This window comes from Dipodomys spectabilis, unplaced genomic scaffold, assembly GCF_019054845.1.
Source record: "Dipodomys spectabilis isolate Male_0828 unplaced genomic scaffold, ASM1905484v1 ptg000062l, whole genome shotgun sequence".
Taxonomy (NCBI): Eukaryota; Metazoa; Chordata; class Mammalia; order Rodentia; family Heteromyidae; genus Dipodomys; species Dipodomys spectabilis.
Genome location: NW_024870739.1, coordinates 28,928 through 86,182, shown reverse-complemented (window position 1 = coordinate 86,182; position 57,255 = coordinate 28,928). Strand labels below are relative to the sequence as shown.

The 57,255-nt window shown below is 45.2% G+C and overlaps 1 protein-coding gene and 1 pseudogene across 1 annotated transcript; one reads left to right on the top strand and one right to left on the bottom strand.

Moving 5' to 3' along the window:
* The first annotated feature begins 21,147 nt into the window (after positions 1-21,147).
* On the top strand, positions 21,148-30,470 carry LOC122108599 (annotated as a pseudogene).
* A 12,728-nt stretch (positions 30,471-43,198) lies between these two features.
* LOC122108619 (polyunsaturated fatty acid lipoxygenase ALOX15-like) lies at positions 43,199-53,485 on the bottom strand. Its single transcript, XM_042680605.1, has 14 exons — positions 53,338-53,485; positions 51,324-51,528; positions 50,621-50,702; positions 50,409-50,531; positions 49,713-49,816; positions 49,361-49,521; positions 48,885-49,028; positions 47,452-47,661; positions 45,272-45,358; positions 45,005-45,174; positions 44,721-44,842; positions 44,137-44,237; positions 43,852-44,019; positions 43,199-43,744 (listed from the first exon to the last, which is right to left on the bottom strand). Exons 1-14 carry the CDS (start codon positions 53,470-53,472, stop codon positions 43,565-43,567), a joined length of 1,992 nt encoding a protein of 663 aa, XP_042536539.1. The 5' UTR covers positions 53,473-53,485; the 3' UTR covers positions 43,199-43,564.
* Positions 53,486-57,255: the final 3,770 nt, after the last annotated feature.

Sequence of the window (57,255 nt, the reverse complement as noted above, 5' to 3'; positions counted from 1 at the left end):
TGTGTTGCCTTGCTTTTGATTAAGGACTAAGAAAAAGAGATTAACAGGGCTACTGATGGAACTTGTATAGACACAAATGGGTGCACATCAGTGTATAATCCCTTGGTCTGAAGAGCAGCCTGAGTGACTGTGATGAAGTTTAGTTATGAATTCTGTGTAATTTGAACTTTGGACCACACCCAAAGAGATCATCACAGACTGAGGATGAGCTCTATTCTAGGGCTGTCCTAATTATGGCATCCAACTCTTTCCCAGCTCCTCCTTAGCAGGAATTTGGTTAAGTCCACCCCAAATCCTACTCACTTTTTAAGACCTGAATATTTCTCCACCAATGTGAAGTACACACAGACAAACACACATTATATATAATTCCCATATAGACATGTAGAACTATAGATCCCCATATTAATATATATTATATATAAAGACATACATATTATATAGTATATATTGTATATAATTTCTGGGCTTGAACTCAGGATCTGGGACTTGTCCCTGAGCTTTTTGTTTTGTTTGTTTTGCTCAAGGGTAGTGCTCAAGGGTAGACATTTACACTACAATTTGAGTCATGCCCCTATCTGCAAATGTTTCTGTTTAGTATTAAAATTTCAGTGTTTTGGGCTGGGAAGGTGGCTCAGTGGTAGAGTGCTTGCCTTGCATGCATGAGGCCCTGTGTTCAATTCCTCAGCACCACATAAGCAGAAAAACCTGAAAGTGGCGCTGTGGCTCAAGTGGTAGAGTGCTGGCCTTGAGTTGAAGAGCTGAGGGACAGCGCCCAGGCCCAGAATTCAGGCCCCGTGACCGACCCCCCCCCAAAAAAAACAATTCAGTGTTTTTCCCCTCCTGAGTCAAGTTCAAAACGTACTTTTTATTAGGTGGAGAAGGTTTTGAAGACTTAAAAATCCTTGCTGTCAGGTCAGTGGTGCAGAAGTGTAAAAACTTTTCAAGTAGAAATTTTTCAGAAAGGGAAAGAATCTAATTTCTGGAAACCATAGAGAGGTAAAGTTGACATTGACCTTAAAGAATCTAGAACAAATATTCCAAGGTAAATTTTATTTTGTACTGATAATACATTCATGTGGTTTAGAATTCAAGGTTTGTTTAAAAGTTATAACCCCTGTTTCCTAGGCACTCAAACTTTTCTCCCTGAAGCAGCCAGTAATGATCAGTGTTTTTATATGTTATTTCTAGAGGTACTGTGCATATACAAATGAATTATAAATATACAAATGCATGCATATATAATACATATTTACATCTCTTTTTACACAAATGATAGTATATTTCCTCATGTCATAGAAATCAATTTCACTGTTGTAGTGGTTTACTCAGCCAGTAGTACTATGCATAATATTGGTTATTTACTAAACATTAACATTTTTGAAATAATTACTGATCCAAGTGGGTTTGCAAAGATGGGAGAGATTGAGGAGATGATAAAATGTATGTTACCCAGTTTTCCCCAGTGATTAATTTGGTCACAGGTCAAAACCAGCTATTTGATGTTACAGTGATGGACACTTTTTAATTTGGAGCAATGAATGAAATGGGCAAAAACAAAAAAATAAAAACCATCTTTGCAGCCTGGGCAGGGAAGTCTGAGACTCCCATCTCCAGTAAGTTACTCAGAAACAGTTGTAAGTGGTGCTGTGGTTCAAATGGTAGAGAGCTAGCCTTGAGCAAAAGAAGCCCAGGAATAGAGCCCAGGCTGAGTTCAAACCCCAGGCCTCCCCCTTCCCCAAATATCTAGATGTTTTGAGGGTCATTAGTAAAAGATGAGTTAAATTGTGATGAGTGCAATGGGAAAAAGCAAGGAAGGTGAGTGATAGGTTTGTATGGCTATGTCTTTTTCACATACTGATAAAAAGTTTCAAACAAGTTTAATTGTGGAGGATAGTATGTCCATTGTGTTAGTACTTTTGTGTATTAATTCTTTATTAGGGAACAGGGTCTTTAAGGCTCACCTCAGTTATAATGCAGCCCAGGCTGGCCTTAAATTCAGGATTCTCCTTCAGTTTCTAGTGCTTGGTTCACAGGTATGTGCTGCCCCCACCTGGCTCTTGCATACGTAATTGTAAGAAGCTCTCATTGAAGTTAAGAGCAGCGTAGAATTCTGGGGAGTTTTCTAGGAGTGTACTTTGGTGGCAAGTACAGAGATCCTAAAAGGAAGTCTTGCTGTTTTCAAGGGGACCAGGGAGTTTGTAAAAGGGCGGATGGGGGGAAGAACGGATGAAGTGGGAGTGGGATGAGGCTGTGTGGCTTCTACTTAGGGTGAGGTTGGAAGCTACTGGAGGATTTTAAGCAGATAACTGACATGCTTACTGTCTGAAAAATGGCTGGAGGGGCTGGGAAGGTGGCTCAGTCGTAGAGCGCTTGCCTTGTATGCCTGAGGCCCTGGGTTCGATTCCTCAGCACCACATAAGCAAAAAGAAAAAAGCCGGAAGTGGCTCTGTGGCTCAAGTGGTAGAGCTCTAGCCTTGAGCTGAAGAGCTGAGAGACAGCGCCCAGGCCCAGTGTTCAGGCCCCATGACCAGACCCCCCCCCCAAAAAAAAAGAAAAGAAGAAAAATGGCTGGAGTAGAAATAACTTGTGAAGGTGGAATTGATAGAAAGTTGAAAATCTGTTTTAGTTCATACAGGTCTTCTTCATCTTCTTAGCTGATTAGAATTTAAAGTCACCAGCCTCTTTTTTTAAGCTGATTCTCTTGCTGCAAATAGATGAGTACACGTACACACAAGATATGTGTACATGCCATTTTTTCACTTAAGTATTTGTCTAATAAAGTTTTAGAAATAAGAGTTGCTGAGTCTACCTTAGCTGTTGTGCAATTTTTGTTGCCATTCAAATATTTCTCCAAACCCTTAGTCTTTGCTATTATGCTAAAAGGCAGAAAGATATGTGTTTTTGAACCTTTTTGTTTCTTGCTTTGTAGTTCTTGATAGATTAGGAAACTTTAGGCTTTTATCTATAATAGAGTTGCAAACCCCCCTCCCCGTTTGTCTTTTGACTGCTTTTAGTGAATTTTTTGCCATGCTGAATATATATATATATATATATATATATATATATATATATATATATATATATATATATATATATAATGCTGAAACCTGTGCATTTCCAGCAATGCCTTCCATCTAGAACTACATGTCCCCAGCCCTAAACATTTATTTATTGGTTTTACTGGGGTTCAAACAGGGTCTTGCGCTTGCTTGGTAAGCCGTCAAGCTGCACTGTCACCTCTGAGTTTTTTTACTTTTATTAGTTGGATCAGTCTTTTTTTGGGGGGGGTCTGGTTGTGGGGCCTGATCTCTGGGCCTGGGCGCTGTCCCTCAGCTCTTCAGCTCAATGCTAGCGCTCTACCACTTGAGCCACAGCACCACTTCTGGCTTTTTTCTTTTTGCTTATGTGGTGCTGGGGAATCGAACGCAGGGCCTCACGCATGCAAGGCAAGTGCTCTACCACTGAGCCACCTTCCCAGCCCCATGGGCTTTTTGCTTGTTAATTGGAGATTGAAGGGCCTCATGGATCTTACTGTCTGAAATGGTTTGGAACCAAGATCCTTGAATCTCAGCCTCTTGAGAAGGATTACAGGCATGAATCATCAGCATCCAGAGTCAACTTTACCATTTTCTCCAAATACCATTTTGTTCTTGTTCTTGTTGGTTGTGGGGCTTGAACCCAACCTGAGTGCTGTCCCTTAGCTTTTCTGCTTAAGGCTAGCACTCTACCACTTTGAGCCACAGAACCACTTCCATTTTTCTGGTGGTTAATTGGAGATAAGAGTCTCATGGAGTTTCCTGCCTGGGCTGGCTTTGAACAGCGATCCTCAGATCTCAGCCTCCTGAGTAGCTAGAATTACAGGAATGAGCCACTGGCTCCTAGCTTGATGTTTATTTCTTTTTCTATTGATCTGCCTGTATAACCATATTTATTGTGGTTCTGTTATATTCTAATATAGTAGAATTAGTAGTAGAAATAGGTTATTAATATATGTTTTGTCTTGATTTATGGAGGGAAAACTTGGTAAAACCTAGAATGAGACTGCAATTCAGAACTGGGTTTGTCAGATTAGTTTGAGATTTCTGGTTTGGAAGTGAGGGAAATAAGGACAGCATATGGCCCTCAGCAAGCCCTCAGTCTTTCATATTGTTTTTGTGGTCTGAGTAGTAAATGAGCACTTAGTATTCATCCCAAGACAAACTAGGCTTGTTCTAGAGAAGGCTTCTTGACTGTCCTGAGTTTGGGTCAAGATCATTTTTTGTTGTTGTTTTGTGTGTGTGGTTGTTTGTTTCATTTGTTTTTCATCTGTCGTGGGTCTTGAACTCTGGGCCTGGGCACTGGCCTTGAGCGACTGCTCTCCCACTTGAGCCACAACGCCACTTCCAGTTTTCTGGTGATAAATTGGAGATAAGAGTCTCACAGACTGCAATCCTCCGATCTCAGCCTCCTGAGTAGCTAGGATTACAGGTGTGAGCCACCGGTGCCCAGCTAAGATCACTGTTAAACTATTAAAAGCAGCTCGATGGGGAAGAATGATTAAAGGAGCGATACTAATCAAGTTGAATTGTACTTATAAACTGATATGTTGAGTGGTAATTCCTTTGCGCTTCTGGTTAAAGATAATCAAAAGGTAATTTAAAAAAGTCCGGTGATTGTAAAGCTCTTCATTCAATTTTTATGAGACACAAAGTGTGAAGTTAGTTTGAAATTACTTGACAAGCACTTTTTAAAAGTTGCATAAGTTTGGAGGTGGAAGTACTCTTACTCTCAGGTAAGCACTAGTCGAGCATGTGTAAGGCCTGGGTTTGAGCCACCAAAAGAAAGTTGCATAGTGGGATTTTATAGAGATCAGGCTATGCTTCTGTTTTGGGGGCCTCCCAGCTGTGTAAGTGCAGCAGGAAGATGTGGTTTAGAGAAGTGGGTGGGCCTGGGGCCTGGTGGCTCATACCTGTAATCCCAGCTGAGAGCTGAAGATCCTGCCAACCTGGGCAGGAAATTCCCTGACACTCTCATGTCCAATCAGCCACCAGAAAAACAGAAGTGGTGTTGTGGTGTAAAGTGTTAGAGCTCTAGCCTTGAGCAAAAAAGCTCAGGGACAGGGCGCAGACCCTGTATTCAAGCCCCTGCCTCCCCTTACCTCCCCTCCCCCCCCAAAGAAATAGGAGGATTCAGAGATGGTGGAGGACCTAAGGGAGCCTTTCTGCTTAGGTTTGCTTAAATATGGGTTGTGGTTGGAACAAGTGGTGTAAGTGATGGACACGCAGTGATGGAGTTGAATGGTTTGTGTTTTGAAATCTGTTCAGAGGTTTGAGCTTCATTCTAAGAAGTATGGCCGAGTGCCGGTGGCTCACACCTGTAATCCTAGCTACTCAGGAGTCTGAGGATCACTATTCAAAGCCAGCCGGGGCAGGAAAGTCCGTGAAACTCTTATCTCCAATAAACACTCAGAAAACCAGAAGTGGCACCGTAGCTCAAGTGGTAGAGCATTTGCCTTGAGCTGGAGAGCTGAGGGAAGGTGCTCAGGCCCAGAGTTCAAGCCCCATGACTGACCCCCCCCCAAAAAAAAAGTATGAATTCTTTTAGAGTTTATTCTTCCCTCCCTCCCTCCCTCCCTTCCTCTCTCCCACCCTATCTCTTTCTCTCTCTCTTTCCTTCTTATGCTTGTACAGGGACTCCTGCTCTTGCTCAGCTTCTTTGCTCATGGCTTGTGCTCTACCACTTGCACCCTGCCTCCAGTTTTGGCTTTTTGCTTATTTGGAGATAAGTTTCTGGTTTGTTTGCTTGGGTTGGCTTTTTTTTGGTACGTTTTTTATTGCAAAAATGCTGTGCAGAGGGGTAACAGTTACATGAGCAAGGTAATAATGAGTACATTTCCTATTTAACATTCTTGCCTCCTTTATTTTCCACCTACCATTCCTTCCCTCCCACCTCTAGAACTACCCCCCAGTCCCTCATGCTTGGGTTGGTTTTGAGCCTTTATTCTCAGATCTTAGCTTCCTACATAGCTGAGATTATAGGTGGGAGCCACTAACACCCAGCTTAAAGTTTATTCTTCATTTATTTTTGTCATGGGCTTTGAACTTGGGGCCTGGGCACTGTTCCTAAGCTTTTTTTTTTTTTTCAACTGAAGGCTAGCATTCTACCACTTTGAGCCATAGTTCCACTCTGGTTTCCTGATGGGGAATTAGAGATAAGAGTGTCATGAACTTTCTTGCTGGGATTGGGTTTGAACTGTGTTCCTCATATCTCAGCCTCCTGAATAGCTAGGATTACATACATGAGCCACCAGTGCCTAGCTTAAAGTTTATTCTTGCCGGTGCTGGTGGCTCACATTTGTCATTCTAGCTACTCAGGAGGCTGAGATCTGAGGATAATGGTTCAAAGCCAGCCTGGCTTAAAGTGGTAGAGGGCTAGCCTTGAATGAATGAGTTCTGGGACAACACTAAGGCCCTGAGTTCGAGCCTCATGACTGACCCCCCCAAAAAGTTTATTCTTGAGGGAAATGGTTTATTCTTCAGTGTGCTTTAGCAGTACGCCTAGACTTGTGGAGAACTGAGAAGGAACCCTCTTGAGGGCCAGGCTGCTCGGTTGTGGATAGCTGTGGGCATGCTTTCCTGGGCAGCTGCCACACGGACTCAGATGCTTCAATTTCAAGGACTCTTGCCAAAGGCTGGCTGTACTGAGCAGTCTCTCAGTCTTTGCATTTTTACCCCCAAAAGAGCTGGCATCTGGACTCAGACCTCCAGGATTCTGTTGTAATTCTAATTGTGCAGAGGAGTCATTGTCATGATTTCTACTCCTAGGGATATAGTTTGGGGGAGTAGGTAGCTGGAAACAAGATAATCTCTCAAATGGAAGGGCCTGTAGCTGTTAGGATTCATTTGTAGGTGGGAGAAGTGAAAAGGAAAACTAGTTAAACATATTTATTGAGTGAGTATGATACAAAACTCCGGGAAAAATCTTTGAAAGGATTCTTCAGGACCCTCCCAGGAGTCCATGCGGAGGCAGGCAGGCACAGGAGAAACATTATCTTAAGGTTTATTAGAGGGGCCTTATCTCCCTGGGAGAGGGAACACTGGGCATCTGCCCCCATCCAAGTCGCTGGTTGGTCTGGGGGGAAGTGAGGTAAAATGATTGCGGGAGTGTGTCTGGGTGGAGAGGGAGTGGCCAGCTGTAGGGTGGAAACTCCAGGGCAGGGAGGAGCTCAGGTCTGGGTTGAGCTGAGGATCAAAGGTGGGGATAATACTAACAGTCTATTCTACAAGATGACCCCTCAGAAGGCCTCATGGTCTGGCAATACTAGAGGAAAAGCTACATATGTGGGGTCTGGAATTTGGGAGAAGTCTCAAGGGGAGATTGGGTAGGGGACATAACCAGCTGGGGAGCTGGAATTGAAAGAGAAACGCTCTTAGTGTGAAACTGAGCTAACAGCATATTTAGGGACAACTTGGAGAAGACAGTGCCCCAGCAAGTGAGAAAGAGCTGCAGGAAGTGGGGAGAAGCATCAGCGAGGCTGAGAAATGCCCCTTCTCCACGGCCTCCTTTCATGCAGTCTGTCCCAATCCTCCTCTTAGAAACTGGTGCAGAAGCACAAGGAATAGGCCAGGACTGGCAGTAGGACACCCCTGAAACTGCACACCCTCCTCCCTAAACCCTTGCAAGCCAAGAAGATGAAAAGGAAGCTCCCAGAGCTCAAATCCTGGGATCCCTGATCTCTGTCTCCACATGGTCACATTGATCTTCAGCCTTTGTACCTGGTCACTCTTCTGGTTTATACCTGATGGGGCCCATGTTTTCAAATGTTGAATGCCCAGTGGACTTCCCTAAAGTATAAACACATCTAAAATTCTTGAGGATTTTCCTAGAAGGGGCCATGAATAGCACGTGGGGCTTGAACTCTGGGCCTGGGCGCTGTCCCTCAGCTCTTCAGGTCAAGGCGAGTGCTCTACCGCTTGAGCCACAGCGCCACTTCCGGTTTTCTAGTGGTTTATTGGAGATAAGAGTCTCACGAACTTTCCTGCCCAGGCTGGCTTTGACCTGCTATCCTCAGATCTCAGCCTCCTGAGTAGCTAGGATTACAGGCGTGAGCACTGGCACCAGGCTATTTTTTCCCCATTCTATGGGTTATTTCTTGCTTCTAGTGATTGATTTCTTTTGTTGTGTGGAAATCTTTAATGTAATGTAGTTCAATTAATCAATTCTGGCTTTCATTCACTGGGCATCTAGAGTCCTATACAGAAAAATATTTACTTGTACCTATATCTTGTTGATTTTTTTCTACATTTTTCTGTGGTAGATTTAAGTTACAGTTCTTACTTTGATTTCTTTGATCTAATTGGAGTTGATTTTGTACCTGGTGAGAGATAGAGGTTCAGTGTTAGTCTTCTACAAGTGGATAACCAATTTTCCTGGCATCATTTGTGGAGAGACTGTCTTTCTCCATTATATGTTTTCTCTCCTTTGTCAAATATTAGTTAGTGATACATGTTTGGTTTTATACCTGAGTCCTTTATATTGTTCCATTGGAGTTTGGGTCTGTTTTTGTGCCATTACCAACTGCTTTCACTCTGATAGCTCTATAGTATAATTTCCTAGCTTCTTCAGAGATTTTCCACAGAAGGATGTTGAAATTTGTCAAAGGCTTTTTTTTTTTTGCATTTTTGAGATGATCATGTGAGTTTTTGTCTTGTTCCTGTTTGATTTATTATACATTTATTGATTTACACATGTTGAGCCATACTCTTATCCCTGGGATGAAACCAGTTTTATCATGGTGTATGACTTTTTAAAAATTATTTTATTTTTTTGGTCGTGGGGGTTGAACTCTGGGCTTAGGCGCTGTCCTTGCACTCTTCAGCTCAAGGCGAGCGCTCTACGACTTGAGCCACAGCGCCACTTCCTGTATGATTTTGTTTGTTTGTTTGTTTGTTTTTGGGTCCGGTCATGGGGCCTGAACTCTGGGCCTGGGCGCTGTCCCTCAGCTCTTCAGCTCAAGGCTAGTGCTCTACCACTTGAGCCACAGCGCCACTTCTGGCTTTTTTCTTTTTGCTTATGTGGTGCTGAGGAATTGAACCCAGGGCCTCAGGCATGCCAGGCATGCGCTCTACCACTGAGCCACCTTCCCAGCCCCTGATTTTTTTTTTTGATGTGAGAATTTTTTTTATTGAGAACTTTCAGATCAATGTTCATCAAAGAGATTAGTTTATAATTTTCCATTTTTTGTTCCTTCTCTGGTTTTGGAATGAGTGTAATACCTGCTTCATAGAATGAGTCCAGTAGTGTTCTTCATTTTCTATATCATGGAAGAGTTTGAAGGTGTTGGTGTTAGCTCTTCTTTGAAAGTTTGCTAGAATTTGGCTATGAATCCATCTAGTCCTGGGATTTATTGGGAGACTCTTCCTGCTACAATTTGATCACTTACTATAGCTCTGTTTAATTGGTTTACATCTTCTTTCTTCAGTTTTGGTTGGTCAACTATATTTAAAAACGTATCTCTGAGCTGGGTGCCACTAGCTCATGCCTGTAATCCTAGCTATTCAGGAGGCTAAGATCTGAAGATCGCAGTTCAAAGCCAGCCTGGGAAGGAACGTCCATGTGACTCTTATCTCCAATAAACCACTAGAAAACCAGAAATGGTGCTATGGCTCAAGCGGTAGAGTGCTCACCTTGAGCTGAAGAGCTGAGAGGTAGCACCCAGGCCCAGAGTATAAGCCCCATGACCGACAAAAAAACAAAAACATACCTCCTTCTTCTAGATTCTCCAGCTTATTTGAGTACAGGTTTTCAGAGCATTTCCTTCATGATCTTTTGGATTTCTTTGCTATCTCTTGTGACATTCTCCTCTTCATTTTTAATTTTATTGATTTGCATTTCTTTTCTCCTTGAAAAAAAAATTTCGGTGTTAGTCCCACGACTTGAAAAACTCAGGACCTGGATACTGTCCCTAAGTTTATTTTGCTCAAGGCTAGCACTTTATCACTTGAACCACAGCTCTACATCTGGCTTTTCTGGTGCTCCATTGGAGATGAGAGTCTCATGGACTTTCCTGACTTGGCTGGTTTTGAAGCTCTATCCTCAGATCTCAGCCTTCTGAGTAGTTAAGATTACAGGCCTGAGCCACCGGCACCTGGCTGTTTTCTTCTTTTGGTTAAATTGGCTAGGCATTTATCAATTTTACTTAATTTTTGTTTTTGGGCCCAGTCATGAGGCCTGAACTCTGGGCCAGGGCGCTGTCCCTCAGCTCTTCAGCTCAAGGCTAGCACTCTACCGCTTGAGCCATAGCGCCACTTCTGGCTTTTTTTTTTCTTTTTGCTTATGTGGTGCTGAGGAATCGAACTCAGGGCCTCAGGCATGCAAGGCAAGTGCTCTACCACTGAGCCACCTTCCCAGCCCATCAATCTTACTTAATTTTTAAAAGAAACAATTTTTAAATTTTATAGTTATGGGGCTTTAACTCAGGCCTGAGTATAGTCCCTGAGCTTTTTCACTCAAGGCTAGTGCTCTGCACTTTGAGCCATAGCTCCACTTCTGGTTTTCTACAGGTTCAATGGCAATAGGAGTCTCATGGACTTTTCTTGCCTGGGATGAACTGTGATCCACAGATCTTAGCCTCCTAAGTAGCTTAGGATGAGAGACATGAGCCACCGGTGCCCAGCTAGAACCAGCTTTTTAATTTTATTGATGCTTTGCATAGTTTTTGTCTCAAATTCAGTGATTTCTACCTTAGTTTTTACTGTTGTTCACTCTGTTAAGTTGGATTTGTTTTGTTTCTATTTTTCTTGAAGTGAGGTGCATCATAAGTATTTGTATGCTTGTTTATCTGATGTAAGTAGTCATTACTATGAACTTTCCTCTCAGCAATATATTTGCTATATCCCAGGGGTTCTGGTAAGATATGTTTTCATTTTTATTAATTTCAGGACCTTTTTGATTTCTCACTTTATTTTTTCGGTGACTCATGTCTTTCAACAGTATGCTGTTCAGTCTCCATGTATTTGAATATTTTCTCTAATATCTTTTGCTGTTAAGTTTTAGTTTAGTTCTATTATGGTCAGATAGGATGTAAATAATAATTTCAATTTTCTTGTATTTATTCAGGCCTGTTGATGTCCTAAGACATCATCTATTTTGGAGGAAGCTCCATGAACTGCTGTACATGTATTATGCTACTTCTGGGTAAACTTACACTATTCTGTAGGTATCTGTTGGTTTCATTTAGTCTATGGTGTCATTTAATTTAATTTTTTTGTTGTTGTTGATTTTCTTTTTCGATGACCCATTTTATTGAGAGTTGGGTATTGAAGTCTCCCTCTGTTACTGTTTTGGAGTCTTATCAGTGCTTTCAGTGCAGAAGTGTTTGTTTAATGAATCTGGATGTACCACTACTTGGCACATATATATTAACAAAAGTATTTTCTTTTTATTAATATGAACTGATTTTCTTTTTCTCTTCTGACTGATTTTGGCTTGAAGTCTGTTTCATTAGATTACAAGTAGGGTTACTCATGCCTGCTTTTGGGATCCATTTTCTTGGAAAATCTTTTTCCATCCTTTCACACTATGCCTATAGTTGTGTTTGACAGTGAGGGGTATGTGTGTGTGTGTATGTTTATAGGCAACAAATAGTTAAGTATTGTTTTCTGATTCAAGTAGCCATTCTACATCTTTTGATTGAAGAGTTAAGACCATTAATATTCAAAGTTAATATTGAGAAGTATGCTATATTTTCTGTCATTTTGTTATTTTTGGGATGTTTGCTTCTTTCTGCTTTGCTAATCTACATTTCTAGTAGGGGTTATTCCTGTATTTTTCTGTTTTTGCTTTTCTTCTGTGGGTAGCATTTTCTTAAATATCTTTTGCAGTAGTGGTTTAATACAAGCGAATTTCTTTACTTTCTGTTTATAATGAATAGGTTTCTGGATAAAGTAGTCTGGTTGGCAGTTGTTGTCTTTCATGTCTTTCCATGCCCTCCTTTCATTTAGTGTCCTTGTTGAGAAATCTATTGTTATTTGAATAGACTTGCCATTGTAAGTTATTTGTCTCCTTAGCATCTTTCAATATTTTTTACTCAGGGTATTTAGTGTTTTTACTATAAGGTATTTGGGGTTTTTCTTCTTTGATATTACCTGGTTGGGGTTTCTGAATGCCCTGATCACATAGGTAACTAAGATTTTAGTTATTAAAAAGAGATGATTCTCAGTGCTTTTTGTTTTTATATCTTCTTTCTCATCTTTTCCCATGATTTATAGGTTTAAACTTTTGATGGAGTCTGTGAGGCCATGTCATTCTTCTTGGTATCTTCTTGAGTCTTTTCCAATATCTTTGACTATTGAAGGCAAAAATTAGTACATTGGTAAATTTTTTGGTGCATTTAGATGTAATACATGTGACATCTAAGACATAAATGGGACAAAGGCAGTAGATGGCTTTTACATGTTTACTTTATATAATTAAAAATAGTAACTCCAAGTCGACTTTAGTTGTATTTTTTATCTTTTCCTTTTTTGGTACTGGGGATCAAACCCAGGACATTGTACTTACTAGGCAAGCATTTTGCCACTGAGAAACATTCCAGCCCCCAAGTAGTCTTTAAACAGTTGGATATGCATATGGTAATTTTTAGAGAACCCTTTGAAAACAAAGCAAAGAAATCAATTCCCAAAGCTAACAGAGAGATTAAAACACTCAAATGTTTAAAAATGTAAAGGAAAGCAAAAGGGAAAACAGCATAAAACTGAGGGAACATACTGAAAACAGTAAAATAGTAGTCCAGATTCCAAGCATATTAGTAGCTGCATTAAGGGCTGGGTGTGGTGGGACAGCTTCATGGGAGATAGAGATTAGGAGGATCATGTTTCAGGGTCATTCCAAGAAAAAGTTAGCAACACCCCATTTTAACCACAACCTGAAAGCATTAGTTGAGATGGAGTCTTACTACCATCAAGTTATTTTGGGGTTTGAATTTTTTCATTGGAGAAATTCCATAAATTACTATTTTTCTGTAGCTGATACTAGCTTTCCAAATGACATTTCATAGTTTATGCTAAGGCATATGATAGAGTGAACTGTTCTTTACCTTGTGGTTTATATGCTGAGTTGAACTCTGATATCCAACTCCTGTAGAAACGTTATTGAATGCCATCTTGAGAATTGTTGGGCATTTGCAGAGTCAACAGCATTGTCAATTTGGAGGTCACTCATGCTTTCAGACAGTGGCTCTTGTAAAATTTCACTCATTAATCTTCTTCTCTCAATTTAGGTCCCAATTTTGGTGAAATATTCTGACCACAGTCCCAATCCTCACATTTAATTCTGGACTGTAGTGATAACAGCAAAGATATTAGAAGCCATAGAGAAAAATAGACTCAGCTTTCAGGGTTCTTTCTGATATTTATTTGACCATCTCTTGTCAGTGACCAAGAAACACAGGGAGAGAGGAAGGCATACAGAAGAGGCTAATGGACAGCCCCATAGAAAAGCACTGTTGTTTGTTCAAGCTTGTCTATACCCTGTTTGTAGCAAGTATTTCATTGTGCTGTGTTTGTCTGAAAAATGTTCTCAGATATTCTGAATTAGTGGTAGTGCTTCTCTTCCCTCCCTCCTTCCCTCCCTCCCTCTCCCCCTCTCTCTTTCTCTCTCTCTTTCTTTCTTTCTTTCCTTCTTTCTTCTTTTGTTCTCTCTCTCCTCTTGCTCTCTCTCTTTCTTTCTCTCTCTTGCTCTCTCTCTTGCTCTCTTTCTTTCTTCCTGGGCTTAACTGTAGGCCTGGGATCTGTCACTGAGCTTCTTTTGCTCAAAGCCAGCACTCTACTACTTAAGCCATAGCACCATTTCTGGCTTTTTCAGAGTAATTTATTGGAGGTAAGAGTCTCATGGACTGCCCTGCCCAGACTGGCTTCAAGCTGTGGTCCTCAGATCTCAGCCTCCTGAGTAGCTAGGATTATAGGCCTGAACAAGCCACCAGCATCTGGCTAATCACTTTCTTAATGGCATTTGTGTAAACTCTATTTATTTATTTATTTCTGGTGCTAAGGATGAATTCCTATTCATGTATTCTGCCTCTGAGTTACATCCTCAGCCCAAGAAGTATCTTTTCAAAACTCAAGGTTTTCCTCTTTAGCCAATCCTCCAAGCAAGGTTGGTAGTAGGAAAGAATATGTGAACAAGGACTGACTTTGTAGGTTATCAGATTATCATGAATATTTTTGTCTTCTTATGAATTTTGAGACTCAAAAAACCAATACCTGGTCCATACTAATCATCTATTGTTACATTACCATTACCAAACTCAGTGTTGTAAAACAAGATATATCCTGTCACAATTTTGAGGGCTAAGTGATTGTATTTCAGGTCTCTTATGAAGTTTCAGTGAATATGTTGGCTGAGACTACTGTCATTTCATGCACAACTAGGGCTGATGATTTGCACCCTCACAAGGTTGTTGTCTGGAGGCCTTAGTTCTTTACTGGCTCATGGAAGGATGGCTTAGTCCCTAGACATGTAGAGTTTTTTGAGAATCCTGTTGTGGTTGGAACTCAGGACGTCATATTTGCTAGGTAGGCACTCTACTACTTGAGCCATGCCTCCAGCTCCTGGTAGAGGTTTTAAATACTCAGACATTTTTGCCCATGAAGAGACCATTCCTATTGATATTTTAATACTCCATTTATCAAATGTGTATAAGCAGAACTTGGAGGCATACATTTTCTTTAATATTTCAACAGTGACTAAATTGCATTAAATGTTGTTTAACAATTGAAACTGGAATTACAGCTTTTTTTCCCTTCTCTACTACCACCTCCTCTTCCTCCTCCTCCTTCTCCTCCTCCTCCTCCTCCTCTTCCTCCTCTTCCTTTTCCTCCCCTCCCTCCCTCCCTCCCTCCCTCTCTCTCTCCCTCCTTTTTTTCCTTCCTTCCTTCTTCCTTCCTTCCTTCCTTTTTCATTCTTTTTTCTTTCATTCTCTCTTTCTCTCTTTCATGGGCACTGGGACAAAAACTGAGGGCTTCCAACTCACATGGTTAGGTTACTTATCTGGCACTCAGTGTCTGGGCACTGTCCCTGAGCTTCTTTTGCTCAAGGATAGCACTCTACCATTTGAGCCACAATACCACAGCCTTTTCTGTTTATGTGTTAAGGAGGAATCCAGCCCAGGGCTTCATACATGCTACTTAAACACTCTACCACTAAGCCACATTCTCAACCCATGGCACTCTATCACTTGAGCCACACCTCCAGTCTGGTTTTTTGTTGGCTAATTAGAGATGGAGTCTATCAGACTTTTCTGTACAGCCTGGCTTTAAACCTTGATCCTCTAGATCTCAGTCTTCTGAGTAGCTAGGATTATAGGTGTGAGCCACTGGTACCTGGCTTTTGCTTTCTTTTTAGAAGTCAATGTTATACAGTATGGCCAGGCTGGCCAAATTCTTGGACTTAGGTGATTCTCTTGATTGAGCCTCTTGAGTAGTTGGAACCAGTAGAAATGTGCCACTGTGCTTGGGTAAGATAATTTCATAAGATCACTAATATACAACTTTTAATATTTTCTTGGTGTTATAGAAAATGTATTAGATCTTTTCTAGTCCTCCAAAGAGTACTGTTTAATGTCCTCAATCTTCAGTTCTTCTGAGGCTATATAACTAATCAGTCTTCACAGCAGATAGGACTGTGAAGCTTGTTTGTCCCATGAAGCTGTTTTCTCCTGCAGCCTTAGTCTTTCAGTGTTTATATCTTCCACATAAGTCTCTGTTTCTACAATCTTTCTCTCCCCTGAAATGAAGGACTTTCTATTAACTTGGCCAGAGATATGAATATGGTCTTTCATAATAGCATATGCCATGTTGTATTGCTTTGTCAGTATTATTGAAAATCATGCATACATTGTTAATTTCTTCTCAGGGTTAATGTGGCATCTAGTGGAATCAGTCTCTAGGAGAGAAGGATTGTGTTTACGCATTGACATTCTCTTTTAGCACATTTGACTAACCCAGGATCCCTTTCTTCTTGGTTGTGGAGTATAAGCATCCGTGTTGATTAAGTGTTTGAACCTTTTTCTACCTTGCTATCATGTATAAGCACATGTGCTGATCAGTCCTTCCTAGTCTGGAAGAGTTCCAATTTGCTCAGATCTAGTTGGCTCACACAGAGTTCTTTGCTTTTATCTATCTACTAATGGAAATAAGCACATATCTGTTCATTATAAACAGATGTGTTTTTTGAAGAAATAAATCCATGTGCTCATATGTAGTAACACTCATTTTCTTATTAAAAAACTATAAAACGTCAAATGTCCTAATTATTCTAATTCTAATTTTAATTCGAATACCTTTGTCTTTCTTTTTTGTTTCTTTTTGTTGGTTGTGGGGCTTGAAGTCAGGGTTGTGGGGCTTGAACTCAGGGCCTGGGTGCTGTCCCTGAGCTCTTTTGCTAAAGTCTACCACTCTACCACTCCATTTCCAGTTTTCTGGTGGTTAATTGGTGATAAGAGCCTTATGGGGACTTTTATGCCTGGGCTGGCTTTAAACTGTTATCCTCAGATCTCAGCCTCCTAAGTAGCTAGGATTATAGGCATGTACCACTAGTGCCTGGCTATCACTGTTCTTCTTTTAAACATTTTTATTGGGGCTGGGAATGTGGCTTAATGATAGAGTCTTTGTCTAGCATGCACAAAGCCCCGGATTCCATTCCTCAGCACCACATAAACAGAAAAAGCCCGAAGTGGTGCTCTGTCTCAAGTGGTAAAGTGCTAGCCTTGAGCAAAAAGAAGCTCAGGGACAGTGTTCATGCCCTGAATTCAAGCCCCAGGACTGGCAAAAAAAAAAAAAACCCAACAAAACACAACACCCAACCATTTTTTTTGTTTCATTTTGTTTTTTGTTGATTGTGGGGCTTGAACTCTGGGCTTGGGTGCTGTCTCTGTGCTCTTCAGCTCAAGGAGAGCGCTCTACCACTTAAGCCATAGCATCACTTCCGTTTTTCTAGTTGTTTATTGGAGATAAGAGTCTCACTGACTTTCCTTCCCAGGCTGGCTTTGAACGGTGATTCAGATCTCAGCCTCCTATGTAGCTAGGATTACAGGCGTGAGCCACCGGCGTCTGGCCCAACCATTTTTATGAATGTCATAAACTAATTATAGCAGACATCCTTGGGTGCCCACCTCTAAACTCATTAGCCCAACCTTCTTGTTTCTTGGGACAGCCTCAGATGTGTTTGACTGCCCCTCCTTGTTCAGGTAACTAAAGCTCAAATCCCAGTGAGACTATTTCCTTTCCTATTTAATGGTTTCAATCTGGTACTCAGTTTTTGCCCAAAAAGAGATAAGAAAATTGTGAATATTGTCAGAGTCAAAATACAGTCTCTGATGTCAAATCCTATAAAGTGGAGTCAGGAAGAAGGTGGAAGGAGATTCTTCAGGCACGTTTGCCTAGTAACTGTACTGTTATGAGAGATGGTAGAACAGCAACCGTCTCACTGAAAGTTATGTGACCTAGATGTCTGCCTAGCAGCTGCCTGTCAATCTTGGACTGATTGATTCCACCTTTGTAATAAATCTTTGCAGTCAAGGGACAGTTGTTTCTGACAACTTGTGTGACCTACCTCATGTTGTCTTTAAATGTCATAGTCTTCCTTTGTTTCCCTTACTCTACCTATAGATCACCATGACTTTTATCACCCTGGTTACAATCCTTTGCTATGCATGAAGAAACTGAAGTAGTTACTGGTTTGTTTCTGAGAAATCTCTCCTTGCTTTCAGAAAAGGAAACACTGGAAAAAATGGCCCTTTTTCTACTGTGTGTTATCATTTTGGGGAACTAGTTCATGAAGAATGTCAGAGTAGAAAAATAGGAGGAAAAAACTTACAGAGCCTCCAAAACAAAAAACAACCCTTGGTCCCATGATGGTATGGAGTCACTAACTTAAACAACCTACTACACAGGCTTCACGTGCTTCCTGAGATATTTTTTCCACTATTGTTTGAGCCATTTTGTTACTTGCAAAAAAAAAAATATATATATATATTTTGTCAGTCATGGGGCTTAAACTCTGAGCCTGGGCGCTGTCCCTCAGCTCTTCAGCTCAAGGATAGTGCTCTACCACTTGAGCCACAGTGCCACTTCTGGTTTTCTGGTGGTTAATTGGAGATAAGAATCTTACGAGTTTCCTGCCTGGGCTGGCTTTGAACTGTGATCCTCAGATCTCAGCCTCCTGAGTAGCTAGGATTATAGGCATGAGCCACTGGTGCCCTGCAAAAGACAATATTCCGACTCATACCTTATTCTGACTCATACCTTTATCTACTTCGAGTCACAATGCTGCCAGTAAGAGCCTCTGATTAGGCATTGTGCTTCCAGTACTGCTGGTGAGGATGCTCTTATACTGTAGTTGGAATAGAATGTTCCAGGCTTATCCCATGTTTTATCATCTTCAAGACATGGAGTCAGCTGTCTTCTTAGGGTCCAGGCTTCTTATAGTGGAGAAATAATATAAAACAAAATTAAGGGGCTGGGAAGGTGGCTCAGTGGTAGAGTGCTTGCCTTGCATGCATGAGGCCCTGGGTTTGATTCCTCAGTATCACATAAGCAGAAAAAGCTGGAAGTAGCACTGTGGCTCAAGTAGTAGAGTACTAGCCTTGAGCTGAAGAGGGACAGTGCCCAGGTCCAGAGTGCAGGCCCCATGACTGATTAAAAAAACAACAACAACAACCCCCTCAACCCACAACAAACAAAATTAGGGTCTAGGGAGTTGATGCAGGAAAAAAGAATCACTGTAGGTTTTGGATGCTGTTAATAGCACTAGAACTAGAAAAAGACTGTTATTCCTAATATAATAGTAATTTTTACAAATTGCTACAAAAGACTAAAACTCAGTGGAAAAACTGGATAGCCAGTTCACACAAAAGTAAATGTAAAATTGTTCCTACTATATGAAAAGATACTCTAACTTATAGTAAGTGTAAACTAAAATTGAAACTAGGGTACCATTTTTCACTTATCAGAATGAGAGTGTGGGGGAACAGGCTTCCTCATACATCGTCTGGTAGAGGGTACCTTGGTACAATTTCTTTTTTTTTTTTTTTTTGGGTCCGGTCGTGGGGCCTGAACTCTGGGCCTGGGCTCTGTCCCTCAGCTCTCCAGCTCAAGGCTAGCGCTCTACCACTTGAGCCACAGCGCCACTTCCGGCTTTTTCTTTTTGCTTATGTGGTGCTGAGGAATTGAACCCAGGGCCTTGAGCATGCAAGGCAAGCGCTCTACCACTGAGCCACCTTCCCAGCCCTGGTACAATTTCTTACAGAAGGGAATTATAATTTTTTCCCCAAAGTTACAGATGCATTGGCCCACAAATTCCATCTTGAGGATTTTGTACAAGATGTATGTATGAAAAGTAACGAACACATCATGGGTTTTATTTCTTTCTGCAAAAAATTTAGCATAGGGAAATTGAAGGAAGGGGTGACAAAAAAGAAATGTACTCACTACCCAACTTATGAAATGGTAATTACTCCTCTGTACAACACTTTAATAATAACAAAAAATGTAGTATCACAAGGTTGCTAATGATCTAAATATCTACTTGTACATTAGGTTATATTATCCTAGAGCAAATCACTAAAATCTTTCCATAACAAGGGACATCTTTGTGCTCCAATAGGAAGTGATTCCTAGTCTATATTGTGATATAGAATACACAAAGCCAGGCACTGGTGGCTCATACCTGTAATCCTAGCTACTCAGGAGATTGAGCTATGAGTTAACCTGGGCAGGGAAGGCTCTGGACTCTTATCTCCAATTAACTACCAGAAAACCAGAAATAGTGCTGTGTCTTAAATTTGCAGCCAGGGACTAGAATGCTAGCCTTGAGCAAAAAGAGCTCAGAGACAGCACCTAGGCCCAGGGTTCAAGCCCCAGGACTGACAAAAAAAAAAAAAAGAAGAAGTAAGATACAGAACAGTGAGTGGATAAATAATGCTACCATGTATAGGAAAAGGAAAAAATAGTGGGCATGTATTTTAGAATGTGCCCAGAAATGTCTGGTACTAGCCATTGCTGGGGGTGGAACAATTGTGGGCCGAGGACGAGAGAGATTGAAGCTAGTGAATACTGCTTTGTACCTTCCGAGTTTTGAATCATCTGATTATACTTCTCTCTAAAAGATAACCAAACTGGAAAATATATGTTACAAATACATTTCTATTGAATTTCTTTGTTTTACTTGGTTTATTGTAGACTCTGCGCCATGGTGACACCAGAGTTTATTTTATTTGGATGCCCTGATACTTGTTTGCATACTCTTGGATTCCCAGAAACATTTATAGATGATGGCATTTTTTTTTTTTTTTTTTTTTTTTAGCTCAGTGGGTTTCAGTAAACACCTCTGTTTTTTTTTTTTTGGTCCGGTCGTGGGGCCTGAACTCTGGGCCTGGGCACTGTCTCTTCAGCTCAAGGCTAGCACTCTACCACTTGAGTCACAACCCACTCTACCACTTGAGCCACAGCGCCACTTCCGGCTTTTTTCTTTTTTGCTCATGTGGTGCTGAGGAATCGAACTCAGGGCCTCAAGCATACAAGGCAAGCGCTCTACCACTGAGCCACTTTCCCAGCCCTCAGTAAACACCTCTTGACCCCCACTGTGCTAAATCCAGGGGAATCAGATTAAAACATTGGAAGGAGTGGTGATATTAATGGAGAGGTATATATTAGATATTAATATGTAGCCACTTCACCCTCTGCTAAAACTTTAAACTTCTCCTTTGCCATTGATGAAACAATTTGGGAGTCTGGTGTGTATCTAAATGGAGGGGATTTTTCATCCCCTATATTTCAGTCAGTGTGAATCATTTTCAATGGTTCTTGCTTACAGGTATTGACACCTTTTTGCATATTCTCTGCTCAAATACTCCCATTTTCCTTCCCATCCTGCTCCCATCAAGATAGCGGTTGGCAGTTCTTCCTTGGCCAGGGCCCCACCTTTTGTGCTGGGGCAGAATCGAGGCTCATGGAGCTGGGGCCCCTGCACATTTCTAGGTGGGGTTAGTTGGATGCATGCCACACACACTGGACCCCAAGCAAATCTTCAGAGAGGACAGGGCTCAACTATGCTATTTAGCACATACACTCTCCTTCACTTTCATATGTAGAAATGTCTTTGAGCAAGATGGTTAACAACATTCATGTCTCTACCTGTGTCTCCTTGTCTGCGGGCTCCAAAAACAAGGTGCATCTGTGGCTGGTTTGGTCAGCATGGTGAGACTGCATTTGGGGCCCCACAATGACCATCCAGGGCAAAGGTAAGTCGTGCCTCTGGACCAAAAGTGTATCAAATTTGGGGGAGGTGTCCCAATTGGCAAGTGGCTCCTCATGTCAGCGGAGAGCTCATGCTCCTGGATCAAGGTGCACATTCCAGCTGCTGGACAAAGTGCTCTAGAGGGAATGGTGGCAAGCAGTAATTTGCCCACTGTTTCTGGCCTCTTGAGAATTTAGGGGAGGTCTCTGCGGCAACTTTCACTCCCCACAGTTCTCTTGTCTCTAAAGTTATCAGCCTCTCTCTCTCTCTCTCTCTCTCTCTCCTCTCTCTCCACTCTCCATATACATATATATACACACACACATATATATATATATATATATATATATTTTTTTTTTTTTTTTTGGTCGGTCGTGGGTCTTGAACTCTGGGCTTGGGCGCTGTCCCTGTGCTCTTCAGCTCAAGGCCAGTGCTCTACCACTTGAGCCACAGCACCACTTCCGGTTTTCTAGTAGTTTATTGGAGATAAGAGTCTCATGAACTTTCCTGCCCGGGCTGGCTTTGAACTGTGATCCTCAGATCTCAGCCTCCTGAGTAGCTAGCATTACAGGTGTGAGCCACTGGTGCCTGGCTTACTTCCTATATATTTTAAGAGTGCTATTTGCAATTCTAAGATGCAGGGGCTTGGGGGCTTTATACTTGATGTGGAGTGAGTTGGAAGAGGAAGGAATGAGAGGAAGAAGGCAAGATCTGAAAACCCCCAAATTCAGAACATTATGCTCACACATAACTGATGTTCTAATCCAGTCCCACAGACCCCAAATTCCCATCACCTGTCCATCCTTTTCTCAGATCCACAGAACTGGATGCTTTGTGCCATGTCAGAGGAGTACTGGGAAAGGATCTTTCCCCCCACTCATCCCATGCCTCTCCTCCTGTCTCTCTTCCTTCACCTCCTCCTGTCTCTCTGCCTTTGTCTCCCCCTGACTAAGAATGGAGTAAGTTAATTTCATCTCCTTGTCCTAATGTTCTTCCTGGTGGCCTCTGTTTCAGAGCCTTCTGAAGCCAGAACCATCTTTCCCCAGTACATTCCCACCCTTAAAACATTGTGCTACTTAAAACATTTGAATGGTTTCTACTCCAAAACCCTTGGCTTAACCATGGGGACTCTTGGTCCAGCTGTCTCCCCAGACCTGGTGTTCTGTGCTCGTGCTCCATGAGGTGGCTTCATCTCTTAGCTCCACAGCCTCTATCTGGCAGTCTTCTCTCTGTCTCTCTCGCTCTCTCTATCCTTCTTTCAATCTCCCCCTCCCCTCCTCTCACTCTTTTTGGTCAGGCCACTGTTCACACGTAGGATTCTGCTTGAGTGGAATATCCTTCCAGAAGTCTACCACAGAGGAGAGGTCCTTGTCAGGCCTCAGGCTTGGCAGGGTCTCAGCTGTAGTTGGTCAACACTGTCTCAGACTCTGTGAGTCACTCCAAGTGCCTGGCCCAGCACTTGGCAGAATGACTATAGGGAAGAAGATGAAGGAAGGGGTGCACCTGTCCATCTTCTGTCCTCAGTCTGGGCTGAGATACTTGGTACTGGGACTTGGTCAGGGGGCCATATGCTGCATGTGCACTCCCTGTCTCTTTCTGCCTTTCTTCTTGTCCATTTTCCTGAGGTTCAATGGAAGCAAGATTCATCTCCAGCTCCTCATGCAGAGGGCGCTGCCTATACAGAACTAATGTCATCCACAGGAGGAAGAGTTCAAGGTGGATGTGTCAGAGTACCTTGGGCCACTGCTGTTTGTGGAACTGCAAAAACGGCACCTTCTCCAGGATGACGCCTGGTTCTGCAACTGGATCTCTGTTCAGGGCCCTGGAGAAGGAGGAGCAGAGTACAGGTTTCCTTGTTACCGCTGGGTGCAAGGGAGTGGCATCCTGACCCTTCCAGAGGGCACTGGTGAGTGGGTGGAGTGTGCTTGTGAAGAGACACAGGAAGCTCATGGGTGTTTGTGTGAGGAAGCAGGTACAGAGGATACAGCTAGCATCCAGAGGGCAGGTCACTAGGGTTTGTTAAAGAATATTTAGCTGCTGTAGCTGTGTTGCAGGGAGAGATCCTAGAATGAACCTTGCAGGTCAGGTGGCAGTTAGAAGGACTGGCTGAGGAGACACACCTGGCAGGCACTGAGAGAAGCCTTCAGCAGATTTCCCATCATGCTTTCTTTTCCATTGCAGGCCACACAGTGGTTGAAGATCCCCAGCATCTGCTTAAGAAACAAGGAAGAGGGCTGGGAAGGTGGTTCAGTGGTAGAGCGCTTGCCTTGCATGCCTGAGGCCCTGAGTTCAATTCCTCAGCACCACATAAGCAAAAAGAAAAAAGCCAGAAGTGGTGCTGTGGCTCAAGTGGTAGAGCGCTAGCCTTGAGCTGAAGAGCTGAGGGACAGCGCCCAGGCCCAGAGTTCAGGCCCCACGACTGGACCCAGAAAAAGAAAAAAAAAAAAAAAAAAGAAACAAGGAAGAGGAACTGCAGGAAAGAATGAAGCTATACCCGTCAGCTCTTCCCTCTGAACCCAGCTAAGTGATCCCACAGTAACCTTTTGGGGGACTAATGCAATGGTTTCTTTCTTGCCTAGGAGGGGTAACTGGAAGGATGGTTTAATCCTTACTGTGGCTGGGAAAAACTTACCTGATCTCCCTGGTGATGAGTGATTTCTGGAAAACAAACTAATGGAATTTGAAACTTCTCTGGCTGTGGGATAAGAGCAAGGACACTCAGTGTGAGAGGGAGGTGTCCTCCTAGTGGAGGTCAGTGGGCTTTTGGACTGCACAGGCCTGGACTGCTCCATGACAGGTGCCTGTGGCTGTGATTTTTTTTTTTTTTGCCAGTCCTGGGGCTAGAACTAAAAGCCTGGCCACTGTCTCTGAGCTTCTTTTAGTTCAAGGCTAGCCCTATACCACTTAACCCACAGTACCTACCCACTTTCTTTTGTTTATGTGGTACTGAGGAATCAAACCCAAGGCTTCCTGCTAGCAAGCACTATACCACTCAGCCACATTCCCAGCCCCTGATGTTGGGTTCTAAGAATAACTGTCCAGTATACTCTATTCTTCCTGCAGGGTGGCAGGCTTCATTTTCAGAATACCTAAAAATGCTATGGCTTCCTGGAATGACCTTGATGACTTCAACTGTGTCTTCAAGAGGAGCTACAGCAAACTGGCTTATAAGTTGCTCCACCCCAATGCTTCCCATATTCCCCTAATCCATCTTTTTTTTTTTTTTTTTTTGGTCAGTTGTGGGGCCTGAACTCTGGGCCCAGGCGCTGTCCCTCAGCTCTTCAGCTCAAGGCTAGCACTCTATCATTTGAGCCACAGTGCCACTTTTGGCTTTTTCTGCTTATGTGGTGCTGAAGAATCGAACCTAGGGCCTCATGCATGCAAGGCAAGTGCTCTATCACTGAGCCACCTTCCTAATCCCCCCTAATCCATCTTTAACCAGAGAACTTGAACGAGCAGGGTATGCCAAGCAGAAGCTTGGGTGCCTCTGTCAGGATGGGCTCATGTGGGGATGATTTGGTGGGGGTTGGAAGGACCAGAAGCTTGGATGCCTTAGCACAGTCAACTGCCATTCTCGATACTCCTGGAAGGAGGACCCATTCTTTGGGTACCAGTTCCTCAATGGCGCCAACCCCATGCTGCTGAGGCGCTGTGTCAGTTTTCCTGCTTGCCTAGTGTTCCCTTCTGGGATGGAGGAACTGCAGGCCCAGCTGGAGAAGGAGCTCCAGATATGAACATGGGGGTTCTGGGAAAAATCTAGATCCATGTAGGATTAAGCAGACTTGGGTTTGTATCCTGCTGTTGTAAGTTCTGTGATCGTAGGCAAGATAGCTAAGCTCTCTGATCATCTATTTCCTCTTCTCTGAAATTAAGCCTAATTCAGATGGATATGGCTTCAGGATGAGGTGACACAAATCTCACAATCCACACCACCATGTAAGGAGGTGGTGGAGACAAGCCATTTTCTCTCTTGTAATCATTTGGGGAGTCAGGGTGGGAAGGAGACACCTGATGCTGACAGTAGTCCTTGCCCTCTCTCTCGTCCAGGGAGGGACACTGTTTGTAGCTGACTTCTCCCTGCTGGATGGGATCAAGGCCAATGTCATCCAGTTTAGGCAGCAGTTCCTGGCTGCCCCTCTGGTCCTGCTGAAACTGCAGCCTGATGGGCAACTCTTACCCATGGCCATCCAGGTGAGAGGCCCCCGGAGTTCTGTTCTACCATGGTGGTCTTCCCAGTCAGCCTGCCCCATCCAAGTTCAGTGAGCACTCTCACTCCCAGCACAGGTAGGGTGCTAGGGCACTGCAGGAGGCATATACAGGGGATAAGGGGATTCTCAGGGCTTTGCAGCCTCCATAGAGGGAAAGGCTAAGTCTGTACAAGTGATTGAGATATATATATATACACACATACACCCACATGCATAGTGTGTTTTTACACACATATTTGGTGTACACACATATGGTATATTTTATTCTGAGGACAAACAGCATGGGAAGGGTCCTTTGATGAGCATCAAACCTAAGATAAACAGGGAGACTCAGGACCTAATCTGAAGGACAAGATGGGTTGGGCAAAGAGGCTGAGGTGTAAAAGTCAGATTGTCAGTGAACAGCTGGACAGGTTTGAAGGAATAATGTGAGAAGAGGTAGCTGGCATTAACCAAGCTAAGTTGGGTAGAGACATGGGGACGTGGGGAAGGTTCTTATGGAAGATGTTGTGGGCACCGTAGGTGTGAGTTGTATTTAGAGTGAATTGAAGGAGTCTTTCCTTTGGGGATTTAGGTCTCATGCTAAGGTTATTGGAGGTTCTGGGATCACCTGAGATAGTACCTTCAGAAATGGGGGTAGTCCATGCACATTTGAGCTGTAGGATGCTTAAAACCGGAGCCCAGTGCACTGTACAGAGTCAGATTGAAGCTCAGGGAAGACCTGAGATTTCTTCACAGGAATGTAGGATGAAGGAAGCAGAGGGTTATTTTGCCATACTGAGGATACTGAAAGGGAGACGGAGGCTGGCAGAGGTGGTAGAGGCTCACTTCCTGCAGAGACTGTAGGCACTCAGGTCTGCAGAGTGCTGGCACACCACAGTGAATGGTAGGAGAGTAGGGGAAGAAATGGCAGCTTGTCTGGGCAGTTGTAGGGAAAAGGAGCCAGGCAACTTTGGAGGAGCAAAGGAGAGTGGACAGGTGCAGGAGAGGGCAATGGCTGGGCCTCTGGCACTCAGCCCTCCTCCAGCTTCTTCCTTTCCACTCTTATCCTTGCTCCAGCTTGACTGCCATAAATTGGATCCACCCCACCCCCAATTTTCCTGCCCACGGATCCCCCAGTCGTGTGGCTCCTGGCCAAATGCTGGGTGCGCAGCTGTGACTTTCAGCTTCATGAGCTGCAGTCCCATCTTCTGAGGGGTCACTTGGTGGCTGAGGTCTTTGCTGTGGCCACCATGAGGTGTCTTCCGACGATACATCCCGTCTACAAGGTACCAGCTATTCCCAGTCTTCTATCAGCCTGTTTCCTCTCACCCTCACACCGCCTGCTTGGCGTTCTCTCAGAGCTTGTTTAGGGACAGTCCATCGATGAAAGGCAAGATTGTAGGGCAGTGTGGGGTGACCTGACCTGTAGTTTCAGTGGGTAACATGACTTCCCATAGCGGTGAAAATGATTCCAATGGAAAAGGAGTAAAAACTCTAATTCCTTTCATTTATTAAACACAGATATTCATACAGCATATTCATACAGAAAATAATGCAGATCCACCAGTCTCATAAAGTAACACAGGAGTTTCTTTTCAGCAGTCTTTGAAGATGTCCAGAATAGTTACACATTCCAGTTAGTGGGGCTCAGGCCAAGAAGAGCCTCTTGAGTAGATTATAGTCTATCAGCTCAAAGCTTATGCCTAGTAAAAATCTGTATCAGAGCCAAGTGCCAGTAGCCAGTGCCTGTAATTTAGTTCCTCTGGAGGCTGAGATTAGGATGATGGTTGCTCAAGAGCAACAAGACCCATTTCAGTCAACAGTTGAATGCAGTGTCATCCTAACAATGTAGAGGCTGGGACTGGGAGGTTTGTGATTCTAAGCCAGCCTGGGCAGAAAGCTCTTTGAGGTTCTTCTTAAAGGAACAGGCTCAGTGTCTCACACCTGTTCTTCCAGGTACAGTGGGAAATGGTAAATAGAAAGATTACATTCCAGGCTTCTGCCTGGGACAAGGTGAGACTCTATCTCAGAAATAACTAGTGTATTAGCAGCTGGTAGCTCATGCCTATAATCCTAGCTACTTAGGAGGCTAAGATCTGAGGATTGAAGTTTGAATCCAGCCTAAGCAGGAAAGTCCCTGAGATTGTTATCTCTAATTAACCCACCAAAAAGCCAATGGCTTGAGCTGTGGCTCATGTAGTAGAGTATAAGCCTTGAGTGGATAAATCTGAGGGACAGTGCTGGTCCTGAGTTCCAGCCCCAGTATTGGCACACATAAAAACATACATACATGACAAGTGCAAAAAAGGGCTGGAGGAGCTGGGAAGGTGGCTCAGTGGTAGAGTGCTTGCCTTGCATGCCTGAGGCCCTGGGTTCGATTCCTCAGCACCACATAAGCAAAAAGAAAAAAGCTGGAAGTGGCGCTATGGCTCAAATGGTAGAGCGCTAGCCTTGAGCTGAAGAGCTGAGGGACAGCGCCCAGGCCCAGAGTTCAGGCCCCATGACCAGACCCAAAAAAAAAAAAAAAAAAGGGCTGGAGTGGCTGTGTGCCATTGGTTCACTCCTGTAATCCTACCTATTCAAGAGGCTGAGATCTGAGGATTGGGGTTCAAAGCCAGCCCTGGCAGGAAAGCCCATGAGACTCTTTTTTTTTTATTTAAAAAAATTTTTTTTTGAGTCCGGTCGTGGGGCCTGAACTCTGGGCCTGGGCGCTGTCCCTCAGCTCTTTAGCTCAAGGCTAGCGCTCTACCACTTGAGCCACAGCGCCACTTCCGGCTTTTTTTTTTCTTTTTGCTTATGTGGTGCTGAGGAACCTAACCCAGGGCCTCGAGCATGCAAGACAAGCGCTCTACCACTGAGCCACCTTCCCAGCCCCCCATGAGACTCTTATCTCCAATAAACCACTAGAAAACTAGAAGTGGTGCTGTGGTAGAGCACTTGCCTTGAGCTGAAGAGCAGAGGACAGCACCCAGGCCAGAGTTCAAGCCCCATGACTGACAAAAAAGAGTTGGAGTGGTGGCTGGGGATAGAAATACCTCCTAGCAAGTTCATTCTTCCTTCTGGCTCTGCTTTCAGGGAAGCCAATTTGGCTGACTCTACTCCTCCTTGCTCCTTAGGTGTTGAGCACAGGTGTGAGTAGCCACCTAGATGTACTCAGGTGAGCTGGACACCTGGTGACAGCTCCTTCTGCCCCCCGATGACATGAAAGAATGAGACCTCCTGGATGTTGTCATCCTACTATGCTCAAGATGCTCTGAGAAGCCAGGCGCTGATGGCTTATGCCTGTAATCTTAGTTACTCAGGAGGCTGAAATCTGAGGATCGCAATTCAAAGCCAGCTGGGGTAGGAAAGTCCATGAGACTCTTACCTCCAATAAACCAGTAGAAAACCAGAAGTAACACTGTGGCTGAAGTGGTAGAGCACTTGCCTTGAGCTGAAGAGCTGAGGGACAGCGCCCAGGCCCAGAGTTCAAGCCCCATGACCGACCAAAAAAAAAAAAAAAAGATGCACTGCGGCTGTGGGAAGTCATCCACTGGTGAGGGGAGAGGGAACACAGGGCAGGTGGGGGTGGGGAGAAGGAGAAGAAGGCTTAGGAGAACAAGGGCTCTGTGTCTGGGTTGTGAGGCTGGACTTGCAGAACTGGACAGTGGGCAAGAGGGCTTCAGCTCTCGTGCTCTGGCCCTTGCCTGGCAGGTATGTGGAGGGCATTCTGGATCTCTATTATAAGACGGATGCGGCTGTGAGAGAGGACCATGAGCTGCAGCACTGGTGTCGAGAGATCACTGAAACTGGCCTGCAAGGTGCCCAGGACCGAGGTAGTCGATGACCTTGTCCTGGGTTCAAAAACTCCTTCCTGGGATCCACTCTATTTCTAGGGTTCTTTCCAGAATCTTTTCCAGCCCGTAGGTGAACCCTCAAAGGCTTTACTAAGTACAGTGATAGCATTGTTCCTAAGTGCTTCCCATCAGGCTCTCCAGAAGAAGTCCTAACTTGTAGCATTTGCCCATTGCCATGGTGTCAGTATTTCCTCTGTGGCTACCAAGGAGATGCAACTAAACACCTGAGCAATTCGCATCCTTGAGTGTGTGAGCCAGCAGCAGCACCCCACTGATGGGGAGCCCAGCAGCAGGCCTCTTCCTGCTTCCTGCCCCACCTATTCTCATGTGGAATTCCACAATGGCTGAGAGTTAGTGGTGTCTTTTGTCATCACTGTTCTGCCTGTGCCTGCTCTCTCTGCTCTGCCCCTTGGCTGAGCCTGGGGGCTGGGTGGGCATCATAACTGGAGCCCCCTCTTGTAGGGTTTCCCACATCTCTGGAGACTCGGGCCCAGGCTTGCCAGTTTGTCACCATGTGCATCTTCACCTGCACTGGCCAGCACTCTTCTGTCCACCTGGGCCAGGTATGTCCCAGCAGAGACATCTGGGAATTTGGGTTGGAGTCAGGAAAAGGCTGTGAGCAGGTGGGCTAAGGGTTCTCATGCTCAGCAGCTCTTGACTCCAAATCCCCACCCTCCTAGCTGGATTGGTTCTCTTGGGTCCCTAATGCCCCCTGCACCATGCGGCTGCCCCCGCCAACCACCAAGGCTGTGACCATGGAGATCCGGATGGATACACTGCCCAATCCCTATCAGGGTAGTCTCCAGATGACCCTTGTTTGGCACATGGGCAGGCACCAGTGTGTTGTAAAGGTCAGATGTCAGTATGTCCCTCAAACTGGCTAGCAGGTAGGTCATGACCTGTCTTGCTCTCTCCACCCCAGGTTCCTTTGGGCCAGCACACTCAGGAGTACTTTTCAAGCCTGGAGGCGAAGGCTGTGCTGAGGAAGTTCAGGGAGGAGCTGGCTGAGCTGGATAAGGAAATTGAGGCACGGAATGAGAGCCTGGACATACCTTACGAATACCTGAGGCCCAGCCTGGTGGAAAACAGTGTGGCCATCTGAGTGTCCCAGCTTGTGCTTGTGTCCACACCCTTCCCCTCCCCCATCCCCACCCCTTCATGGTTCCAGTCCTCCATGCCAAGCCCTGCTGGCTTCTCCTGGCTCACCCTCCCCCAAAGAGTGACATTGTCTGTGCTCCGAGTTCAGGTGTGTCATTTATTTAATTCTATGGTTTGTTTTTCTTTGACAGGGTGTTGTATGTACCCCAGTGTTTCCTATAACTCACTATTTACCTTCAGGGTGACCTCGATGCAGTGATCCTCTTCTATCATCCATGGAAGTGGTGGGATTACAAGTGTGTATCACTAGGTTATATCACATTTTATTTTTGCAGCATCACCTAACCTGCCTGCTTCTATCTTTTCCTTTCTTCTTTTTTTTTTTTTTTGGGTCCGGTCGTGGGGCCTGAACTCTGGGCCTGGGCGCTGTCCCTCAGCTCTTCAGCTCAAGGCGAGCGCTCTACCACTTGAGCCATAGCACCACTTCTGTTTTTTTTTTTTTTTTTGCTTATGTGGTGCTGAGGAATCGAACCCAGGGCCTCAGGCAGGCAAGGCAAGCGCTCTACCACTGAGCCACCTTCCTAGCCCCTCTTTTCCTTTTTTTCCCTCCCTTCTCCTCTTCATCATCATTTCTGGGAAAAATAGTAACAACTCTCAAAGATTATTATAAGGTTATATATATGTATATGAATATATGTATATACATTTTTATGAATTAAACTGCATTTTGAGTTTAAGTTGAGCTCAACAACAACAAAATGTATTTTGAAGTAATGAAGGAAAAGAATTTAGACTAAACTATTTATTCACCATTTATTATGTGGGTACCAGCCTTTTAGTTTAATGCCCTGTGCGTTTGCTCTGCTTTCTTGCTCATGGCTGATGCTCTACCATTGAGCCATGCCTTCATTCTAGCACTTCCTTGAACGTGGAGTCCCTCAAACTTTTCTGCTCTGCATAAATAGTTAGAATCACTGTAGCTTTCTAAGTAGCTAGAATTACAAGTGTGACCACAGGGATCCAGGGAACTAAACTGTTTACATTGCATTGTTGGCAAAAGAATATTAAGCATCAGTGGATTTTCTTGTCTCATTCTAACTGTGTAGGATTAGCACCTGTCAACTGAAGCCAGAAACATCACACAGTGAATCACTGACCCCAGAATTCCCCAGAAGTCTTCAATTCCATGTTTTTCATTTCCTGGTTCATGTTGAAAATGCTAAATATAGCTAAACTTGCCAGATTTAAGAAGCTGATCCTGCCTGGAGATACTTATATCAAGTCTTTGGCTTGAGGTTCACCTGCTGAAAAACTTTTAATTAATATGATTGATAGGCAGAGTGGTAAAAACAGAATCTCACAATTATCATAGGCAGTACCACAAGGATTAAAAAAAAGCCAACTTATGTGTCTGGTTAAAATTTAGGAAAAATACAAACTTGGGGGTTTTCTTTCATCATTATGATAATTGGTAGCTATTTTAAAACAATTAACTAAACCAAAAATGTTTCATTTATAATGTAAACAAAATTGCTTCTTGGGTGTGAGTGTACTTAATTCCACAGAAGACACCTGGGCAATATCTGGCCTGACTCTTGAAAGAGGAAGTAGAAAGGAGTTGAGAAGTGAGGTAGCATGGAGTGCTGGCAGCTGGGAAAACTGGAATCAGGAGAGCAATCTTCACTGTAGAAATAAAGCAGGAACTCAGCCTGCTTAGTGGATAATGGGGACATATGGAGGGCTGGGAGAGGAGTTGTGGGAAGAGGTGGGGGAAAGGTACAATCAGAAGTTAGGTAATCTTTAGGGAGCAGCCACTGAGCCATTTTAAGTAAGGGTATGATAAGGTCTTGGAAGTTGTTTTTTACAGGCACTGCCTCTTTGGAGGCCCCTTCCTTCTCACTGGTAGCTTTTCCTTGAAAACTCCACCCTTTCTGTGAAGACCCTTATCTCTTTGGAGGCTATACCCACGTCCTTAGGAGCTACCTTAATCCTTAGAGACTAAGCTCCTCTCTCTCTCTCTCTCTCTCTCTCTCTCTCTCTCTCTCTCTCTCTCTCTCTTTTGGAGGTGGGAGGAGTGGATGTCTCCACATTGCGGGGTTTTTTGTTTTTGTTTTTGTTTTTCTGACTACAGTTATCCTGACAAGTTTTCTCTCTTCACTACTAGACACCAAATCTCATTGCTCCCTGGGAATGAAACTTTCAGTTTCTAGGGCCTTTAAGAAGAAATTTGTAGTATGTTCATGTTCCTGATTGAACAGATATTTCTCATGAGAATTCATGAAGAAGCAGAGCATGAATAGTTTTATGATTTCAGGTGGCAGAATATAAGAAATGAAAACAAACTTCTCTTGGGATGGCTCAATGGAAATTCTCACAAGCAAGTTTTAGTACACAATTTTGAGACATGAAGCCATAGAATACTATGCCACAAAGAAGGAGACTTCATCCCAATCCAGTTATCATTTAGATTCTTAGGCAACACTCTGACAAATATTCTGTATATTTTCATCTCTATGCAGCATAACTTTATTGCTAGCTCCTTGCACAGTTCTCCCAGAAGCCCTTACCCTGAGCCTTTGCATTCTTTTCAAGGTCCTTTGTTCAACTCACACCAGAAGCCTCTTGTTTGGGGCACAATTTCCAGCTGATACTGAGACAAATAGAATAGGGATTTGCCCCTTGCGTTTCCATGCATCCAAACTGGGGGCCTCTGCTCCCAGTGGCCCAGTGGTGGAAATGGGAATGGAGTTGGGTCCAGGTGGAGCAGAGCATTGGAAATTGCGGTGAAAGTCATGTGGTGCCTGCAGAGTGCCTCCAGGGGAACAAATATAAGGTCCTGAGCCAAAGGGAGTGGTGCCCTGAGAGGTCATGGCTGGAGCAGGGTTGGGGATGGCTTCTTAGGCCAGAGCAGGTCTGACATCAGGGAGTGTTCTCAGCCCAGCCACTGTGCCACAGAGCTCTCTTAATCCTTGTGACTGTTGCTCCTGTCCATGCCAGTCTGAGACTCAGGGCTTATTGATGATGTGACCTCATGGCAAGATATCCTGGAAAGAAATGGGGTAGAAGGAAGGAACATTGCAAAGATCCTGAGATCCCAAGACTAGGGGAGAAAAAGAAAAGATAAGCCTGAGAATGTGGGGTGCTTGTGGTTGAATGAAATTTTAGCTGAAATATTTCTGTAAGGCTTACCAAAAGGAGACCACCATGTAGTTCAGGCCAAAAGAGTTCATGTGCGGGAGAACAAACTGCTGGCTCACACAAGATGGAAGCACGCAGAGAGTGAGAACTAATGATGAAGAGATTATATAGGGAAAGGCAGAAGGATATGTGACCACAGTAGAAGTAGAAATGATCTCGGAGCCTGGGGAAGTAGAAATGATCTCGGAGCCTAGGGAACCTTTCACTGTCTGAAGGAGGCATGACCATGGCAGTTCAGGAACTTACCTCAGAGGATGTGGGAGTGACGTCAGAGCCTGGAGTTCTTTGCTGAATGCTGACTTTGATGTCTGGATTATAGATGTCTGGAGTATGCAGTATGGATGGATGACCCACAGTAAACAGAAATAGCAGGTAATAGATATAAGTTCCTGTTCAGTTAGGTGAAAGACAGGTATGAACATTAGATAGGCATTATTATTATTTTTTTCTTTTTTCATCAGTTGTGGGGCTTGAACTCTGGGCCTGGGTATTGTCCTTGAGCGCTTCAGCTCAAGGTGATCATTCTACCACTTGAAGCACAGCACCACTGATCATTATTATTATTTTTTTCTTTTTTTTGGTCAGTCGTGGGGTTGAACTCTGGGCTTGAGCTCTGTCCCTGCACTCTTCAGCTCAAGACAAGTGCTCTACCACTTGAGCCACAACACCACTTCCAGTTTTCTAGTGGTTTATTGGAGATAAGAGTCTCACGGACTTTCCTGCCCAGGCTGGCTTTGAACCGTGATCCTCAGATGTCAGCTTCCTGAGTAGCTAGGATTATAGGCATGAGCCACCGGCGCCCGGCATTATTATTTTGTTTTATCCTCCAGCTCTGGTTAATTTTGAAAGCACAAGCAGAAAGTAACTTCATTTAGGATCTGACACCAGCCCCTCTTCTCTGTACAGTTCTTCCAGTTACATCTGGATGGACTCTTGTCGCAGGACAAACTTGTCCTGGTGCAAATGATTTCTCATTTGTTCATTGCTGGGATGGCATGTCCCAGTTGGTGTTTTTGCTCATTGCTGGGAAGGCATGTCTCATTTGACTGATGGTCTGTTCCACATTGGAGGGGTGGATGATTGACAGATCAAGTGAGAGTCTATGCCAGAGACTCTTTGTATTTCCAACTGGAGCAATAAGGAGGTCAGTAGAAATAGTTTTTAAGCAGGGCTGACCTGGGACTTATTAACAATAGAAGTTAAGTTTGACCAATAAATACTTGTAAGAATTATTTATCCCTCTGTGGGGCTGACCAAATGCTGCAGAGTTTAAAATCTGTAATGACTAAACTCCAACAGTGGACATGATGAGAGGTTTGAAACAGCAACTGATTAACTGAATATACCAGCTTAGGATACTACTTAAAATTGAAATCATTGCCGGGCACTGGTGGCTCATGCCTGTAATCCTAGCTCCTCAGGAGAATGAGATCTGAGGATTGAGGTTCAAAGCCAGCCCAGGCAGGAAAGTTCAGTATCTCTAATAAACCACCAGAAAAATGGAAGTGGCGCTGTAGCTGAAGTGGTAGAGCACTCGCCTTGAGCTGAAGAGCTGAGGGACAGTGCTCAGGTTCAGAGTTCAAGCCTCACAACCGCCAAAAAAAAAAATATTGTCAGCTCTGTGTTGAAGCTTCCTACATACTTGAGAAACAGACATTAGACGCATTTGGTCACACTTATATCTGGTGAGCTTCTTTGTGGTTAGACTGTATAACTGCCCATGTTTTTCCCTTTTGTCCTGTGGAGCCAGTTAAGTCTTGGTTATCAGAAACCTTTAAAACAATTTTGGTAAGGGGGCACATTAGCATACAAATTGACCTGTGAACACTTTGTAGAAGATGGAGGTTGCATGGAAACTCACCATGTGGCTAATACAATTTCTGGACAAATCACGATGGTAAAAAGAAGACTTGGTGGAGGGGCTGGGAAGATGGCTCAGTGGTAGAGTGCTTGCCTTGTATGCATGAGGCCCTAGGTTCAATTCCTCAGCACCACATAAACAAAAAAAGCTGGAAGTGGTGCTTTGGCTCAAGTGGTAGAACACTAGCCTTGAGCTGAAGAGCTGAGGGACAGCGCCCAGGCCCAGAGTTCAGTCCCTACATCCAACAACAACAACAAAAAATAATAACTTGGTGGAGGTTTCTTTCTTTCTTTCTTTCCTTCCTTCCTTCCTGCCTTCTTTCTTTCTTTTCTTTTTTTTTTTTTTTTTGACGGTCATGGGTTTGAAATCTGAGCCTGAGCGCTGTCCTTCAGCTCTTCAGCTCAAGGTGAGCGCTCTACCACTTGAGCTATAGCACCACTTCCGGTTTTCTGGTGGTTTATTGGAGATAAGAGTTTAATGGACTTTCCTGCCTGGGCTGGCTTTGAACCGAGATCCTCAGATCTCAGCCTCCTGAGTAGCTAGGATTACAGGCATGAGTCACCAGTGCCCAGCATTGGTGGAGCTTAATTAATTAAGGAAGCAGGCAAACAGACAAACAGCAGACAAACAGAAAGGAAGGGTCACAATCTTAAGAGAATGTGGTTCCTCTCAGGGAGAGACACAGAGAGAAAGATAGACAGTTTTAGTTAACAGAATTTGAACTTCAGAGAGGAAGAATGTAGTGATAGGAACAAGGAAGGAAAAACACTTGGGCTTAGGGAATCTCTGACCTAGGATGGCTAGTCTTCAAGAGGGAACCTAGAGGTTCTGCATCTCACTGTAAAGGGCACCAGCCAAAGGGCTAGAGACAATTCAGTAGCAAATGATCTCTTGTTTGGGAGGTCATCAGAGAGGAGGTGGGGGAGGGAGAGGGAGAGAAATAGATTGAACTGCTACAGGACAAAGAAAGTTATGGCTGGAAGGCACAGAGGTGAAGGTCAACAGATTGATTTTACTTAGAGATACAGAAGGATGAGCAAGGAGAGCAAAGAAAGCCTGAATGTTTCCTCTGACCATTTACCATGTATTGGCATAAATTGTTGCAATAAAAATGAGATGTTCTGACTTTTTGGAGTCATCTGGTGTGGATGTAGGAGGCTGATAAGAATGTAGAAGGGGGTCTACAAGGATGTACAGAGGGTCCTTAAGAAGGTAGAAAGGATCTGTAAGGATGTAGAGAGGGTCCATAAGGACATAGAGTCAAATTCTTCATTCAGGCATACTGAAGATGAGAAGAGACTAGCCAAAAGGCATAGGAGAATCCCTCTGGCATGGTACCATGTGGAAGTCAGACAGATGAACAGAAAGCCCATAGATGGAAGTCATTCACCATATGTAGAGAGGAGAGAATGTGGTGCATGCATTGCCAGCATTGGTAAATGTAAGGTCCGCTCCTGGATGGCTAGCAGACTCCACCCTCCTCGCAGCAAAGTCTCCACCCAGTACCTGTGTTACCTAGGCAACTGAGACACCTGGAAGAGGTCACATCTGCATCCGCTGAGGTCACATCTGAATTTGATGTGGCCACACCTTTCCCCGCCCATACCCTACATAAGGCCTAGCCCAGGCCCAGACTCTCTCTTTTCTCTCTCTGTTCGTTTCTAGCTCTTGCTCTTCTTTTCTAGCTCTTGCTCTTGCTCTTCTTTTCTAGCTCTCTCTCTGCTCTAGCTCTTTCCTCTCTCTTTCCCAGCCACGTGGAGTGCCAACCTTGCCTGGTCCCAGCAGGTCTACTGAATAAACCTACCCCTTACCCGAATACCACGTGAGTGCTACTGTTCTTACCCCTCTCTCTGCTCTTTTCTAGCTCTTTCCTCTCTTTCCCAGCTCTCTCTCCTTTCCAGGCCTTTCCCAGCCACGTGGAGTGCCAACCTTGCCTGGTCCCAGCAGGTCTACTGAATAAACCTACCCCTTACCTGAATACCACGTGCGTGCAGGTGCAGTTTTTACTCGGCTACCTCTTTTTAAAAACCTAACATAAATGGTGCCGTGACTCGGATAAAGGCTTATAGTCAGGAAAGCTGGGATTTCTCTGTTTTTTTCCTCTTTTTTCTTTTTTTTGTTCTTCCCTTTTTGCTCTGAGGAATACCTGCAGTTCTGACGGCCTTTTGCGAACCAGTCTGTCTGCGGCGGAATCAGCACATCGATACCATTGCTGCCTTCACATCCACATCCACACCACTTCTCTACTCTGGTGAGTGAAACTACTCTCTACGGCTCTCTGTTGCTCAGTCTCTGTCCAGACGTGGCGCCACGCCAGAGAGCTCCTACGGCCTTTAGCTGAAAGGCCGGTCACCTCAGAAGCCGAGGACGCTTGGTTTTGGGGGCTTGGCCATTTCTCTCTAGAGGGCTCTGGGGGAAGTCGGGATGCCGCTTCTGCCTGGTCAGCTCTCCCTCACTCACCAGACTGACTCTACTCATTTAATGGGGTGCTACGAATCACGCCTGAGCCGTGAAACCCCTTTGAAATGTCTCCTGCGCTCCCTGGAAAGCCAGAGAGCCTCATTTTTATGCCATTCTCAGAAGTACAGTTTTTGCTACTGCAATGGTAAATGATCAGAAGTCTGTTTACTTTCGGGCTCTCTTTGCTCTCTCTCTGCCATTCATGTCCAACTTTCCCTATCTCTCCCTTTCTCTTTTCTACATTTTGGCTTATGCTCTGAAGAGTGCGACGCAGGCTGGGTCCCAGGGACCGCCCTCTAGGTTCCCTCTCAAAGGCTAGCCAATGTAGGCTTGATTTATTTGTTCAGGCTTTCTTTGCATTTTTTCAGAAATTCGCAATCTTGAATTCGCCATCTTGGCCACGTGGTGGGTTAAGGGTTTGGCCCCATCTGACCCTTAACCTTACACCAAGCTTACTACTCCATCTATTCTAAGGTGCCTTGCTAACAAGTTGCTCTTTTCACAGGCCCTGGTAACTGAGGCCCAACAATCCGATGTGCTTTGTTAGCAAAGATGTCTAAACGTTGTCGAAATTTTAGGTTTTGAGTTTTGCCTTTTGTGTTTTGTGTTGTGTATTCTACTACTGACTACGTGGTTCTAAAATACTGGGCATATCTGTGCTAAAATTCTCATCACATCTAATGAGTTTTGTCATTTCAGAATATTTGTTGGCAATTCCTGATAAGAACCTACTTGATCTCCTTGTTGCTTTAATTGGAAATAATAAAGGGCTTTTGTGGCAAAGATTGCATTTCAAAGCCCGCCCGGGCTGAAAAATCCCTAAGACTCCGTCTCCCAGCTAAACTCTGCAAGTGGTACTATAACTCAAAGTGGTTCAGTGCTAGCCTTGAGCAGAAGTGCTCAGGGACAGTGCCCAGGCCTTGAGTTCAAACCTCCTTAAATACTAGTGGTACTATAACTCAAAGTGGTTCAGTGCTAGCCTTGAGCAGAAGTGCTCAGGGACAGTACCCAGGCCTTGAGTTCAAATCTTGAATACCAACTGGGACAAGCCATCCCAGCAATGAGCACCTAGACTCAGCCAGTCTGGGGAACAAGGGAACATGGAGAAGAGTAAGAGGAGATAATGTCACATCAGCTACTTTGTGCCTGCCCTTTCAAAATTAACCAGAGCCGGGAGGTCAGTGGAAGTAAGAAGCCTACCCAGCCAATGTCTATACCTGTCTACCTATTAATGGAACAGGAATTTATATTCTTGCCTTTGTCACCTGACTTCTCTACCTAGTAGCCAGATGTCAGAAGTATCTAGGGACATTTCTACCAACATTTTCAGCCCCAAGTCCTTCCTCTTGTCATTTATTTGCTGCTTAGTATTTTTTTTTCCAGCCCCTCAATGCTCATGAGACTTCTCCAGACTTCACCTAAGGACCCACACCACCAAGGGACAGCTGCTGCTCACTGCCTTCTCTGGGAGGGGACCAAATTCCAGCCTTTTACCCCTATTGTCGACGCCCCTTGTCAGCAGGAAGTAGCCAGAGAGAATCCGCGCCCTATTTCATGATTATTAAAAGGCTGGAATGTAAGGTCCGCTCCTGGATGGCTAGCAGACTCCACCCTCCTCGCAGCAAAGTCTCCACCCAGTACCTGCGTTACCTAGGCAACTGGGACACCTGGAAGAGGTCACATCTGCATCCGCTGAGGTCACATCTGAATTTGATGTGGCCACACCTTTCCCCGCCCATACCCTACATAAGGCCTAGCCCAGGCCCAGACTCTCTCTTTTCTCTCTCTGTTCGTTTCTAGCTCTCTTGCTCTTCTTTTCTAGCTCTTGCTCTTGCTCTTCTTTTCTAGCTCTCTCTCTGCTCTAGCTCTTTCCTCTCTCTTTCCCAGCCACGTGGAGTGCCAACCTTGCCTGGTCCCAGCAGGTCTACTGAATAAACCTACCCCTTACCCGAATACCACGTGAGTGCTACTGTTCTTACCCCTCTCTCTGCTCTTTTCTAGCTCTTTCCTCTCTTTCCCAGCTCTCTCTCCTTTCCAGGCCTTTCCCAGCCACGTGGAGTGCCAACCTTGCCTGGTCCCAGCAGGTCTACTGAATAAACCTACCCCTTACCTGAATACCACGTGCGTGCAGGTGCAGTTTTTACTCGGCTACCTCTTTTTAAAAACCTAACAGTAAAGATGAGAAATCTGGGATGTAGTTCCTTCAGCTTTCGTCAGTTTGGGTCTGAGGAGGGTTGGCCAGGAAGCAATTGAACCTCAGAGAGAGAAGGAGATCCAGTGACTCCTGACACTAAGATGGGTCAGATGAGTTCTATCCTGACTCCTACCCAGCCACTTCTATCCAATGAGAAGACCCAGATGCTTCTCACTCAGAGTTGAAAAACAATATTGTAACTGAGATTTACAAGAGATTCAATGATAAAATGAATATATTCACCTACTTGAACAAATGTAATGGACGTTGCTTTTGTCTTTTTTACTTTGATACAAGTATCTATCACAAGAATTCATTCTCAGTATTTCTCAGAAAAATATATCACTAAAAAATATCCAGGGGCTGGAAGGTGGCTTAGTGGTAGAGCACTTGCCTTGCATGCATGGGGCCCTGGGTTTGATTCCTCAGCACTACATAAGCAGAATAAAAAAAGCCAGAAGTGGCACTGTGGCTCAAGTGGTAGAGTGCTAGCCTTGAGCTGAAGAGCTGAAGGACAGCGCCCAGGCCCAGAGTTCAGACTCCATGACCGGACCCCACCCAAAAAAATATATATCCAAGGCGCTGGGAGGTGGTTCAGTGGCAGAGTGTTTGCCTTGTATGCATGAGGTCCTGGTTTCCATTCCTCAGCACTACATAAACAGAAAAGGCTGGAAGTGGCGCTAGATCTAGTTCAAGTGGTAGAGCACTAGCCTTGAGGTGAAGAGCTGAGGGACAGCGCCCAGGCACAGAGTTCAGTCCCCACAACCGACCAAAAAAAAAAAAATCAATCCAAGTAGTCATGTCTATAATCTTAGCTACTCAGGAGACAGATCTGAGGATCATGGTTCAAAGCCAGTCCAGGCAGAAAAGTCTAAAAGACTCTTATTTCTACTTAACCACCAAGAAATCTAGAAAGAGATGTGGTTCAAGTAGTAGAGCACTAGCTTTGCGTGTATAAGCCAAGTGAGAATGTGAGTCTCTGAGTTCAAGCCTCAAGACCAAAAAAAAAAAAGAAAAGAAAAGATAGAAAAAGAAGGAAAAGGAAGGAAGGAAAGAAGGAAGGAAGAAAGGAAAGAAGGGAGGGAAGGAGGGAGAGAATAAAAGAGAGAAAGAAAAAAGGAAAGTAGAAAGTGAAAGAAAAAGAGAGAGACAACCAGGCACAGGGGTTCACATTTATAATCCTAGCTACTCAAGAGGCTGAGATCTAAGGATTGTGGTTCAAAACCAGCTGGGCAGGAAAGACCATGGGACTCTTATTTCCAAGTAACCACCACCAAAAAAAACCAAAAACAAAACAAAAACAAAATAGAAATAGAGCTGTGACTTAAAGTGGTAGAGTATTAGTCTTGAGCAAAAAAGGTCAGGTACAATGCCCCAGCTCTGAGTTCAAACCCCATGATTGACATTAAAAAAAAGGAAAGGAAGAAAGAGAGAGAAAATGTATTTGCTACAATATATCTCTTGTAAGAAATTAAGTTTATTGGCCTAAAAGAAATGTGACCTTTTATTTGATAACTTCAATAGTACTTAAGAGGCTGGACTAAGTATATTAGCCAATAGAATCACCATGAAAGCTTCTTTGTAATCAACTTAGGGAAACAAAGGATTCATTTCCAGAAAGCAAGATTTGTGGTTTTCTCTAGCAGGAGCTGGATAGAAAACTGGTCAGAATAAAAGACCCACATAGGACAAGGACGATTTGGCTCTCAAAGAAAAGGGTGAGCTCCTCTAATGACCTCTAATGAAAAGGGTGTGTTTTTCAGAGAAAGGGGTGTGGATTCCCAGGAAAGGGACCAATAACAGAGGTGTGCCTCTGAGGATTAGGTAGTAACTTTATGAAAGCATCTTCCTAGACCTCACCACTCCCCTCTGTATAAAATCTCCCAGTGGCTGCTTCCTAAAGATCATTTTGGCTGCTCCCTAAAGATCACCTAACAGTTTGTCTCCCAGTCTTGCTTCTCACCTCTACTGCCCACTGCCTAAGCTGAGATCCTGTTCTGGTTCTGCTGTGAATACAGCTCTAGAAGGCTATACTGACTTGTTTACCCAGCTACCAGCATTCAAAGCTACCTTACCACTCAACAATTTCTTTCCAGTTCCTCCAACAAAAATTAGATGAGTTACCATCGCCCACAGGTCTTCTGTGGAATTAAATACATTCAGAGCCAAGAAGGAATTTTCCTCATTTTATAAGTGAAACTCAAAGTTATTTTCCCTAATTTTTAAGAAAACACACAAGGGTTGGGAAGATGGCTCAGTGGTAGAGTGCTTGCCTTGCATGCCTGAGGCCCTGGGTTCGATTCCTCAGCACCACATAAGCAAAAGAAAAAAGCCGGAAGTGGCGCTGTGGCTCAAGTGGTAGAGCACTAGCCTTGAGCTGAAGAGCTGAGGGACAGCGCCCAGGCCCAGAATTCAGGCCCCACTACCGGACCCCCCCCCCCCCCAAAAAAAAAAAGAAAACACACAAGTTGGATTTTAGTGAATCCTTATCCCCATTAAAATAATTGTGAGGTGTGTGTGTGTGTGTGTGTGTGTGTGTGTGTGTGTGTGTGTTTCATGTGCCAGTCCTGGGACTTGAACTCAAGGCCTGGGTGTGGTCCTTGAGTTTATTTTGCTCAAGGCTAGCACTCTACCATTTGAGCCAGAGCTCCACTTCTGGATTTTTTTTTTTTTTTTTTTGGTAGTTAAATGGAGATCAGAGTCGCATGGACTTTCATGCCTGAGCTAGGTTCTAACTGTAATGCTCAGATCTGACTCCTGAGTAGCTAGGGTTATAGGATGATATCTTCCCCTGTTGGTTATATTAATTAGGAACTTCTCAATTGGTAGATTGTAGAAAGGCTACAGATATGGGTCCCTCAAAACAAAGATTTGACAAATATCTCCAGCCAGAATCACCTTCTTAAATTTGACTGTTTAACTTTGACCTGCCATTTTCTATCTGTCATTTTCATTTCAGGAAATGAAAATCATGAGCTGAGAATTCTTGGGAATTTTGGGGTCAATGGTCATGTGTCTTCAAGACACATGCTAAATTGTATCCAGTTAGGAGAAAATAAAACACATAAATGCATGATTATTTTTATTTTTTCAATTCAATTTAAATTCAAAATTTAACTTGACTTTGTATAATGCATAAGCAGTATGCATTATCACTTGATTATATTTTTGAAAAAGTATGCTAAATGTGGCTACTATTTGCTCTAAGGGAAAGGACTGAGCAATGAAAGAAAGAGAAGAAAGATTGGAAGAAGGGAGTTTGGAGAAGTAGATACTAGGAAATGTGGCTGAAAGATCACATGTCCACCAAGGGCCCAGACATGGTCACAGTCACTCTTTAGGGGAGGGTGAGCCAGGAGAAGCCAGCAGGGCTTGGCAGGGAGGACTGGAACCATGAAGGGAGAGGATGGGAGAGGGGGAAGGGTGTGGACACAAGCACAAGCTGGGACACTCAGATGGCCACACTGTTTTCCACCAGGCTGGGCCTCAGGTATTCGTAAGGTATGTCCAGGCTCTCATTCCGTGCCTCAATTTCCTTATCCAGCTCAGCCAGCTCCTCCCTGAACTTCTTCAGCACAGCCTTTGCCTCCAGGCTTGAAAAGTACTCCTGAGTGTGCTGGCCCAGAGGAACCTGGGGTGGAGACACAAAAGCAGCATAGACCTACCATCCTGGCCAGTTTGGGGGGGGGCACACCTCCCTTTGTCTCCATCCTCAAAATCCAGACATCTGATCCTCACCACAACACACTGGGGTCTGCCCAAGTGCCAAATGATGTTGATCTGGAGACTAGCCTGATAGGGATTGGGCAGTGTATCCATCAGGGTCTCCATAGTCGCATCCTTGGTGGTTGGCGGGGGCAGCCGCATGGTGCAGGGGGCATTAGGGACCCAAGAGAGCCAATCCAGCTAGAAGGGTGGGGATACAGAGTCAAGAGCTGCTGAGCATGAGAACCCTTAGCCTACCTGCTCACAGCCCTTTCCTGACTCCAACCCAAATTCCCAGATGTCTCTGCTGGGACATACCTGGCCCAGGTGGATGGAAGAGTGCTGGCCAGTGCAGGTGAAGATGCACATGGTGACAAACTGGCAAGCCTGGGCCCGAGTCTCCAGAGATGTGGGAAACCCTACAAGAGGGGGCTCCAGTTATGATGCCCACCCAGCCCCCAGGCTCAGCCAAGGAGCAGAGCAGAGAGAGCAGGCACAGGCAGAACAGTGATGACAAAAGACACCCCTAACTCTCAGCCATTGTGGAATTCCACATGAGAATAGGTGGGGCAGGAAGCAGGAAGAGGCCTGCTGCTGGGCTCCCCATCAGTGGGGTGCTGCTGCTGGCTCACACACTCAAGGATGCGAATTGCTCAGGTGTTTAGTTACATCTCCTTGGTAGCCACAGAGGAAATACTGACACCATGACAATGGGCAAATGCTACAAGTTAGGACTTCTTCTGGAGAGCCTGATGGGAAGCACTTAGGAACAATGCTATCACTGTAGTTAGTAAGGACTTTGAGGGTTCTCCTAGAGGTTGACAAAGCTTCTGGAAAGAACCCTAGAAGTAGAGTGGATCCCAGGAAGGAATTTTAGAACCCAGGACAAGGTCATCGACTACCTCGGTCCTGGGCACCTTGCAGGCCAGTTTCAGTGATCTCTCGACACCAGTGCTGCAGCTCATGGTCCTCTCTCACAGCCGCATCCGTCTTATAATAGAGATCCAGAATGCCCTCCACATACCTGCCAGGCAAGGGCCAGAGCACGAGAGCTGAAGCCCTCTGCTCTTGCCCACTGGCCAGTTCTGCAAGTCCAACTCCCAACCCAGACACAGAGCCCTTGTTCTCCTAAGCCTTCTTCTCCTTCTCCCCACCTCCACCTGCCCTGTGTTCCCTCTCCCCTCACCGGTGGATGACTTCCCACAGCCGCAGAGCATCTTGAGCATAGTAGGATGACTTGACATCCAGGAGGCCTCGCTCTTTCAGGTCATCAGGGGGGCAGAAGGAGCTGTAGGTCACCAGGTCTCCAGCTCGTTTGACTACATCTACGTGGCCGCCCCCACCTGTGCTCATGATCTAAGAAGCAAGGAGGGGCAGAGTCAGGCAAACTGGCTTCCCTGAGAGCAGAGCCAGAGGGAAGGGTGATCTTGGAATCCCCATTTCTGTCCCTTACCTGGTCAAATACTCCACAGTCGGAGACTAAGCCATTTCTGGCCCGGAGGTTGATTTCCATGGTGTATCGCAGGTGAGGATGCAGAAGCTAGAGAGAAAGGGCAAAGTGTGGAAGAGGCAGGAGGCAGGACACTGGTAAACAGGATTTTTTTTTTTTGGCCCGTTATGGGGCCTGAACTCTGGGCCTGGGCGCTGTCCCTCAGCTCTTCAGCTCAAGGCTAGCACTCTACCACTAGAGCCATAGTGCCACTTACAGCTTTTTCTGCTTATGTGGTGCTGAGGAATCGAACCCAGGGCCTCAGGCATGCAAGGCATCACTCTACCACTGAGCCACCTTCCCAGCCCTGGTAAACAGGATTGAGAGGAGGAAAAGCACAGATCTGAGAGTCAGGGGACGTGAGCACCAAGTTTAGCAGTGATGTGCATTGCTGTGCTTGTCACAGCTCTGTCTAAGGACCTTCATGGGACAGTTTTCTTCTCTTTACTCCTCCCAGGATGCCAGTGTCACTAGCTCTTCTCACTGATAGGTGTATATCTATTTATGTATCATACTTGGTGGGGGTGGGCTAGACATTTTTGCACATGCCTAGTAATCCAGAATTTGAGAGACCGAGGGCAGGAACGTCAGCTTAGGGCATGTAGTTAGACATTGGCTCAAAAAAAGGTAAAAAATAATGAATAATTTCGTTTACATCCTCAATGATTTTCACCCATTAGGAGGACTTAACGGCCCCATCGAGAATGTGCCACATAATGTGATTCCAAGTATTGTGTTCTCCTTGCTGCCCCAGTACATTACGTGGATCTCCTTTCTGTGTTTCTCATATGCCAACTGTATTCTGGGCCCAAGGCTTGTGCACTAATTGTTCTGCCAGCCTGAAGCATCCAAGCCCTAGATCATCTCATTGCCTGGCTCCTTCTTGTTCTATTGGTCATCACTCAAAGGAGACTTTTCCAACTAAATTCACCATCACATCACCCCATTCTACTTCTCTGCATGTGGCTTTTTATCATGGTCAATATTTTGCAACACACTCTTTTCTGTCTTAACCTTACTGGAGGTAAAATTCCAAGAGATCTAGGTCTTGCCTGATGCAATTGTAGCACTAGCATCTAGTATTTTTTTTCTGTGGGAGGGCACCCAACATTTTGTTTTGTAATGGTCCTGAGCTTGAACTAAAGGCCTGGGCTTTGTCTGTGAGGTTTTCTGCTCAGGCACAGCTCCATTTATGTTCGTTTTTTGGTGGTTAATGGGAGATGAGAGACTCCCAGACTTATGGGTAGAGATGGGGGAGGGATGGGAAAGAGAGAAGGAAGAGGTGACACTCTCCAAAAAGAAATGTACTCATTACCTGACATATAACTATAAGCTATCTGTAGATCACCTTTATCATGTAAATAAATAAGAACATAAATAAATAAATATATACATAAAAAGAGTCTTTGGGGGGCTGGGAAGGTGGGTCAGTGGTAGAGCGCATGCCTTGCATGCCAGAGGCCCTGGGTTCGATTCCTCAGCACCACATAAGCAAAAAGAAAAAAGCCAGAAGTGGCGCTGTGGCTCAAGTGGTAGAGCGCTAGCCTTGAGCTGAAGAGCTGAGGGAAAGCGCCCAGGCCCAGAGTTCAGGCCCCATGACTGGACCCCCCCCCCAAAAAAAAAAAAACAAAACAAAAACAAAAACAAAAAAAAAGAGTCTCTGGGCCTTTCAAAGCCAGGCTGGCTTTGAACTTCATTCCTCAGGTCTCAGCCTTCTGAGTAGCTATGATTACAGATGTGGCCACTATAGACTACTATCAACGCAGATGCTCTTCTTAGCCTGAGTTCTTTTAACAGATAATATTAATTTTTCTGAAACTTTTCAAAGGCTGTAGGAAAGAATCTTCTATGTTATTTTCATGAATCAGATAGATATTTTTCATTTTTCTGTATCTTTATGTGTTGTATGAACATCTGTATTTTATAAACAAAAGAAATTAGAGTTTTTACTCATTTCCTTTGGAATCATTTTCACCCCTATGTGAAGTCATGTCACCCACTGAAACTGCAGGTCGGGCCACCTCACACTGCCCTACATTCTTGCCTTCCACTGATGAACTATCCCTATACTAGTTCTCCTGAGAGGATTTCGAGCTGGCTGTGTGAAGGTGGGAGAAGACAGGCTGACAGAATATAAATGGTACCTTGTAGACGGGATGTATCGTCGGAAGACACCTCATGGTGGCCACAGCAAAGACCTCGGCCATCAAGTGACCCCTCAGAAGATGGGACTGCAGCTCATGAAGCTGAAAGTCACAGCTGCGCACCCAGCATTTGGCCAGGAGCCACACGACTGGGGGATCCGTGGGCAGGAAAATTGGGGGTGGGGTGGTTCCGATTTTTGGCAGTTCAAGCTGGAGCAAGGATAAGAGTGGAAAGGAAGAAGCTGGAGGAGGGCTGAGTGCCAGAGGCCCAGCCATTGCCCTCTCCTGCACCTGTCCACTCTCCTTTGCTTCTCCAAAGTTGCCTGGCTCTCTCCTTTTCACTGCAGCTGCCCAGGCCAGCTGCCATTTCTCCCCATGGTCTCCCGCCATTCACTGTGGTGTGCTGCACAGTGCAGACCTGAGTGCCTTCAGCCTCTGCAGGAAGTGAGCCTCTACCACCTCCACCAGCCTCGGCTTCCCCTTTCAGTACCCTCAGTATGGCAAAATAACCCCTTGCTTACTTCATCCTACATTCCTGTGAAGAAATCTCAGGCTTTCCCTGAGCTTGACTTTTGCATGAAGAACTGGTGATCCCTAGTGATCCTTAGCCTATGAAAGGACTTGAATGTTCCCCCTCCTCCCTATCTCCGTTACCTGAAAATTGGCAGTCATATCTTGGCAATCATATCCTGTCTGTTCAATTTGTTAAGTATTGTCTTCAAACTTGCCTTTTCTTGTCTTTGAATCTAGGCCACTTAAATTTCCCTCAGCTCTCTCGTCTATCTTCTCCATACTCAAGGTCAGTCACTAATGGGGATCTATCTCCTTCCATAGCCATAGGACAAGACCCTAGTTTTTACAGATAGAGCTTTAATCCATCCTAAGTACAATTGCTGTCCACAACAGCTTTTACAACAACCCTCCCCAGCTCCCCATGCTTCTACCCCTTATCTTGGCTATGGCTGGCCCAATTCACCTCACATTATTTTTCCACACCCTGTCCAATTATTCATTGACATTCTCATAACTTCACCTAAGTTGTTTTGCCAGGCCCATCTTGACTCTGAGTATACTGACTGTTTCCCTTCTCTTTGATTTGGTACCAGTGCTCTTCCAAGGAACCCCCTATGTCAGAACAACAGGGAGCAGGTAAATAGATAGAGACAGATGGATAGATAGATAGATAGTTGATAGATCAGTGGATAGATAGATAGTAGATGTGTGGCACTCACACAGATTAGATCACATAGTTTTTCTCTCAATGGAGGCTGCAAACCAATGAGAATCTCACTTTGCACCTTTTCCCCAATATATGCCTCCTGCAGTGCCTTAGCACCTCACCTGTGCTGGAGTGAGAGTGCTCACTGAACTTGGATGGGGCAGGCTGACTGGGAAGACCACCATGGTAGAACAGAACTCCGGGGGCCTCTCACCTGGATGGCCATGGGTAAGAGTTGCCCATCAGGCTGCAGTTTCAGCAGGACCAGAGGGGCAGCCAGGAACTGCTGCCTAAACTGGATGACATTGGCCTTGATCCCATCCAGCAGGGAGAAGTCAGCTACAAACAGTGTCCCTCCCTGGAGGCAGAGAGAGGGCAAGGACTACTGTCAGCATCAGGTGTCTCCTTCCCACCCTGACTCCCCAAATGAATAGGGAGAGAAAGTGCCTGGCTTGTCTCCACCACCTCCTTACATGGTGCTGTGGACTGTGAGTTACCTAGTGTGTTACCTCATTCCTAAGGCATCCATCGGAATTAGGCCCAGTTTCACAGAAGAAGAAATAGATGATCAGAGAGCTTGGCTACCTTGTCTAAGATCACAGAGCTTACAATAGCAGAGGCAGGATTCGAATCCAAGTCTGCTCAATCCTACATGGATCTAGTTTTGTCCCAGAAGAACCATGCTCATACCTGGAGCTCCTTCTCCACCTGGGCCTGCAGTTCCTCCGTCCCAGGAGGGAACACTAGGCGAGCTGGAAGGCGGACACAGCACCTGAGCAGCATGGGGTTGGCGCCATTAAGAAACTGGTACCCAAAGAATGCATCGTCCTTCCAGGAGTCTCGAACCCGTCCTGGGGATGGCAATTGACTGTGCTGTGGTCCTTGTCACCCCCACCAAATCTTCCCCACATGAGCCTGTCCTGACAGGCTCATGCGCCTTTGACAGCGCCAAAGCCTGTGCTCTCCATACCCAGCTCTTTCATGTCCCCTGATTCAAGTTGCATTAGGGGGATATGGGAAGTTCTGGGATGGAGGAACTGACCAGCCAGCTTTCCGTAGCTACTCCTGAAGATACAGTCAAAGTCATCAGGATCATTCCAGTGTGTCACAACATTTATGGGTAGTTTCACAACAAAGTCTGTCAGCCTGCAGGGAGAATGTTACTCTTCGAACACAACATCACAGCCACAAGAACCAGTTATGGAACGGTCCACCCAGGAAGGAAATTGAGTCATGAAGTTATCAGAATAAATCAACACCAGAAAGCCAACTCAACAGACTTGATTCAGGGCTGAAGTCTGGGAAGGGCCATGAATTAAGGGGATATGGAGCCTTCTCTCCACTTCCTTACAACCAGGGCTTTTTAAACTATTAGCCAGAAAGAGTGTCACTGAGGGAGGGACAGATGGCAGCAGGGTGAGATGAAGGCTGTGTGTGTGAGCAATGTTGTTTTGACGGGGGAGTTTCAAGGTTTCAGCGGCCTCTGGGTTCACCACGGATGTCAGCAGCAGACCAGGCCTTAGTCTCAGGCTCTCTTCAAATGCCGGTGCATTTGTTCAGGGGGAAGAGGAAGGGAGATGGTTAAGGGGTCTGCAGCATAGACAGTTGTAAGATATGGCTGTCAGAGGGGAGGTGAATGTGTTAAGTCATTTTCCATCACATCCCTGTGCAGCCCATGAGCCCACTGACCTCTACCAGCAAGGCACTTCCCTCTCCTAGAAGCTGCCCTTCCTCTCACCCCACAGCCAGTGAAGTTTCAAAGTCCATTAGCTTGTCCTCCAGAAATCGCTCATCAACAGGGAGGTCAGATAAGCGTTTCCCAGCCAAGTTCAGGATTAAGCCATCCTTCCAGTTCCCCCACCTGGGCAAGACACAAACCGATGCCTGGGTCCTGCAGAAGGTTTAGCAGCTCAGTGTGGGGTAACCTGGAGTCAGGGGAGGAGGACTAACCTGTACACCTTCTCTCTCTCTTTCAGCTCTTCTTCTCTGTGTTTCTTGAACAGGCCCTGAGTGTCCTCAACCACAGTGCAGGCTGGGTGGGAGGAGGAGGAGGGCATTGTGGGAATCCACCCAAGGCCTCTGCCTCCTGCCTGCAGGCTCTTGCCCCTCCCCTGATCTCCATGGCTCCAGTGCCATGTTTGGTAATGCCCTGGTTGACTTTTTGGTTTGTTCTGTTGTTTATTTATTTTGTTTTTGTTAGTGGTTGTTTCCTTGTGACTGATGGCATTGATACTAGTTTACATTTTCCATTTCAGCAATGATCAAGGACAGAACAACCATAATCTAAATCAACTACCTTTAGAATCTTGTAGCGTTCCTGCTCTGTCTGCACTTTCCTGGAAGGAATTTCATACTGACAAGCAGTTCACACCAAGAGGGGAAAAAAGGAGAAACGCTACTAATCAATGTCTCTAGAGAGATAGCCAAGGCAGAGACATAGAGGCAGTCTCTAAAGATGCTTCTGCAAATTACACAATGCAACCTTTTCCATATAGTATGCTATAAGAAAGGCACTGATAGTGGTTGCATTTCTGACTCTTACTGGAACAATCTTCCCCTTTGACCCCTGCCCTCCACATCCAGCCACAAATGTGGCAACCTTCTGGGTGTGGAAGGGCTTTCCTGTGTCTTGAGCCCACCCACTTCTACTCACCAGTGCCCTCTGGAAGGGTCAGGGTACCTCTGCCTTCCAGCCAGCGGTAACAAGGAAACCTGTACTCTGCTCCTCCATCCCCAGGGCCCTTCACAGAGATCCAGTTGCAGAACCAGGCATCATCCTGGATAAGATGCCATTTTTGCAGTTTCACAAACAGCAGTGGCCCAAGGTACTCTGACACATCCACCTTGAATTCATCCTCCTGTGGGCGACAGTGAAGTACAGTAAGGGTGGTGCGCTCCAGGTGAGCTACAGCAACAGTGGCAAGAAGGACAGGAGTGTACATGGAGCCTGAGGCCAAGTGACCAGGTCTGAGTCACCACGTCCCTCATGCAAGACTTAAGTGGGTAGAAATAAGATGGACAGACAAGTGCATCCTATTCTTTATCTTCCTCCCTATAGTCACCCTGCCAAGTGCTGGGCAAGGCACTGGGCATCCGGCACAGAGTCCCAGCCAGCACACACTTGTGCTGGGAGACAGTGCTGACCAGTTACTGCTGAGACCCTGCCAAGGCTGAGGGCCAACAAGGACCCCTCTCATCTGTGGTAGGCTTCTAGAAAAATATTCTCTCCCAGCAGAAACCTGAAGGTAGAGAAAGACCTGGGCAGGGTTGGTGACAGCAAGGAGAGAATGAGAAAGACTGCCAGGCGGAGCTGTGGAGAGGCCAGAGGAACTGCTTCAGGACTTGGGCTCAGGTCGCACAACCTCATGGGTTCAGGGAAGGGGGCAGCCTCGGGAGTGTAGGCAGGGAACATCCTTATAGAGCATTAGGTCTGGGGAGACAGCAGGACCAAGAATCCCTAAGGTTAAGCCAAGGGCTTTGGAGCAGGAGCCATTCAAATTTTTGTGTTGTTAGGGGTGGGGGGTGGGGGGCTTGAATTAGGGCTTGGGCTCTGTCTCTGAGCTTTTTTCACTCAAAGATAGTGCTCTACTACTTTTAGTCACAGGGCCACTTCTGGTTTTCTGGTGGTTTCTAAGGGTCTCATGGACTTTCCTGCTTGGTCTGGTTTTGAACTTCGATCCTCAGCCTCCTGAGTAGCTGGGATGACAGGCATGAGCTCCTGGTGCTGGGCCTCTCAAATAGTTTAAGTATCACAACGTTTGAAGGGTGGGAATGTACTGGGGAAAGATGGTTCTGACTTTAGGAGGCTCTGGAACAGAGGCCGCTGGGCCAGTTAGGAGAGTCAAGGCACATTGGAGGCTAGGGAGAATAGTAGAACAAGGGGGCCAATTGTGCAGGAGATAAAACTGACTGGGCTTACTACATTTTTAGCAAGGAGGAGGTGAAGGGATGGAGACAGGAGGAGAGGCTTGGGAAGAATGAGGGAAAGCTCCTTTCTCAGTGCTCCACTGGAGGGTTTATGGCACAAGCATCGGCGGGATCTGTGGATCTGGGAAAAGGCTGGACAGGTGATGGGAATTTGGGGTTTTGCGGGAGGAAAAAAGAAAGAGTCCAGGACTGGATCAGAACAGCAGGTAGATGTGAGCAGAGAGGAGGGTCCAGAAACCGCAAATTCTCAGGTCTTTCCTTCTTCCTCCTTCTTTTACCCCCCCTCCCATCCCACCACCCACTCCACCCCCCTCCCATCCCACCTCCCACTCCACCCCCCTCCCATCCCACCTCCCACTCCACCCCCCCTCCCATCCCACCTCCCACTCCACCGCAGGAGCCTCTCCGACAGAATTGGAAACAACAGTCTTAAAAGCAACACCACCACCACCAAACCGAGAGAGCGAGGAAGCGGGACAGGTGGCCTCTGCAGAGACTGTCACCTCTGGACACAAGAAATGTGAGGAATGAGAGGTGCAGCAGAGTATCCCCCCAAATTCCCGCGATGCCAGGCGGCAGAAACAGCGAGGGTTTCCTGCTCGCCGCAGCACCATCTCAGACGCAGCGCTTGCGCTCCCTGCGCGCGGTGTGTGCGCCCTCTGCTGAGGCCGGGAGCCACAGTCGGCTCCGGGGTCCCTCATCCCGGCCAGAGCACACCCCACCGAACTCCAGCTGCTCACCTTGGCCCGGGAGGGTCGGAGCAGCACCCCGAGCGCAGACTCGCCGTGCTGCCCGACCAGCCACATCTGCACCGGGTTGTTGGAGCCCGCGTACAGGGAGCCGCCGGTGGAGACGCGGATGCGGTAGACAACCATCGTCCTCGCAGATGCTTCGAGGTGAAGATGCTGACGGGGAAGGAAAGTGGATGTGCTAAATATCCTAGCCCAATCCCCGCCCTCCTGGAAATGTTGCTTGGCGTGGTAGGTGTTCAATCAACCCCACCCCTCAGTGCACAGAAGGCCCCAACTCCCCCAGCCTGGACTGTGGCCAGCCCCAAAGGCGGGGGCACTGGCTGAGTTAGGGACCCGCTGGTGGCTCACGCCTGTAATCCTAGCTGCTCAGGAGGCTGAGATCTGAGCATTTTGGTTCAAAGACAGCCCAGGCAGGTAAAGTCGGCGAGACTCTTATCTTCAATTAACCATTAGAAAACTGGAAGTGGAGCTTTGGTTTAAAGTGGTAGAGTGCTAAACTTGATCAATACAACTCAGGCCTAGAGTTCAAGCCCCACTACCAGCCCCCCCCCCCAAAAAAAAAAATCAGAAAAAGAAAGACAAGCGAAAAGAAGGTATGCTTGGGAACAGGCATGTCTCTGGGATGATAGTGATGGCTGGGAGCCCCTTTTGACTCAAAGTGCAAATCATAAATCATTTCTTCCACCAAGTTCGACAGTGCACAGAGCGTGGGGGAAATGGGCAGAGCAGATAATAATTCCTGTGGAAAAGAGCGTTAATTTGGGCCACCACATTAACTCGACCATCTTTGCACATGTTACCTTCTCTGTGTGGTGTAAGGGCTCATTCCTTAGGAGTCTAAAGGTCTCAGCTGAGTACCCGTTGGTCACGCCTGTAATCCTAGCTATTCAGGAGGCTGAGATCTGGGGATGGCAGGTTGAAGTCAACCCCAGGCAGGAAAGACACTTTTTATCTCCAATGAAGCATCAAAAAGGCAGAAGTAGAGCTGTGGCTTGAGTGTTAGGTGCTAGCCTTGAGCACAAAAAGCTCAAGGATAGCACTCAGGTCCTTAGTTCAAGCCCTAGTGTTGGCATGAACACATGCACACGTGTACACACATGCATACCCCCCCCAACACACATACACTTGTCTGTGCCTACCTATGTCCTCCAGTATTAAAAAAAATCTTTCCCATCAAAACCCTTGTTAACCTAATTTTCCTTTTAGGGTTGGAGCTGTTTGTTTCCCCAAACCCACCATGTTGTTCACTGGAAGAAAGAATCTTTTTCTGGAAAATTCTAATCATCCTTCTAATCTCTGATTATACATATTAATATCAATAATAGTAGAATTCTAGAGAATTCTCCTCTCACCATATCAAAGATACAGCTCCCTCTCCAGTACTTTCCTTTGTGCATATTTCTACTACTCCACAGAATGAAATACTGAATCTAAGTACTGCCAGATAGGGACTTTTCACACAATTTGAGTTGTTAGGCTCCCGGAAAAGTCTTGCTCCAGAGAATACTTGCCCTTGGTTGTCCTTGATTGTTGCCCCTAGATAACTGTCCCTTTATTGCCCCTGATTATTTCCCCTAGATAGTTTTATTTGCTTACGTATAACACGATTTAGTTAGGTTTAGTTTTTCACATCAATAGTGGTTTTTTTGCCTTTATAAGCTTTGTAATAACTGCATTCAGGGCTGCAGGTTCTTTGGGACATGAGTCTGCTTGCAGTCACCAGCTTTCTAATAAAGAGTCCCAATTCAACCTCTCAAAATGTGGCTTCTCTGTATCTCACTGATAGAATAACCTCAAGTGTTTCCTGGATTCACAGAAGAGGGGGACAGGACATGGATTTTCTCTGAAAATAGAACAAAACAACAGTTGGTCCTGGAGGAACTGCTTCAGCTTTCAGAACTAAAATCGAAATGAATCTGGATCAGCTTCTGAGGGCAAATCTAGATCAAGGAGTAGAGATGAGTAAAAAGCAAAGCAAGAGCACAAGGCCTGAGTTTAAGCCCCAATATACACATCTGGAATTAAGTTCTTAACAAACTAAAGGGAGGCTTTTGACATGGAGAAGATAAGCAATTAGTTGAGGAAGTATTTGGGGCCTTGTACGTTTTGTTCTAAGTGGAAGCAAGGTCAAGAGTTAGGAAATCTGGCAGTTATTGATTAGTACTGATAATTTGAAGCCCACTGTGGGGGTGGAGGGAGGGTTGAGGAGAGATCTGGTTTGCTCATCTGATTTCTGAGAAGTTAGTTGGACTTGCATGGCTTGTTGCTACACAGTTGGCAAGGCAGAGTTCTTTTCAAGGGTTGGTTTGTGTGTTGTGTGTGTGTGTGTATGTGTGTGTGTGTGACCTGGGGAATGAATCCAGGCCTAGGCACTGTTCCTGAGTATTTTTTGCTCAAGGCTAATTCTCTACTACTTGAGCTATAACTCTACTTCTGGCTTTCTTGGTAGTTAATTGGAGATAAGAGTCTCATGGACTTTTCAGTCTGAACTGAGATCCTCAGATCTCAGCCTCCTGAGAAGCTCAGATTACAGGCAGGAGCTACTGTGCCTGGCTAGAGTTCTGGCTTTTGTTTGATTCAGGCCACTGTCCTTTTGTACTTGTGTATGTCACTAGCACTGCATGAATTCCAGTTCCTCTGTATCCCTAACAGTACTTGACCTTGTTAGCTTGTGGGAAAGGGAGGTGGTTTGTGTGTAGAAGGCTGAGGATCTGTGATCAGTTATTCAAGTGAGTACATAGTGGTAAGCCATGTGGTTTAATTTACAATTTGCTAATGACTAATTGTAGTGAGGATTTTTGTATATTTGATATTTCTTAATCTATTTCCTTGTGATACCTATTCTGACTTTTTTTTTCCTGTGGTGTGTGTGTGTGTGTGTGTGTGTGTGTGTGTGTATGTGTGCATTACCTTAATGGGACTTGAACTCAGGGCCTTCACTCCTGAGAGGCTTTTTCACTCAAAGTTGACAGTCTTCCACTTAAAGAATACCTCTACTTCTGGGCTTTCACTTCTCAATTGGATTTTAGAGTCTCACAGTTTTATCTGCCTGAGCTGGCTCAGAACCACAATGTTCAGAACTCATGTCTGCTGATAGCTAGAATTACAGGTGTGTACCACCAATACCTGTAGGTTTGCTTTCCCCCCCTCATTCTTGTTTTTTTTTTGTGTGTGTGTGTGTGTGTGTGGTCATGGGGCTTGAACTCTGGGTCTGGGCACTGACCCTGAGCTCTTCAGGCAAGGCGAGCACTCTACCACTTGAACCACAGCACTACTTCCGGTTTTCTGGTGGTTAATTGGAGATAAGAGTCTCATGGATTTTCCTGCCTGGGCTGGCTTTGAACTATAATCCTCAGATCTCAGCCTCCTTAGTAGCTAGGATTACAGGTGTGAGCCACTGGTGCCCAGTGTGATTCTTGATTTTAAGCATACTATATAGACAATATTTCATATATAAGTCCTCTGTAGATATATGATTTGCAAATATTGTCTCCCACAAAACAAGGTCTCAGTAAGAATCTCTTTTTGTCTCTTAGCAGAGATCTCTTAAGCAGAGCAATTTTTTTTGTCATTACTATTTTGTTTTGTTTGATACAGGCCCTCAGTATTTATCCGGGGCTAGCCTCAAAGTCATGATCCTCCTACTTTAGTCCCCACCAAAAGGGAATTATAGGTGTGGGCCATCATCTCTGACAGATGAAGCTGTCAGTCATGATAAAGTACAATTCACCAAATGTCTTGTTTTCTTCCCCACTGTGGGTTTTGTCTATGTTTAAGAGGTTCACTTCACCTTGTGCCTCTCTGTGCTGAGGGCTAATACTACCACTTGAGCCAAAGTGCCACTTCTGGCTCTTTCTGAGTAGTTTATTGGAGGTAAGAGTCTCATGAACTTTCCTGACTGGGCTG

What these genes read in the sequence shown, in the direction of transcription:
- LOC122108619 (XM_042680605.1), bottom strand. Translation starts at nt 53,472, where the DNA reads ATGGTTGTCTACCGCATCCGCGTCTCCACCGGCGGCTCCCTGTACGCG. An exon ending in CTGTGGGAAGTCATCCACCG is followed by an intron (nt 44,843 to 45,004) that starts GTGAGGGGAGAG and finishes CTTGCCTGGCAG; the next exon opens with GTATGTGGAGGGCATTCTGG. An exon ending in GCAGACCCCAGTGTGTTGTG is followed by an intron (nt 43,745 to 43,851) that starts GTGAGGATCAGA and finishes TCTCCACCCCAG; the next exon opens with GTTCCTCTGGGCCAGCACAC.